Source organism: Pyxicephalus adspersus, chromosome 7 (assembly GCF_032062135.1).
Source record: "Pyxicephalus adspersus chromosome 7, UCB_Pads_2.0, whole genome shotgun sequence".
Classification (NCBI taxonomy): Eukaryota; Metazoa; Chordata; class Amphibia; order Anura; family Pyxicephalidae; genus Pyxicephalus; species Pyxicephalus adspersus.
In genome coordinates, this window is record NC_092864.1 from 59,578,954 (window position 1) to 59,643,690 (window position 64,737).

The following is a 64,737-nucleotide window of genomic DNA, read 5'->3' on the forward strand; positions in this document are numbered from 1 at the left end:
GAGGTTTCTTGAGCAATTAATAATTTGTAATTTTTTTGGATATCTGTAACATTCCCCCTTCTGGCCAGCAATATAAGGGCATCCTACTGTTATTTAAGTATATTTTATCTAATTATCTGCATAAATATGGAAATTATATCCCCTATCAATGCATATAGATATTCAATTAAAGAAGGTTCATGCACAAATAATAGCTAGTCATTCAAACAGTTTAATTAAGACAACAAGGTAAGACAAAATACACAGCAATATTATCAGATATTTAACCACATAGGAACTTGAATCAATGTCACACTGTTTGATTATGCATCCATCTTCTGCCCACTCTGGCTTGATGGATTAATTGCCCCTTGAGGGTCCTACTGGTAACCAGTTTGTTATGGGAACTAGATCTTGTGTACTGACATGTTTTATTATTTGTTTTGTTTATTGTTCCTTGGTTGACCAATGATAAGACATCCCCTAGGTGATCCACCTCTATATACATATACATATCTATTTACATATTCATAAACAATCTTGAGGTGCAACACTACCCACTAGCCACCCAACTTTTATGTGTTCATACAATTTTTTGCATAGAATATACTGGCCTGTTCTTTTTCATAGTTTTCCAACTCCTTCTGCTTATATTTATGTTGTTATGATACAATTATTTTATTTTTATATTAATAAAAAAACATGTTTAAAAAAGTTACTTGTTTCCTTTGCACTATATCTGATTTAGTTTGTGTTCCTGATAATGTTTGTTCTTGTGCATTCCCCACTGTACTGATTGGAACAACATTGTCTTGGCTTCAACTGGCGCCCCTCACATTTCAATAGGTTGTGTCTAGTCTGTATTTATTACACTCAGTGTCACTGATTTGACTGTGAGGCGGCCATCATTTCCTTTTGTCCAATATTCACAGTTCCACTATAACATTTTTTTTACAGGGAATATAAGGAATCAGTATGTGACCTCAATGAAGCAAAATTTTTGGCATTTTTAAATTAAAGCAGCAACTGAAGTTGCTTTATAGGACCTGTTAAGAATGTACACTTTAAATTGGAAGGTTGAAATCTAAGTTTTATATTCTATATTTGTGAACCTTGATTTATATGTTTACTTTTATTATGATTATAATCTTTTCTAAATAACATCACTCTTTAAATTTTCAAATTATGAGTGACCAAATGAGGGAGTTTACACTGGTTACTGGGCCACTTCTTAATCTTTGGATTTTCATTTCAAGTGGAGAGTTTATGATAAACATCTTTCTTTAGCCTTTGATGAGCTGCAGGTTAAGACAGGAAGGTAGGTTAATGCAATGGGTAAATTTGAATAATCAATTATTATCTAACGTGTTAACAGTATGGCCACTGTATGACATTTTGGTTTATAAAATGAACACAACTTAGGCAAAGTAAAGCTATAGTACTTTCTTGAAAGAATAAAATCTCATCTCACCACCTTTCAGTTGAAGTGCCCCCTGTCATTCTTGTATTTTCTTACATAAATAATTAAAATGGGTATACAAATTATAATGGATGAACCATGTTTTATGTTCATCACTGCCAAGCTTCTCTATCAATGATACATAGATTGATGATTTGAGTGAGAGACAATAGTAATTGTTTTGTTTTATTAGAACAGATATTAGATATTTTTTATTTTTATTTGCAGTCAGTGGTGTAATTGGCTGCAGTGCTGTGGTGGGCCAGGCTTTTGAGAATCCAGGCTGGTGGGTAACGTCACCCATTTAATGGGTGGACTATGGTTCACATGATTTAGGATGGTCACTTCTATGTGATTTATAGTACTTGAGTCTTGAACAACTAAGATTGTGGTTATGGTTAATGAGTTATTACAGTTCAAGTTAAATTTGATTAAAAGCCCAATAAAGGGCCGCAATCAAAACCTTTCTGCATTCATGTGCCTGGTGTTTTATTATTTTATTTGTTATTTATGTTATGCATTTTGGGTCGAGGTGATTAAGGGAAGTGTAAAATCCCATGTGATTACTTCACCTCCAAATTACAGTTGTCAATCCAAAATCCGGCCATTGCTAATCCAGTTCCTCATGTTTTCCGATCGCATTTTTAATACAGGGACTGCAGTACACTGTTTAGCCACTAATGTTTTCATGGAGCTGTTCTGCAGAAACAGCTGTTAGGTCTTGCTTGCTACGCTAAATTCACGTTGAGATGTCCCTGCTCCCTGCTCTCCGATACTGTGCCAGATGTCCGTGGGTGCTGCGAGAGGAAGGCTGGCCCGTGTGTGGAGGAAAGTATAGCCATCAAAAATCCAGCGCACCTCAGGTCTTGAAGTTGCCGTATTTTTAAATGTTAACTGTATTTGTTAGTTAGGAAAATACATACAATAAGGGTTACACCTATAAATATCTAAGAAATAATATTTCCATGGAGATAAAGCTGCAGCTCATGCAGAATCTAATACCTTCTTTTCTCTGCATAGGCATTGCCTAGGGTTGCTTTACATTTTAGAACAATAATTATGCAGATACAGCCCTTTTCCGGGGCAAAATTAAGTCTCCAACTGCAGCTATACTTTCTCACAAAACACAGAACACAACCAATTAACCAAGTTAGTAAGACAGCAAAAGTAGTATAAAAATTGCTAAATGTGGTAATCCAATGAAACCAGTCATTTTGTAAAATACTGATTTCTGCTTTTTGTCCTATTGGAGTTACCAAAGGAGAACATTTACTAAACAAAGTAAAATTGTTTTACTTTAAATAAGTGTTTTACAGAGAACAATAAAATGTTTATGGCAATAACAGGTTCATATTATCAGATGATTGAAGTGAATACAGCACATGAACAAATTACTATGGTGACCACATTTTCATTTTAATAACTAAGTGAACAATTTCTACCCCTATAGCAAATTAATCCCTCTAAAGCTTCAATAGGGTTAGTCTGAGCCCTGCCTTAAAAAAGTTCCAAACTTTCACAAAACCGGCAAGACAGGAAAATTATTTTTAAACAAGCAAGACAAATCGCATGACAAGTTTTGCAACTGTGAATTCAGCTGAATTTCACTGGTTTTAGTTCAGTGTATGAAACAGATATTATGTGCATTATATGGAACAATTAAATGTCAGTAAAGAGATAGGAAATTGTCATACTAAGCACACTGCGGTGATAATTTGGAGCAGTTTATAGGAGCATGGTCAGAGTATGACCAACTCACAATACACAGTGCACATTTGCCACAGTTTTGTACCAGCATATTATTTTATATTTACTGTATTTTAAATATAATTCATGTTGAGATAATGTATAACCTATAGAACCAAGTATTTTAGGTATTCTTCCCTTACATATTGGTGTTTGTATAAGCCACCTCATTATCACACCTAGGGCTACCAATCAACCAGCAACTATTATGACAATAAATACTTTGATCAAAAGAATTTAATGTAGAGCTCAGAATTGCAGAATAGGTAGAGGGACAGTAAGGTGAGAAGGGGTGAGAGAAAGAGAGTGAGACATTTGTGTGATATTTTTTTTACAGGGTTACAGAGACATAGCAAGTTAGTCCTAAAAATAACAATGTCATCTGAGATGTTAGCTAAGGCTGTGTACACTTGTCCAATGGCTCTCGTACAATAATTGGCTCGGCCAATAGCCGAGAATCTGGTGTGTGTACAGCGCCTGTCATCCATCGTCTGACTGACCGTCCTGGCGGATCTACAGACGATGGACGACGAACGATCCTAATGGAAGTGAAGGGGAGAGAGCGCAGCAAGTTGCCGCTCCGTTGCTCTCCCCCTCCCCTCTTTATAGAGCAGAACGGTGCTGTATGTACAGCACTCGTTCATGCATTGTGCAGTGCTTAGTTGTTGGAAGGGATTGTGAAAGATCCTTTACAATCACATATATTGCATGTATGTATGTAGCTTAGGTGTTCATCTGGAGAACAATGAGTTTGCTTCTATTGTTTGGACCATTGGCAATTGTCAGACAGGTGTCTCTTATTGGCATACTGTAGCATCTAATATTACCTAAATACACCTTGGCATTTGTTACAAATACAAGTTACATTCCCACATCTCCAGGGAGAAACAGACAGACAGATTACACACTTATAAAGAGAAGGATATATTTATATAAATGATTGTGGAAATTTCACATATACCTCTTATTGTCATAATATCAAGCAATATACAGATACATCCAAAAAGAATTGGTAAGGTACAAAATACAAAACAACTTTTGAGAAAAATAATTTATGAAATGACATCATTTCAGTTACATTAACATACCTTGGCTGATAATGCAGTGATACCCCTGTTTATGGTTTGTTGCTTTTAGATGGTTTCTCATTAATATAGGCATAGTATTCCTGGGTGCACACACCATGCCTTGGGGTTTATGTCTCAAATGCTTCACTTTTCTATCTTTATTTACCAAAACACCATACATAATCATCCCTATTATGAGATGTGCATAGCAACCAGGGAACAATTGATCACTTATCTTTTGAGGTTACTTTGATTTTTTTACGTGTTTTATTGTTCAGTAAAATTGCTATGAGTGAAGACTTGGCCATTTTTACCACTGAAATAATCTTGATTAAACCGACCCTGTAAGCACATGGTCACCTGTATGTGTAACATGCTTTCTAAATAAAGGTAGCATATGGTTGCTTTCCAACTTTGCTGGATCACCCAGGTTCACGCTTGAAAGTCTATCTTCTTCAGGCTTGGAGCCCTTTAATAAATCAGGCCCAAGGCTGGAGAGCATACACTTTCATCAGTGAAACTGGGTGACTAAGCAAACCTGGATTTGGTCTAGTACTGAAAACATTTGATAGCAAACGCAAAACACTTTTAAGAAATCAATTCCAGTTTTGCTGGATCACCAGCTTTAGTAATTAAACTGTATCCTCTCCAGTCTTTAGAGCTTTAATAAATTGGGTCCATTGCTTCTAAGTTACTAGGAGAATATAGGCTGTTCACTTACCAAGGTGAACTATCAGTTTGGCAGGCATAATTTGTTTAGTTTACTAAATGTGGTAAAATTCACTTTGCAAAGAATATGCAAACACACATAAGAAAAACTAAATAAAAACATTTTTTTTTAATGACACAGGAATAGATAATTGAAATCAGCGGAGCATTATATAATTTATTAAGCTAATTACAATATCCCTTACAAATGGATAATTCACTTTGTGAACAGCCTAAACAAATTTTTCCTACATGGATCAAATTAATAATGTTTCCTCACTTTTGTTATGTCAAATGCCCTTTTCCCATTGTTTTTGGCTGTAATATATTGCCCATAGTATAAATGATGTAATGTGCTTACTTAAAATCAATCCACCAGTGCCCTCACTTTTTTTTACCAAAGTCTTTGGTGGTCTGCGGCTCTGACCGGTCCGCCCCCCCCAGCAGGGTCAGGAAAGGGGGGGTGCACTGGCCAGAGCTGTGGACCATGTCCCTCGTACTGATCGCAGGCTTCAGGGGGTGAGCGGGTTGTCTCTCCCTCCCAGGGTCTGGTATCATGAAGTCACTCTGGGGAAAGTGTTTTCCACTTTAAGTGACACAGACGGGTGTAGTGGGGCTGGCACTTTTTTTGCAACTACACCCCTGCCTAAAATCAACACGTTCATCTTACACACTCACTTTTGGATCACTTCTCACACATGTTATTTTACTAAAAAAGTTGGGAGTTCTGCTTAATAAATAAGGTGGACTTGTGTTTATGTGCTTCCTCTGGCAATTTTATTGGCAATGGGATTGCATGTGTATACACAATTATTACATTAGTAATAATTTTTATTGTTTATTGGTATTCTGTCGCCTCCTGGTCATTGTTTTTCTTGCACCCATTTTTCATTGTACCCTGCGCTTCTTGGGATGCAGTTTTCTCCTTAACTTTTTGTAAGTAAAAAATATTATAACAAAAACACATTATTCTGTGTACTAGATAGAGTTTACCTAGTACTCAAAAATAATATGTTAGACGCAATCCACAGAACAGGACTTTTCCTTGGACATTGAGAAGATAAACTAATATTAGAAGCATGAAACAGAAATGTTTGATCGTCCAGGATCTTGAAACGTTTCACCGAATTGGCTGCCATAGTGGCAGTATAGACAAATTAGGGTTGTTGTTTGAAACAAAGTATTTGCTATATCAACATCAAGATAAAGTGAAAATTATGTTTTTATTATGACAGATCTTTTTTTTGCAGCATTACGTATAGATGTGTTTACTTAGATAATCTGAGCATGCAAATTTATGTCTGTGGAACAAGATGGGAAGTTTCAAACAAACATTAATTTATTTCAAGAAAAACAATAAGGAATATAGATCAAAACATTTTTCCAATGTGAGCAATCAAGCTTACTCTCAGAGATTAGGGCAGAACCTCTTCTGGTAAACACAAGATTTTTGATTTCAGCAATGATTTAATCTTTGTAACCAGTTAGACTTCACTCTTGATTACCTGATTAGTCTAAGAGAAGTCTAATCTCTAATTTTTAAAAAAGAAATTGTGTAGGTAGAGAGGAAAGAAAGAGGCCTGAGGCTTGTGATTTTTCATTCAAAAATAACTTATTGTGTATTATTTGAATACATACATATATATATATATATATATATATATATAGTATTTCTCTCTGTCCTGTGAGAGTGAGAACATGTGTTTGAAATACTATACATAGTGATTCTGGCAGATTGTAAGTATTAGAAAAAAGAGAATTAATTTTTGACCATATCGTGTCGCGTAAGAATCTGAGGCGTTTCGCCAGGATGGGCTTCTTCAGGGATAGGTTTATAAGTGTACTAAATGGTCTAAATGTACATACAAGAATGCACAGTATAAGAAATATAAAATAATAACATCAGCATTCATTGGAAAATACCATAATTAGTGCTATTGCTTTTTACTATTATAACTATTATATGAGATCCACATGTAGAACAGGTTTTCCTCCAACCAGCTGAAGATTTAATTTTACGCAAACATAAAGAAAACAAAAAGAATGACTTGAGTTTTTGAATTACTAGTAAGTCCCAAAAGAATAAATTCCACAATCACATTGTAATTTCCCGAAGCCATTCTTTAGAACATAATGGAAATATTAGAATTTAGTCGAAATTGTATAAAATGTATCTTAAAACAGGTCTCTGGCTAAAACTTTTTTTGAATGGTTTCTGTGTTTTAGAGGGGGATTTCTTGCTATTTCTATCCCAAAAGCAAAAGAATAATGTCTCTCAAAAATGAGGGGAAATTCCCTCCAAGATCTGTTGCCACTGATACAGGTGTCTCCATTGTTCCCTCCTGTTCTAATACCAGCCATAACAATTGTATTTGCCTTTACTTCTATTATGTAATCGAGGATACCTGGGCAAAAAAGGGAGGGTAATCTCCCTAGCAAGGAATAGTGGTTGTAACTGTTCCCTGCTTTATCTAATTCTGGGAGAATGTTTGAAAATAAATGCACTTGAAATGATTACATTTGGGATCATATGCACACAGTCTTGTGAGGTCTACAGGTGGTCATAAAGTTTGTGAAAATCATTGACAAAATTTTCTGAAAGGCAACATTTTGCAGCGCACACAAATATGTATACATATATTGAGATAATAAAATTTAGGAAAACGGGAAATTTTTAAATTGTAAAGTGTGGGACGTCTAATTTGTGCTCCATGATAGGGAAACATTAATAAAAATGCTAATGTTCCTAAAAAATTGTGAGGATTGGGTGTACCTAACATATTGTTATACCACTGAGCAGCCCAAATTGCAGCTTTAAGCCAAACTACTCTACCACATCCAAGACCACAATGGACTGATCTGGAAGCCCTGGCCTGCCCCTCAATACCAATCTAGGTCCTTATGTGGATCCCCTCCTCTACGAGACCCTCGATTCCCTGTCCTTCACTTTCATATGCTTTCTCAGTATGGCATTGACAAACAAAATTACTTTAACCTGCACTCCCCTCATGCTTCACTGTCTCCCCTATGGCAAATCCTGAATTCCTTCCAGGTTGTGAACCAGCTCAACTCTCTTGGTGGAGCAACAAAGGTTTTTTCAGAATCAGAAACTTTCTTGATGGCAAGGCTATTCTGAGCCTCTCCCATTTACAAGAGAGCCTCTGCCCTCCATATGCAGACATTTTCTGTTATCAACAAATCAGGTCCTTTAATTAAAATAAAGAAGTCCATCCTATCAGAGAAAGGGAATATAAAAAAACTTGTAGTTTTCTAACTGAATCAAAAGGGAGGATCTCGATTGTATATCACACTCTCTGCTCACAAGACAAGAAACTTTCCTATATGAAACAATGGGATTCAGATTTGAAAGTGGAGTGGAGCGCGCAGGAATGGCTAGATCTATCAGTGTCCATTTCCAAAATATCTCTGAACACTTTGATAATAGAGGCCAATTATATGGTTTTGATGAGATGGTACCTGGTCCCGGTTAGGATCCATAAAGCCAATCCCTCTGTCTCCCCCCTTCCTCCCTTGTGTAACCCTAACTATTATTACACCAGCACATAAAGGGGAATACAAGTGCATTTCAATGAATGTTGGGACAAAGCACCTGTGACACTTTGCCTGACTTAGTCCTCACAATCAAAGAAAAAGTACAGGTACAGAAGAACAGAGTGGAAAGTGAAAGGTCATCCTTGATAGGGAATCTGAGGAACCACACTGGGTGGGGGATTGGGAAGTACCTTTAGAGGAAAGCTCATGATGGTTGACACAACCTTACAAGTTATTCTCTCAAACAAAATTACTGACTATGGTCAGTATGGACCGTTATGGGATGTTCTGCCCCTTCCAGCCAATGCCTCCATTCCTCAAAAGCCCATTTTACTGCCAGAAGCTCCCGGTTGCCCACGTCATAATTGCTCTCCGCTGCGGAGAACTTACGGGAGAAGAAGGCACAGGGGTGCAATCTCTCCGGACCGCTCCCACGCCAATCTGTGAAGCATCCACTTATAATAAATGGGAGAGTGGGTACTAGATGCACCAATATGGGTGCACTGTAGAAAGCCCTTTTCAGCACTTTGAAGGCTCTGCAAGCTTCCGGAGTCCACCTTGAGGAATCCGCCCTTTCCTAGTGAGGTTCGTCAGGGGGTGGACAATGGACGAAAAGTTTCATTGAACAGGGGTGCGATCAATGGCGGCTTAGGACAATTCAGGCCCAAGAGGGGCGACAGGTATTCCCAGTTCAGCGGCAACATCTTGGTCCAGTAGGTTACCATCTGCCCCGGAGTCAAGAAAGGCCATGACTTGGCAGGACTTCCCGTCCCAGTATATGGTAGCCGGAATCAGGATACCTCAAGTAGACCAGGCCAACAGGTCTGAGAGGCTCCCTTCTGCACCCTCGATACACTGGAACCTTTCAGGTCCTTTGCGAGAGCAGGTCCTTGCCCTGTGACCGGGATCACCAAAGTAAAGACAGAGTCCACCTTTCAAGCGCAGATTGCGCTCGGCGGGGCCGAGATTGGATGAACCAATCTTCATGGGTTCCCCCAGGTCAGGCATAAAAGATGGAAACTTTACAGGTGGTGTGGCGCTGGAAGTACTCATCAGAGGTGTAGGTTTCAACTGAGAAGGCGAACGACTCCTGGTCGTATGGAAGCCTTTTTCTAGATGGCGTTCCTGGATCCTCCGGTAGACACAGATGGACTGCTGTATCGCAAGATCCAGGGTGGACAGAAAAGGGAGACCCACCAGCAGGTCTTTGACTTGATTGCTGAGGCCCTGATGGAAGCGATGGAGGAGAGCTGTGTCTCCCCAACGGGTACTGGTGGCCCAGCGCCGAAATTCTGCTGCATGTTCTTCCACGGGACGTCTCCCCTGAGTTAGGTATTCCAAGTTTATTTCCCCTGTTCAGGTCAGGTCCAGGTCATCATAAATCACCCCCATAACAGCAAAGAAGTCACAGACAGAACTGAATGCAGGATCATCTGGAGGCAAATTGAATGCCCATCTCTGCGGCTCACCTTTTAGGAGGGAGATGACCACTCCAATACGTTGGCGTGTTGTCCCTTAGACAATAGGGCGAAGTTGGAAAATTTCTCGAGTAATGGAATCTGAGGTTCCACTGGCACCGCTGGGCTGGATACATTTGGACCCGAGTCTTGCCCTGGGAGCGACTGTAGTTCAACTGCCATTTCCAGGAGGAGCTCACGAACCTTCGTGGGGTGACCAGTGGGAGCCTCTAATGCAAGCACCTGTAGGCCCCGCTGGATTTCCCCCATTAGGGCTGGGTGGTGTGTGAGGGCCCGCTATACTGTAATGCACCTGGGGACACAAACCACAGCCAGCTCCAAGAATCCTTTTGTCAAGTTTTATTGGTAGTCAGAAAACAAGGCACGGGTTAATCACAGATGATCAGTCCCATAAGCGTGGTACAGGAGGGTAAGGCAAAGGCAGGTCAGGAACAATCCGAGGTCAGGGCAGGCAGCAGGCAAGAGTAGTCATAAACAATCCAAGGTCAGGGCAGATGGAGTTCAGGCAGAATCAAGTATCAGACCAGGTTGCTATTGGTAATGACACAACAGGTTAATATAAAACCAAGACAGAGAACGCACATAAGCATACTATACTCACAGAGGCCTATAGCGGGCAATGGTGTTCAGGACAGGTTCTCCTTAAATGGCCAGAGTGCCCAATGACCTTACGCCACCTGGCGCCATTTGATTGGAGGAGAACTGAATCTCCTGCGGCCGAATGGCTGCAGGGAATTTAGACTAACTATGTCCTGCCCCGCGGTGAGGCAGCCGAGTGCAAGAGGCACGCGTGGTAGCGCACGCACCTTTTCCCACAGCACCCCTGGGACATCCACAGGAGTGCTGAGAAAAAGACTCTCCGTTCACGTCCATAGGGATGCTGGGGATCCTGCCTTGCCAAACAGTTTTTCAGCTAGAACGGATCCCTCCACCTGCAGGGAGAGACATGCAGGGAGCAGGGCAGCGGCCTTCGGCCATGCTGCCTGCTGCAGTTGCATCTCTCTCTGCCGCTGTGATGCCCAGGGATGCCGCAGGCCCGCTGGACAGGTAAGTTCCTTACAGATGTGAGTTAAAGGAACTTGGATCATCTGAAAATCCCCAGTGATAACAAAGAAGGTTGTCCCATCTCTTTCATGTATATGTCATTCTCATGAAACATCTTGCAGAGGCATCTAATGACCCAATCCTGTTTGTCAGACCATTGTGCAATCCTGATGTGCAAGATCCGAATATACATGGGAAGCAATTTATACTTTCCCTGTTTTTACTTCCTGCTGTATATTAACCCCCCTAGCGGTAATCCCGAGTGTGACTCGGGGTGGCTTTTACATGCAAAAAGCTGTAATGCCGAGTCACACTCGGGGTAACTTTAGAAGCCCCCCTTACCTTTGCCCCGTGCTCCAGCGGCGATTGGATGGTCCCGCTGTGATGACGGGGCGCCGCTCTGTCAGGGGGCGTGGCCGGGCGGGAAACTAAAAACAGATTACTGAGTAATCTGCTTTTAAATACCACCCGGGTCCCGGCCACGCTGCTGCTCGCATCAGCAGCGAGATGCGAAGCACAATGCAGGACTTCTGCATTGTGCTTCACATCTCACTGCAGATGCGAGCAGCAATAGCAAATTTCGGGGGTGGTCAGCCCCGGAATTTGCTATTGCTGCTCGCATCTTTTACATGCAAAAAGCGGTAATGCCGAGTCACACTCGGGGTAACTTTAGAAGCCCCCCTTACCTTTGCCCCGTGCTCCAGCGGCGATTGGATGGACCCGCTGTGATGACGGGGCGCCGCTCTGTCAGGGGGCATGGCCGGGCGGGAAACTAAAAGCAGATTACTGAGTAATCTGCTTTTAAATACCACCCGGGTCCCGGCCACGCTTCTGCTCGCATCGGCAGCGGGATGCGAAGCACAATGCAGGACTTCTGCATTGTGCTTCACATCTCACTGCAGATGCGAGCAGCAATAGCAAATTTCGGGAGTGGTCAGCCCCGGAATTTGCTATTGCTGCTCGCATCTGCAGTGAGATGTGAAGCACAATGCAGAAGTCCTGCATTGTGCTTTGCATCTCTCTGGGGATGCAGAGCAGCAGCGTTTGTGTGAGGCAGGCGGGACATCCCCACTGGCATCACCCTGGAGGATGAGTCATCTTCCGGGTGATGTGAGTGGGGATGTATTGGGGGGTGTGTCCGGGAGGGAAATTTAAAAACAGATTACAATTTAATCTGCTTTTAAATGGTTTTTACAGTACAAAAACACCACACAACATGAAATAAAAATAAAAGTACATTTTTAATTTTATATTTTATTTTAAGATTACATTGTTGTCTATTATTTTGTAAAATTATTATTTATAATTATGTATTATATTATATTTATGATTATAATATAATATAATATAATAAATAAATATAACTATCATACCCGGGAGTTAATCCTAAGAATTACAAGCCCACAATACAAACAAAAATTTATATGCAAAAAAAATAGGATCACTTTTTGCATCAAAAAACTGACAGAATTAGAACGCTAGGGGGGTAAATTTACATCTGTATTCCCTTTACTGTTCATTAATTTGAGAAGTTTGCTAGGTAAGTAACTTTAAAGTCAATCTCTCTAAGAAACCTCTCTAAGAGTTCCATTTTCAGTCAGAGCCAGTTTTAAGGGACCTGGTGGGATTAGCTTTCTTTAGACAGATAATTTTAACAAATAAATAAACAAAAAGTATTTGGGCCCTACAATGTTGGGGCACCAAGGCACAGAAAGAAGTGTTATTTCTAGGTAATAAGGATCAAATTAAAGTAAACCAGGATGTAACTGTCTCTAAATTTTCACCAAAACTGTTACTGTTAAACTGTGGGATAATGTCTGTTCAGATTGGTATTAACCATGACAGGACCTTATCTCTACTCTTTTTTTAGGGAGGAAGGCATTGGCACAACACCCCCCCTTCCTTAGCAGTGGCCATCTTGCATCTTTTGACAATAGTATGCCTATTAGCCTTAACAAATGGGCACAACTGACCTTCAAGTTCCACCCTCTGTGGACCTTATTGGGATTTGTCTCTAAGTTGTGAATTCCCAAAAAAAGTGCCAAAGCCCTGTAAATCAAACTCAGGAATGTTCAGTCATCCTGGATATTTATGGAAGTTCATTAAGGGTGTTCCTCTCTCTTCACTAATACCTTTCAATGTTGAGCCACCTCATTAAGCAATCATATGTAATGCATAAAAGGAGAAAAAGAATGAGGTTCACTGCTCAGGGATTGTATGAAATAATATATACATGTATTTGTTACATAGTATCAAAGAAAAACATTTACATAACGCAATCAGGTATTTTACCTTGGTCCTGTTCACACTTCACAGGACCTAGGTATTATTTACTGGACACAGTACTTCTATGTCATCAAACAAATAAATGTGTGAAGAACCGCAAAAGACCGGACCGTATGGAGTTTGTGCAAGAAAATAACGCTTTACTCCACCATTAGGCTTCCTCAGGGATGTCTTTTGTATGTACTATGTAACAAATACAGGTATATATTATTTCATACAACCCGAGCCGTGAACCTCATTATTTTTCTCCTTTTATACAATATATCCTGGATATTTACTCAAAAATATAATTTAAAAAATATTCAGATTGAATAGAAATCACATAAATACAATTTATGTAAATCTGCTTATGCAAAACCTGCAGAGGCTTTAATACTTTTCTATACTATAAATTAAATGAAACGTTTTGGGTGAAGTTCTTGTTTATATTTTTATAAGGCAACATGTAAGAAGGAAAAAGGTTATTATACCCTAACAATATTTAGTTTAATTTTTCATACACATTAGTACTTTAGTTTTCCAACCTTGCCTTTCTAGTGCAACTATTACAGTAGCTACTACTTTCTGTATTAGATGTTTATCTTTTTACAAATACAATACCAGGTAAGTCTTATTTGGATTGTGACACATACTGCAGCAAACCTGTAACATACTGAAGCGAGCCTGTAACAAAATGTTCTAAAAAATCGTTGTATATGTCCTGATATATCTAGTGGGAAAAACTGACAATTTCTCTACTATATATGTGTCCAGGGGAACTACACACTTGTTGCTAGCTTCCATATGGGTTATCTCTATTGCTCAAGTATTGATTTTTTTTAGTCTACAATTAAGCTCTAATTCTGTCTTGCACTTGGCAGATTAAAAAAGTATAAAGCACCTGACAGATTTGGATTTTCTCTTTTCCATATGTCTTAGTAATAGCCTTAAGATGGTCATACACACAGTAAATAGACAATTATCTTAAAAACATAGGTACCGTTTATATTATCAACAAAAAGCATACCTATGTCTAAATTTTAGGAATGCAGATTTAACATCATTATTTCTAAGAGTATAAATGACAGGATTTAGCATTGGCGTTACAATGCAGTAAAAGATAGTTATAATCTTGTCCGTTTCTGGCTTTGAACTTGACCTAGGTTTCATGTAAGCAGCTATTATTGAACCATAAAACATTGTTACAACTGTCATATGTGATCCACATGTAGAAAAGGTTTTCCTCCGTCCAGCTGATGATGCAATTTTAAGGATACTTAAGACAATTTGAACATAGGAAATGAAAATAAATGTGATGGGAGTCATTAGAAAAATTATGCCGGCTACAAAAATAAGAAGTTCAATTAAAATAACATTTTCACATGACAGTGACAAGATTTCTGGTACTTCACATAGAAAATGATTAATTTGATTATTTCCACAAAGATTTACATTGAGAGTAAAACTCACTTGTGGAATAGATAAAATAAATCCACATATCCATGTACCAGCAGCTATTCTAACACAAACCATTTTATTTATAATGATAGTGTAGTGTAATGGATAACATATAGCTATATAACGATCATATGCCATTATGGTTAACAGAATACATTCAGTTTGCCCTAGGGAAAGAGACACATACAGCTGTGCCGCACATTCTGCAAAAGAAATTGTCTTCTCTACTGACATCAAATCTCTTAGCATCCTTGGAATGGTTGAAGATGAAAAACAGAGATCCAGGAAAGACAGGTTGGAAAGAAAGAAATACATAGGAGTATGAAGATTTTTGTCTGTTAAAATGACAGTAATAATTAAAATGTTTCCAGTCAAAATTATCACATACCCAAGCATAAATATAAAAAATAGAATAACTTGAGATTTAGGATCACTAGAAAGTCCCAGAAGAATGAATTCCCCAACTACTGTGTAATTCTTCATTCCTCAAAAAATAATGGAGAAAAATTTTTTAATGACAGATCTTATAAAATCATTAATGATTTGCATGTCTGAGCAAAACATTTTTTTTTCAGTTTTTTAAAAGGTAGAGATTGGTTACTACCCCATTAAACAAAATTAGGCACTAAAAATGCATAAAGCAACAAAAATAAAAATCAACTACTGGTGACTAATTATGCATATCATTCCAAACATAAAAATTACTCTGTTCCACCTTTAAAGAAAATACTATTTGGTCTAAGGGAAATTAAGTGAATGAAAATTTCTAACTTGTTGCAATGAGTGACTTTGGAAAAAGAAAATTGCTGATTGCTGGTTAATAATAATGCAGTAAGAAAATATTGACGTGTTGTGTTTTATTGAGAACGGAGTCTTTTCAAACTCTTTTCTATATACAATGCTAGGTATAAAATGACCAAAGCCTAAATGTAATTGCAGTGCTATTCTTCTATACTTGGACAATGTACCACTTGCTCAGCTAATATAATTAGCAAAGGTGAAACAGGGCTTGCAATTGGATACCTCTGGCATGGTGCAAAGAGTATTCCTATTGGAAAGGTATTGAGACTTTCACTATCAACAGTTAGCTTTACATTTATTAGTGAATGTCTTTAAGAATAGATCATGAAGAATAACAATAAAGCAATAATAAAAAACTGTATTTGTTTGTGTGGTATCCCTTAGGATTGTGGAGCAGACCCCATATAATATTCTTTTGTCTGCAGCTTTAAACAGCTCCTGGGAGATGCCCCAGCTTTTTGTATTGTACTGGACAGATATCTTTGCGCACTAGGCCCATAACCCTGGAATCCCGAAAGGTCTCTAGATGTTCTATGTAGAGTCCATTATAATTATATTATGGAAGCTGTCATGAGGGCAGTCTGGCAAAAGGTCTTGGTGGATTCCTACTTGCCTTGCAAAATGCTCCAGGTAAGGCATGACATAAAACCATTACTGAATAAACAAAAAAGGCAGACCACGACTACCAGGGCACTAGAGATTTCTTTTTTATCTGCCTGTGCATAAATCAGGGACCAAATACTTTCTGTGCTCATATACAAACCTGGCAGGTTTCCTTAAACTTTTAGCCATTGACACTTTTGTCCAAGACCCCTTTCCGACAAAATGGCAGTGGTTAAGGTCACCTAGGAAGTGCAACAAGGTCCTTACACAATAAGCAACGTTATCGTGGGCATAGGTGCCCCACCTTGATTTACCCTCTCATTTTTCTGAGCTGGTCATATTGTCTTATATATATACACCCTTAAACTGGATAACCTGGCAAAATGACTTATCTTGATCCAATAAAGCAAGCCTGTTTGACTTTCATACAGAACTCTATATGTCACCATGTTCTCAAATAGTTCTAATTCTGTCATGAATGTTTTTTTAACTTCTGCATCAATGAGACCCCTTTCTTTGTCACAAAATTTGCCATTGCATTCGATGGGCTGGTCTGAGCATAATCAGAAATATCACATTAGGATATCTTTTCAGGGGTGTAGCAGAAGTGAGGATAATATATGTTTCATGTTATGTGCTCAATTATTATCCAAAGATTTAGTCCTTTTAGTGAAAGTGGGGTAAAAGTGATGAGAGAATGGGTTGGAACAGCCCCATAGCACCTTTTATTGGTCACTCTAGCTTCCTTATCTCTCCATGGCTTTAGCATTGGGATACTTTTTATACTAACCTGCACTTGGACACTTAGTAATTATTCCTCTTACTCAATATGTTTTCATCAGTTTTAGAGCGATGAGGAAGCCTTCCCTCAAAGTGTCCTATAGAACTGGAGGGTCTGAGGGACTGAAGTTGGTAAAGGAAATGTTCCATATATGCTTGCTTCTCTGGCCCCGCTGGACTGTTCACTTTAATCTGCTGATTTATTGTAATGTTTCATATTTGACACTTTCTAATCTGCTACTGTACATTTTACTCCAATCTATGTTGTGTTTCTTTCTTTCAAACGAAAAACCCCAAACTATTATCAAAGTGCAAAGAAAAAAAGGTGCAGGCATTTACTGATCCTGATCCTGATGTGACTCAGGATCTGACCACTGCTAGGTCTAACTACTATTACTATTGATTGCTGCCCGCCCTGATCTTGGCTTGACTACTCCGGATTGCCAGCTGCACCTATCTCGGCTTGCCCGACTACTCTTTTGCCTTTTGCTTATGTGCTATGCATTGGTTCTATCCAGTCAGCAGTTACCAGCCCTTGCTTGTATGGGGGCTGCAACCTGGGCACCACCTCCTAAAGTCTATCAATCTATGCAGGGTGCACTGGTGAAGGCGGAGGCTGGCGTCTTAGATTCTACACCCTGTACATGTCCCTGCCAAGTCAGCTGGTGACACGGAGGTCCACCACCCTGCCTGCGATTACCGTGACAGTTTGTTCAGGCCATGGACCCTGCTGGTGTGCCACTGCCTGACTCCATGCAGGATTTGTTGCTTTGAATATAGCAACAGGAGTCTCTGCAAAGCAAGATTGTTCATTTCCTTTGAAAGAGTGATGAACACCCCAATGAACTCCAGTCAGTCATCAATCTTACCCCCACAACTGCACCTGCTCCAGATTTGCCAGAAATGACCTTCCGTCTATGCATGATAACCTGGTGTCCTCCCTCTGTATTCAGGTTGACACTCACTTCTAATGATGAGCTCCGGAGACTCAGAGAGTCCGGCCTCTGCAAATTACCAGAATCCCACTCCCCTGGCAGTTGTGCCCATGCAAGTGGATTGAACACGACTTTCTCCAGAGGAGTAAGAGACCTAAACCTCTACATGTACTGCACTGGAGAGGACCACTATGGGTCAAAATGCCCTTTGAGGGCCCCAAATATCAGTGCCCAGGGAAATTGATGCCTAGTCATACTTATTTCTTCTCCACCTCACGGATCTCATGCAACAACCACCATTTATGGTCCCAAGCCTTTTTAGGCTTTTAGGTTTAGCAAGACCCTTTATAATTCAACAATTGGTGTCTGCTCAGGTCTTTACATTCAGAGACTCTTGTTCCATCTCGTTCCTGATCATCCTTAAAGCAAATCATTCTGTTTTGCTTGGGTTGACCTGACTTCAAAACATGTTCCTGTCATTGAATGGAGCTCTGAGGACATCCTCTCATGGAGTGTTACCTGCTTTCTGGAGTGTCTTGCCAGAGTTTTTGAATTCAGAAAATATGCTTAACGGCTTCCTTGGCGCCTGGCTTACCAAAATTATACTGGGAGTTTGCAGTAGGCTATGACTGAATGTATTTAGGAAGGGCTTTGTTCACAAATCAGCATTCCCAGCCTGGGCTGGGTTTTTCTATGTACAGAAAAAGAACAGTTCTTTTGACCCTGTGTAACACACCATGAATGATTTTTTCTGGGGGCTTTTATATACCTTTGTAGTTATTTACTTGAATAGCATTCTGGTCTATTCCGAGGATCTGCCAACACACTGCAACCATGTCAAGACAGTCCTTCAGTGACTTTGAAACAACAGACTTCATGCAAAGCCAAAAAAAATTTTGTTTAAACGTTCTGAATTATTTAAGTCCTTTGGTTTATTTTAAAACATTCTCTCCCACTAAGAGGGACTACTCCATAGAAGACTGCATATTACTAGCAGTTAATATGCAGTCTAAACTTGCAACTAAACTTGAGAAATAATGCCTCCTGTTAGCGGGAGCTCATTTTCCAGTGACAATTTACATCGATCACAAGAATCTGCAGTATTTACAGTCCGCACAACGCTTGAATCCCTGTCAAGCCAGATCGCCGCTCTTCTTCCCCTGGTTCAATTTATACTCACTTATTGCCCTGGCTCAAAGAATATTAAAGCTGATCCCCTGTCTCATTCATTTGAAGGATCATAAACTGGAACTAACATTTGTCATTGACCCTGCTCGACAATTCATAACTCCTTCCATGTTTCTTAAACCAGTAATTCTCAATAGATTTTCATAGAGAAGGAATCTAAAAAGAATGTGGCAGCCTGACCTAGGCTTGCAAAGTTACATCTGAACAAATCACAAGACTTCTGGAACAATGTTGTTTGGACAGAAAAACTTGTGGTGGAAATGTTTGGCCATAATGCAAAACACCATGTTTGGCAAAAACCAAATACAGCATATCATCACAAACACCTCATATCAACCAAGGTGGAGGGGTGATGCTTTGGCCCTGTTTTACCACTTATAGTGGGGTTCAAAAGTCAATTGCAAGGCCATTTGTTTGACAGCTAAAGCTTGACTTGAAATTGGGTCATGAACAGGATAACAAGGATACCAGCAAATCTAGAAAATAATGGCTGAAAAAGAAGATAATCACAGTGTTCCAATGGCCAGGCCAAAGTCCAGACCTTAAACTGATAGAAATGCTACAGCAGAACCCTACACGAGCTCTACATAAATGAGTGCCCTCAAAACTCAATGAACTGAAGCAATGTTGTAAAAAAGAGTGAGCCAAAATTTCCACAATCATATTGGAGACCGATAGTCATACAGAAAACAATTACTTCAAATTACTGCTAATAAAGGTGGTTCCACAAGCTATTGAAACATGGAGTGTACTTAGTTTTCTTAGCATTAACCCATCACCTCTCCATTTTGACTTCATTTTTGTTAAATAAATAATGATACAGTGGAATCTAGTGTGTATTATTTACACTTGAGATTAGATTTTAACATTTTTATAACCTGCTAAGGACTAAATGATTTTTTTATAATATTCTGATATGTAAAACCTTGGAATTCAAAGAAGGTATACATTATTTTTTTCATGATTGTATTTCAGGGATTAGAATTTAGTTTTAGGGTAATTTTTGGGGGGTTCTAGTTGTCAAATAGCTAACGATTTAAAGTCAAATAGTAAATTCCCAGTTGCCAATTGCAGTTCCATTCCAGTTATACCTGAATGTCACTTAAATTCTGAAGTCTTCTACACACTAATAATTGCATGTACACTTAGATGTTGTTGTTAAACAGTCAACAAAATCTGAGTGCACATTCTGCTAGAGTAGATCACACAGGTTGTAATACCATTGATCACCCAATAAATAAAGGCCAATTATTGGGGTACCTGCAGCTGATGCTTTTTACCACCAAAAAGTAAAAAATCAAATGCAGCTACATGTTAACTGCCACTTGTTATGTGTTACTGAATTGTAAGTGTTGTCCGTTGCTCCATTAGCTGTGTCACAGAGAATAATATATGTTTTTGATTATTTAAAATATAGTTGCAGAGTACACACAGTAAATCACTGCTTTGGCCTGAGGTAATGTATTTAAAAATAAAATACATACTGACCATTTTAAACTAAAACATACCTTGGCTGTGACTGTGAATTGTGAAATCCACTGCTGTGATTTGCAAATTTTAGAAGGGCCCTTTTTTATAAATTCACAGTATTCCTGAGTGAAAGTACTATGCCCTAGAGTTCATGTCTCAAATGTTTCATTTGTTCAAATCACCTTGGCTAATTTTCTTAGCTGAATTTGATGGTTTGTTTACTATGACTAGAATTGTCAATGATCATATGGGTATTATCTGGTATGATGTGGTCATATCAGAGGAAAACTTCAGGTAAGGCCATGTCGCAGTGTGATGAGATGTGGAACATTGTAATTTACTTGGGAGTAAAGCCAGCAAAAATTATTAACCTTAAACTAAACTAACCTAACTAAATAAATAAAGAGACTTAGTCTACATGTCATTTAATGGTCATGGCCTTAATTAATAGTTGTAATCGACGAATTACTCAACTATGAACTGTCATTTATAGAACTATTTTAGTGTAATATTCCAATCATCAAAAACACAAACAAAGGCTCAGCCACAAGGACTGGAGCCCTATCACCTAATTATCTCCCACACATGTCTCCTTCTGGGGAAGGGACTTGAATCCCTTATTTTTAGGCTGTGACAAGGGAGGGGTGGGGTGGAAGTTGCCTATGTGTATCTTCTTCGACTGCCAAGATTAACTGTTTTCCCTCAAAGAAACTTTGGCAAAAGACCTGTCAGTTGAGTCACAAGGAACCCGCTTATTGAATTAATTTCAAGGTAAGTGCCTTTTGCCATACATAATTTGGGGGAGTACATACAAGAAACAAAAAAGAATAGTAATTGCACAAATTTTTATTATTGCTGGCACATCCCAATGTAGGTGTTGCCATTCTCTCTCTCTCTATATATATATATATATATTTGAAGCATGTTGTCATCATAATTGTTGCTCGAATATGTCTTTTTTCAGTTCTAATCCTGTTTGATTTTAACATTTATTGATGTTCAGGTTTGGACCAGTCTAAAGCAGACAAATGATCCACAATGCCATAGAAAAAACAGGTTCTAGGAACATTGGGAAAGTAAAAAGGGGGAAATGTGTACAGCGTTAAAGGAGCATTATTAACCCTCCTGGGATGCTTAACTATTCATAGCTGAATTCCAGAGAAACTCAAAATGATTTACTTTATTATAGAAAATATTAAAATCAATGCATAAACAATACATATACAACAATTGACTATCTAACAAGGAATGTAGGAGGGTATGTTCTGACTGAGATGGGTACAGAAATTTAGTGAGGGATTGGTTGGCATTATTACATTTGGTCTGAGTATGGTTGATTTGATTCTCTATACATAAAGTAAAATTTGATACATATCTTAGAGATGGCTTCTAATATTATGTGTTGTGATAGTTCAACAAGAACAAGTTTATGACAACATAAACATTTAAAATGGGTGTTAAACAAAAAAAAAGTGAAACAAAAGAGTGCTGATATTTTGTTCAGAGGCTTCTAGTTTAAAAAGAGCCAAAATAGGTTAAGATAAAGCCATGTTGTATGTAGATAATAGTTAGTTAGTTTATACGGAGGTCATACAGTGTTGTGAAGTGAGCTAGCTCACAAGTTCCAATAGGTATCCAAGAGACTAAATGTTTATTTCCTTATTTTGCTTCAAGAAAGTATGTATAAAAGATCAAATCTATATGTCTTTGGAACTTTATTGAGAATAGAATAGAGAAGAGTTATTGATATATCTTATAATTTTTTTGTAGCAAAAATTCCTGTTGAAGCAGAGCTAAATCTGCAAAATGCACTGAAAGAAAATTGGTCATACAATTGAGAAATATAGTAAACCTTATTAGGTGGGGAAATATATGTTTATTTTGTTACTTTTGTGTTTGTTAATTATTTTGTATACATTTATGCATTTTTAAAGAAAATTGGCAATTAAAAAATGGATGATTTTAAACTTAGATAATTGTTGTCATTTTTTTTTTGGAGCTATATGCCTTAAAAATCCTCCATATTTTTTTTTTGTTGTTTGGCTGTTTGCTATTTGGGATGTAGCATTTAAAATGTCTGAGAAAATAAATTCCACATTAGGAGTAATAGGGCATTGTACATGTTGCTAGAAATATGAAGGAACTTCTTTACAACATCCTATATAACTTGTAGTAGATGGAAACATGTGATGCAAAATTCAGAGAGTATTTGGCATCATCTACCCTGTTGCCCCTATGATAAGGCACTGTCTTATATTTTTTGAAATGCCAAAATATGCCCTAGGTCTTATTTTCAGGGGGATGTCTTATTTTTCCATGAAGAAGACTACAGTACACATTTATTGTTGAAAATCACTCATGATCACTCATGTGCCATTGATTGTCCCCTTCTGATTACTCTGTGCCATTGATTGTCCCCTTCTGATCACTCTGTGCCATTCATTGTCCCCTTCTGATCACTCATGTGCCATTCAGTGTCCCCTTCTGATCACTATGTGCCATTCATTGTCCCCTTCTGTTCACTGACTCACTTTTTTTTGGCTTCTACGGCTGGGTAACAGACTCCGTTAGGGCAGGGATCAGCAGCTTGCTTGTCCTTTGAAGTTACTTTCAGTTTCCCTCTGCACTGCAGCCAGCATCGAGGAGTCACACAAAGGCACACAGTGGCAGGTATCGGTGGGTGTCTTATTTGCGGGGGGTGCTTTATTTTAATTTTTTGAGCAAAAATCGGAGGGTGGCTTATTTGATGGGGATGCCTTATCATCGGGGAAACACGGTAGCTCAATTTAACCTGGAAAGGGATTTAAGGGCCTTGATAGGGTCATGATTAAATGTGTTGCTGCAGATTTGAAAATCTTTATTCAGGATCTTATTGTAGGGAACTTACCTGTCCAGCAAGCCAGTGGCGTTCCTGGGGTTTCCAGCAGCAGAGGGAGACGCTGCTGTAGCAGGCAGCATGGCCGAGGCTGCTGCCCTGCTCGCAGCGTGTCTCTCTCTGCAGGCGGAGGGATCCGTTCTAGCCAAAATACTGTTCGGCCAAACGGCATCCCCAGCATCTCTATGGACGTGATTACAGAAAGTCCTGTTCTCAGCACTCCTATGACTGTGCAAAGTAGGGCACGTCCCAGGGGTGCTGTGGGAAGAGGTGCGCGCGCTACCACAAGTGTCTCTTGTACCCCCCGAGGGCGTGGCGGGACATAGTATGAATTCCCTGTGGCTAATCGGCCGCTGGGGATTAATTTACCCTTCAATCAAATGGTGCCAGGTGGCGCAAGGTCATTGGACACTCTGGCTATTTAAGGAGAACCTGTCCTGAACACCATTGCCCGCTATAAGCCTCTGTGAGTACAGTGTGCATGGGTGCATTCTCTGTGTTGGTTTATATTAACCTGGTTTGTCATTACCATAGTGACCTGGTCTGATACCTGATTCTGCCTGAGCTCTGCCTGCCCTGACCTTGGATTGTTTGTGTCCACTCTTGCCTGCTGCCTGCCCTGACCTCGGAATGTTCTTGACCTGCCTTTGCCCTACCCTCCTGTACCATGCCTATTAGACTTCTGTGAATAACCCTTGTCTTGTTTTATGATGACAATAAAGCTTGATAAAAGGATTCTTGCAGTTGGCTGTGGTTTGTGTGCCCAGGTGCATTACACTTATGTCATAACCAACAGTACAAAACAGGATTTACTCAATACTATTACAAATTATGAACCAATAAATTTAAGCACCCCTTGTCAGACATATACAACTATGTAATGTATAGAAAGTAGGTTTACCATGCATATTAAAGAACAATTCTTTCTGAAAAAAAACTATTTTTTTTTGTAAACAGTGTCTTGGTGTCATGTTCTACACGTTTCACAGCTCTGTTTTGACTGTTTCATCAGGATAAATGGTACATTTATACATAAACAATTAAAAATTAACCGGTTAATAAAATTATATAAAAGATAGGCAATACACAGGTGAAAAAAATGCCCGGTAGAGACAGAAAAACAACAGCCTCGCTTATAAGTATTTATAGAGATGTATGTATCTATGTGCTCATATCCATAAACATACCCATGCATATAAAAAAATGATAATTATTAATAGAAAGAAAAATAATAATATACTTACAATATAAGTAAAATATTTTTGACACAATATTTAGTAGCGTGAAGGAGGATATGGCAGGTTGTTGCATTAGGATCTAGTACTTCCTTCCTAAGTGCTATAGACACCCCAGTTATCCCCCTGGTTATCTCTTGCATACTGTTCCACATCCATCCTTCATACTTCATAATGGCAAAGGGGATAATAAAGACCAAAAACTTTATTGTGACTGAGTATACCGTACTTCATTTTTATCATTACAGAAAAAAAAATGAGCACAATTTTATGGTTCTGGACAGCCCTTGTTTCTATCTTTTCCTCTTCTTTTTGTTCTAAATGTAATTATGTTTTCTGTATTGTATGCTTCTCTGTTTTTTTAATGTGAGCCCTACTGGGATGAGACGATATACTTTCTCCTGATCTTTCTTGTTTATTGATAATCTTGTTTATTCCTGATCTTACTGTTCTGTTTATTTTGTGGAAAATTGATCAAATTCATCTCTAAATTTTCACCATAAATTTCCAAATTCAGGAAAAATTTGGGAGGTGACATAAATAACCAAGACCAAAATGGCACCCTTATGTCAAATTCCTCTTTCACAAATGTACACACTTTTACTAGACATAGCTATATACATCAAAATATCCTTGAATTTTTTTTTTAAATGTTATTAATTTATTTAATTTATGAATTTTACTTAATTTAATAAGGTTATTAATTGTTATTACCACTTATATTACATATATATTTAGAAATCATGCATTAATGTGAGGAACCCAAATAGTAAACCTATATGATTTTGTTTATGCAAGTCTGGAAAGGCACATAAGCACAAGAGAAAACAGAAGCTTTTTTTATGGCAGACATGTATTAAGCTTTGGATAAAGATGAATATTTGCAGAGATATTAAATTAAATATACATTATGGATGCTTTTACTCTAATATTTCCTAATTAGGGCTTGAATATGAGAAAAAACATACATTGTTTATAACTGTATTAGTATATATAACATTATTTTATTCAAAAGATTGATAAAGGTGTTACATTTTACTGTGTATAAGGGTGGGACAGCCCTTATCTGTTGGTCATCTAGACAGAACAGGATAAATAATATTTACTCAAGAAGGCAGTATTAATCTCAGCTTGTAAATAAACACAGTGTGAAACTCAAAAAAGTGAATACAAACACTGTGAATACAAAAAAAGATAATACACAACAAAAAAAACAGAGAAAAAAATATAAACTTCCTTAAAAAGTCTAAATGGTCCAAGGCATTTAAGGGCATTTTTTTCTGTATTAAAAACTACCTTCATCTGCTCTAAACATTCATGTCAATACCTTCAACCACTACTAGACTGCATCAGGGACAATTTACTACCAATGTACTCTGGACAAAACTTTATAACCCATATATTGTTACCAATGTAACATCAAAAGATGTCCTTCTTGATGAATTCATTGGAGCTTAGGACCATAGATAGTAGAGCCACAGAGGTGATGTTGAACATAATATAGATTTTAATCACAGAACTTGTAAAAAGTTGGACACTCTAACCTAAATCTAACCAGATTTGTTTCATGGTGTCTTGGGTTAGGCTGTGCCAGAAGATTTCAGAAACAGTGGAGATCAACACAACCACAAGTTAGGTTAGTGGGTAAGAATTTTAAGAGCTCTACTTACCCAGGAAAGCTTATCATGTCAAGAGTCAGTATTAAAGTTTTCCCCCACTCTTGCATGGGAGGTTCAAGCCCTGCTGCCTTTCCCAGTGATATGGGATTCCATAAGAAGGATATCATATAGTTGGAACATAACATGTTTATGCAAAAGGACCATTACTCCATTATAATTTTGTCTCAACACATTAAACATTGGTTGCTGGCTCTCATGGGGTTTATCTTTATTTTTCAGAGATTGAAGATACTCATATACAAAGTAATTTAGTAACAATTACTTTAAGTTTATTGATACTTCTTATATCAGCAGAGAGCATACCTATGTCTGAATTTTAGAAATGCAGATTTAACATCTTTATTTCTAAGAGAATAAATGATAGGATTTAACATTGGCGTCACAATGCAGTAAAAGATAGTAATCATTTTGTCTGTTTCTGACTTTGAACTTGACCTAGGTTTCATGTATGCACCTATCGCTGAACCATAAAACATTGTTACAACTATCACATGGGATCCACATGTAGAAAAGGCTTTCCTCCTTCCAGTTGATGATCCAATGTTAAGGATACTTAAGATAATGTGAACATATGAAACCAAAATGAATATGATAGGAGTCATTAAAAAAATTATGCCAGCTACAAAAATAACAAACTCAGTTAAAATAATATTTTCACATGACAGTGGTAAGATTTCTGGTATTTCACATAGGAAATGATTAATAATATTATTACCACAAAGATTTAAATTAAGAGTAAAAGTCACTTGAGGTATAGAAAAGAGGAATCCACAAATCCATGTACCAGCAGCTATTCTAACACAGACCATCCTATTTATTATGGTAGTGTAGTGTAACGGATAACATATAGCTATATAACGATCATATGCCATTATGAGTAACAGAATACACTCGACTTGCCCTAAGGAGAGAGACACGTACATTTGTGTTGCACATTCTGCATAAGAGATTGCCTTCTTAACTGACATCAAATCTCTCAGCATCCTAGGAATGGTTGATGTTGAAAAACAGAGATCCAGGAAAGAGAGGTTTGAAAGAAAGAAATACATAGGAGTATGGAGAGTGGTGTCTGTTAAAATTAGAATAATGATTAGAATGTTTCCAGTCAAAATGATCAAATACCCAAGCATAAATATAACGAAAATAACATTTTGAGTTTTTGGATCACTAGAAAGTCCAAGAAGAAGAAATTCCACAACCACCGTGTCATTTTTCATTCCACCAAAAATAATTAAGAAATATATTTTTAATGAAAGGTCCCATGCATTCTATCCTAACATATCTGAGTAAAGTGTTGTTAAGACAGAGAAAAAAAAATCGCCAAAAATAATAGTAATCAACTTGCAGTGAACAAATATTCATATAATTCTAAACAAAAAAAGTGCTCTGTGCCATTTGTAAAGAAAGGAAACTTGGAAAAACCGTATGCTTATAATATGGGATGAGCACAGGTCAAATAATGATAGACTTTGATAGAGAACAGTTTCTCAATCACTTTTCTATATACAAGGCTTGATCTGAAATGACACAGATGTTTAGAGAAATCCTAGATATAATGGCAGTGGTATTTTCTAAAAAAAATTAAACTTTAAATTAAACTGACACACCCAGTAATGTGTAGTCATATCCAGTCTGTCATCTGTTTAATACTTTACAAAATTCAGTGTTACATGGAAATAATTGATCTAAAAAACAAAGTAAAAAAGAAGGATTTGTCAGCCTATAAACAGCCTAAACTAATATTTCTGTGTTTTTTCCAGTATGAGACACACAGAAGTGAACAGAGAACCTCTGTTGAATGTCTGAGCAAGTTTCCACCCCCTTGGCCACCTTCATTTATTGGTCTTGAGTTCTTACACTTATAGAATTAATTCGATCAAGGGACACATCAATATTTGTTCTGAAATATGTGGATTCATAGAATATTGCTTAGTGAAGTATAGGTAGGCCAAAGGTAGCCCAGTGCAGTTACTAGTTAAACTTTGTGTGTATTGTTTATTTGCTGTACCGGTAACTGCTATCTGCCTTGTACATTTAAGCTAAACTGTTATTTATTATTATTCTTTATCTTTGCAACCGGAAGAATTTTATGTAGGAGGTTAGTAAATGTAGGCCCAACACTATGAACTAAACAGGCTGTATTGCATTGCAGAACTTTGCCAGTCTTTACAAGTGATATATACATAAATATGAATGCTGAATAAACTATTACATCTATATAAATATTACCAAGTAACAAGATTGGAACCTCTATTACAAGCAGCTGTTTATATAAGACAGAGGGAAACCATGGCCACTGTTGTTGGGTACACACAAGTGAAGCCTGGTGGTAAAATTGGTATTTGGAGATAAAGGAAGTCTTGCTCTCTCCTGTTCACATAAACAAACCTTGCTTTTCTAAATCCAAAGACCTGTGCATTTATTTAACATCTGCATACATGAATATTGGGGCTGATTTACTAAAGGAGTTTAGGCTTAGCAAAGTGAACTTCAACCTTGCAAGGAAATTTTTTCTCAGCCCAGTTACAGTGGTAAATATTCACTTTGCAAAATGAAATATATATCAAGAAATGTAAATAAAAAATGAACATGATATTTGCTAACGTAATTTAATTTCATTTTAGGACGATAATTTATTTTGCTTAGCCTATATCCTTTTATTAAATTAACTCCATCTGTCATAAAAATTTAAATCCAAATCAATAAAACCAAATCAAGGTATGCAAAAAAAAATTCAAATTAGGTTCCTGACACATATACTGACAATTACCAGCTTATTGGATCTGTTAGGCTTAATCTCGTTCACTAAACAAAGTGAAAATTTCATTTTAGGATAATTTACATTGCGCAGCCTATATATTGAATCAACTCCATCTGTCTTAAAAGGTAAAATAAGCTCCCAGACATATATGCTGACAATTAACAGTCCATTAGATTGGATCACACAAAATGTAATTGGCTGGGATAACTGCAGGCTGTCTTTTACCTACAAACAGTGAAAAACCAAATGCAGATAAATATTTTTATATTTTTGTTATGTGATACCTTACAGTGTTATCAGTTGTTACATTGCAAGCTGTATTGCAAAGAATAATATCAGTGTTCTCCCCAGCCCCTTTTAGCTGGGTGCACCACTCGGCACTTTTCAGTAGCCACCCTGTTGTTTTTGGATGGTACTGAAAAGTTGGGTCACAATACAGGGGCTGCCTTTCGCCTACAATTTCTTTTCACCTGGCTCAAAAAAGTTCTGGGTTGAGCACTGAATATGCTTTCTGATAATTTAAATGATGATATAGTTGCAGACTTTGCAGTCAAATACTACTTTGGACTGAGGCTTTAGCATTTTGGAATAGTCTATGTCTGCATTTGCCTTTCACACTAGTGTTGCAGTTAAAAGTGTTAAATATATTTACAGTCTGCAAGGTTTACCAAATAAAAAATAACCAAATAGCTATTTGGAGGAAGAAACTGTGTATCTGGTAATATAAAATGTGAGTGAGTTACAGATCTGAGTTTTTATGTTGATTAGAAATTGATCAGGAAGATACAAAATAAGCAAAATATTGAGTAGGAGTATTAGAAAAGCCAACAAAAAACGGACCGTATGTAAAATGAGTTGTAAAATTTCTACAATTACATTTTAAACTGAAACATATATTGGCTGTGACTGTAGTCCCCTGATCTCCTGCTGCAATTTGTGGATTGTAGAAGGGTGCTTATTATACAATCATAGAATTCCTAAGTGCAGGTATTGTTCCTTAGGGTATATGTCTCAAATGTTTATTTGCTTTATATCCTTAGCGGATTTTGACAGTCTGTTTACAATGACTAAAAACAGCCATGATCATTTAGGTATTACCTGGTATGATATAGTCACATTAGATGAATCAAACATTTTAAAAATATTTGGAGAATATTTTTATCTCAAGTGTTGCTTGAATATGTCTGTTCAGTTTTATACCCATTTAGCTCAACACACACAACAGCAGCCAATTGCACCACATTGCCATGAGAAAACTTCCAGATGTCCCAGGCATATTGGCTTAATTTAAAACAAAAAGAGGATAAATGTGTACAGCTGTGTGGGGAGGCCATTTTGTCTTGCTCCTTTACTTTCTTCATTGTAAAATCACCAGTCCTCCATTGGGGAATCCTTGGCTAGGAAACAGAAGTATTCCCCCAGCCATTTTCTGCCATGATAACACTCCCTAGACCAACATACTGGTGGTACAGTCCCTGCTGTACAAGTTGGTGGAAGCCAACTTTTTGAGTATTCTCAAGACACTTACAGTAGCTGCCATTATTTTTCAACCCATGTTGTCTCTGTACTTTATGAATATGTAGCCTGTAATGTTTCCACTTCCCTGACATTTTCAGTGTTTAGCCAGGTACGTGAAGGCAGATACCTGGGGCAGTGGCTACGGGCCAGAGCATTTCACTGCAAATTCACTCATACTCCCTGCTTTTGGCATATGATGAGTTTGATGGTGAAGAAATTTGTGAAGAACTTCCCAAGCTTGCAGGAAATCTAGGCAGAAAGGTCTATGCCCACTTCAAGGATCCTACACTACAAAAAATACACTTGTGGCCTTGCAGAGACAAGGTGGACCCCATTGGATAAAATGATCTGTGATCTGTTACCCAACGGTTGTAATTCAACATCACATATGCTGGACCACCTGTCCAAGCAAAGAAAAGCAGTAACTGGCTATCTGATGCCCACAGTGCAAGTGGTGCACAGTGCAAGTGGTGCTTGGGTTTCTTTATACTCAGGGCAGTGGCAGCGTATTCGGCACATCAGTCATGTGTTGAAGCATATGGAAGAATGAACATGATGTCAGCAGGAACAAACAGCGATATCATTTATCATCCTTCTTGTTTTTATGGTGATAGGAATTCTTGATTTGACAGGGCTGGGGGAAAAGGAGGAAGACTCTCGTCTTTTACCTTGCAACTGTGGAAGTGTTAGTAAAGAGTGGAACTTTTATGAAAAGGGTTCACCAGATTAGGAAGTAGAGGGAGGTGGCCTAAATGAAAAGAATGAAGAGGAGAAAGAAAAAGAGAAGGAGATCTAGAAGGAGAAATTGTAAGGCATGATGTTAGGAAATTGAGCAGATTCCTAGTCTACCTGGGCAAACATGGCAGTGTATTGTTGATATCAAACAGAGAGGTGACTACTTGATAGGCACACTCTTAGATACTCACTTTTGCAGATTTGGGGAATTTTTTAAGCTTTCTTAAAAGGAGAAAAACTGTGCTACTATGAAGAAACATTGCAGCCACCTCAGGACAGCTTTTACCTGAAGGGTGCACAATTGTGCCTCACATTGCCAGGCATCTCTCTCCGTTTGCCACTTCATCAGTCCTCAGCACTTCCAGATTCAGCAGTAGCATCATGTCAAGTAAGGCTGACTACAGCCTGCTAGACATGATGGCCAACTACTTCCAGCTGTGCCAACAGCATGAGGGTGGGAGGTTAGAAGATCATATAGGCCTGATGGTATCATTTGGCATACCTCGAAGTGCCCCAAAGACTACTGAGCCCAACAAACTGGATGTTTGACCTGAATGTTGGAGTATGCCAAATAGATGCTGTCATGTCCACCCCCTAGTGTCATGTTTTAAGTGTGGCAGTGGAGATTTCTCCTGAATGTACTACTCTGTCATCTGTGTCTGTCATTTTGATTAAAATGGATGCAGACTTTCCCGTGTTCCTAGAATTTGCTAAATAAATACAATACAATATTTCACTCAACAACTTATACCCATCACTTTATAAACTTTATATACTTATATTCGTCTTTTTATTATTATTGAAGTTTCCTTCTAACAATTATCAGCCTCTGGGCAATGATCAGTCCATTCAGTTCTCAAAATCATAACTCAAATAGGGCTTTTTCAAAATCTCCACCCAGATAATGTAAGATTTGTATCCTTGGATCACCTGGAACCTAACCCTAGCAGTGGTTATTTCGAAAAAGATCTATTACAAAAGGAGACTAAGTAGATGTTCAATTTGAATGCCACACACGTTCCCAGTCTAAATAAAATTATTAGATATAAATCCTTTTCGTATTAATGTTTACAGAGAAATAAATCCACTCAAAAAGTCACAGTGCATTGGTTCACCCACCACAGGGCAATTTGCAGCAATATGTCCTTCTTCCCAGCAGTGGTAGCAAATATTATTTTTGGCTGCCTCCTGGGTGGCTAACCTTCCCAGTTTCTCCCGCTTTACAATGACTGGCGTCTGCCTACTTCCCTTAGCTCCCCTTTTCTCGCTTTCTCCACCCCCATCCCTTGGTTCAATCTTACCCTCAGCTGGGGATGATCTGGTCTTGGGGTGGAAAGTCAGTGAAGAGAGGCATTTAGATTCTCAGCAGGTAAATACCTTTTCACTAGGTCCACCAGTTTGTCTGCTGACGATGGGTCGCCATGGCTCACCCCCTTTATAGAAACAGGGAGGGATCTTAGGAACCGGTCCATGACTACCCGTTCCACAATTTGTGGTCCCGAAAAACCTCTCCGGTTGTAGTCGCTTTCTGGTTAGATTGATCAAATCATACGGGGTGGGGGAATTTGTGACTTCACTGAACAGGCATATTAAACAGGAACCAAAAACGCGTTAGGTTTTGAGATTTATTATTGTATTACATATACTGAATGTAACCACTTTTAATTTTGTAATACCACTAAGCTAATTTGGAATTTGTTTATGCAATAGTGTTCAATTGGACTCTGTTAGGAGCTAATTTCAAACACAAAACATTATAATTATATTTCTGTACCTTGCCATCAAAAAGCCTGCTCTCCCTTTTCCCTTTTCTCTATACTCTTGAATATAATCAGGCTTGCAACCTAAAACCACTGAAACATAGTGAAAGGCCTCCTGGGAGTCTTCAATTCTTTGTTTATGTACATATATTGTTAACATATTGAATACAATAAATATTAAATATTTTTGTATATAGGATACTAAGATTGATCAATTGATTTGATTGACATACAGTTAGGTCCATAAATATTTGGACAGAAACAACTTTTTTCTAATTTTGATTCAGTACATTACCATGATAAATTTTAAATGAAACCACTCAGATGCAGTTGAACTGCAGACTTTCAGCCTGAATTCAGTGGTTTGAACAAAGAGATTGCATAAAAATGTGAGGAACTAAAGCCTTTTTTTAACACAAATACTTCATTTTAGGGGCTCAAAAGTATTGGACAAATTCAAAAACTGAAAATAAAATGTTAATTTCTAGTACTTGGTTGAAAACCCTTTGCTGGCAAAGACAGCCTGTAGTCTTGTACTCATGGACATCACCAGATGCTGGGTTTCCTCTTTGGTAATGCTCTGCCAGGCCTAACAGCTTTTCAATTTGTCCAATTACTTTTAAACTCCTGAAATGAAGTAATTGTATTAAAAAAGGCTTTACTTCCTCAAATTTTTATGCAATCTTTTTCTTCAACCCACTAAATTAAAGCTGAAAGTCTGCAGTTCAACTGCATCTAAGTTGTTACATTTAAAATAAATTGTGGTAATGTACAGAACAAAAATTAGAAAAAAAGTTGTCTCTGTCCAAATATTTATAGACCTAACTGTATATCTCTTACTTTTCCTAAAGAAGTGGACTCTTTTGTCTGTGAAACACATTAAATACTTATCTAGAACATTGCAATGTAATTTTAAAATTTGATATATAGTTTTGTTTCTGGAATATGATTTAGTTTCATTAATATTTGGAATTTTAACTTCATTATGTGTTGACTTTGATGCCTAAAAAGTCCCATTTTTGAAAAGAAGTTTGGTTTGTATTTAGGTTGGGATCACATATGAAATTAGAAGATGAAACATTTTCTTCTAATTTGGAATTAAACATACCAAATATTTAACTTTTTTTCAGGGAGAATCAATTGGTCAGTTACATAAATACTAGTATAATTCCAAAACACAGATATACCCTGATTTATTTTTACAGATGATGTGGTAAGGGGATCATGTGGCAAGGGGATCATAATAGGCAGGAAGAAGAGGAGGAGAAGGAAGAGGAGGAGAGCGGCCTCAAAGGGGGAGAGGGAGGAAGAGGGTAAAAGCTGCCCACACTCTGCATTCTTCATGTACCAGTGAGACAAGTCATAGTCGTCCATCGTCGGAAGCCTGTCACCACAGCTATTCAACAACCGCGGACCACCACCACGAGCACCAGCTCGAGAGCATCTTTCGGCCCAGTTAGATGTTCACCCATGTGGGCATTTTTTAATGTCCATAGTGATGACAACACTATGGTCATCTGCAAACTGTGTGCTCATCACTTGAAACGAGGCAAAAACCCAAACAAACTTGGAACAAGTTGCATGAGCACACATTTAAAAAGCCACCACCCGGTAACCCGAGCATTACCTTTTTCAGGCTCCACCAGCGGTGAGCAGGAGCTCCAACGCAGATCAGCTGCTGTTTGTCACATTGCTAGCGGTCAAGACTAGGCATCATTGCTATCCCCCACAACTTCTACCCCATGGTCCAACCTTTCTGTGGTTAGCATTAGCAGCATCCAACCTTCCATCCCCCAGATGCTGGAGCAGAAGACGAAATATGGCCCAAATGACCCCAAAACAAAGCTAATCAATGCGTCAATTGCACAGCTGATTGCGTTAGAGCTCCTCCCTTACCGGCTGGTGGACTCCAATGTGATCCGTTACGCATTTCTCTGCACGAACCCACAGTACGTTATGCCTAAGGGACAGTTTTTTGCAGAAAAATGTGTTCCTGCTTTGCATTGGTTGGTCGAGCAAGCATGGAGTGGGAAGATATATTTCCTATACAGCTCACTGGGTAACTTTGGTGGCAGCATGGGAAGATGCAGCTGCAGCAAGGCCTGCATACCTACCTCCGCCCAGAGCACATTGCCATGCAATTTCCTCCTCAACCTCCACTTTCACCTCCTCCTTTGACTCTTGTGCCTCAACCTCTTCCTCCAGGGACACTTTGCCATGGAGAGGATTATGTGGCAGAGTCTGTTCGTTTCAGACGTATACCTATACTACCTTTCTTCAGCCCTGCAGAGTGGCTGCAAATTGAGGACTTGTGCACTGTATTGTCACCTTTTGAAGAGACCACCAGGATGATCAACAGAGATCAGGCCTGTGTCAGTGACACCATCCCCATCATATGCCTGCTGGAACAGATGATGGTGGATCTCGGACACGACACAGAGCAGACGCTGCATCAAGAAACGTTTCAAACATCATCTCGGACATACGTGCCTACTAGACATAGTGCACCACAAATCCAGGTAGGAGAGGTGGAGGAGGATGAGGTGAACATTGCAAGCATGGGAGAAGGGGAGGAAGGGGCAGAGGAGGATATTGAGGGTACATGGCATCCATCCAGCCAAACACAAGGGGCCATGTTCCGTGGATGGCAAGACCAGGTGGAGGAGGAGGACGACCTTTGCTGCTGTTCGACCCACAGGAGAGTGGGTCCAGAATTACCTCAGCTGTGGGTAGTTTGAGCCACATGACAGCCTTCATGCAAGAGTGCAAAGCCAAAGATCCACGCATTCAACACATAAAAACAAAGAGTGACGACTATTGGATTGCTTCGTTACTGGATCCACGTTACAAGCCTGAGATACAACAATTGATCTTGCCCCAATACGGGGGACCTAAAATGCAGCACTACCAAGAAGTGCTTGTAAGGGACTTGTGCTCAGCCTTTCCGGCTGCCAGCAGCAGGAGCACCAGGGATCCCTTTGGTAGTTCCACCAGCCATGGGAGCCAAACAACTGCTTTAAGCATTGGTAGAGGTCGGCATGGGCGGCAGAGGTCGTCTAAGCCAAACTATGCAGGCTTTTTTTCAGCGGAAGCAAGCTGGCAGTCGTGCAGCAATTGCCAATGACACTCAGCAGCGGTACTCAGTCATGGTGCAGGAATACCTGAACTCTGCATGGGACATCTGCAACCTGCAAAGCCAGGACCCACTGGGCTACTGGGTATCCAAGCTTGAGCAGTGGCCGGAGGTGGCAGAACATGCCATTCAGATCCTTGCCTACTCGGCCACAAGTGTGTTATCTGAAAGAACGTTCAGTGCAGCTAAGGGCGTAGTGAGTGACAAGGAGATTCGGCTCTCCGCAGAAAATGTTGACCGAGTCACTTTTATTAAAATTAATAAGGCTTGGATCGGCAATGACTTCAACACCCCCTCAGCAGAGTGTACTGATTAGTCGTCAACTGCTGCACGGCCTGCTTACACCTTGATGGGAAGAGCACGTCCACAGCTTTCGGCATCTCCTTCTACTTCTCCCCCTAGTGGCCCTCTACCTCTACTCTGTCTCTGGGTTCTATAACTTGCAATGGATCTGTGTAACTGGCTAATTTTTCTTTCTGAGCATCTCCCTCAGGGCCCTCTGCCTCTATCTACTTTGAGGCCTATATCACTTGTAATGGAGCTGTGATTCATAATTAAATATTTGTATGCAAGTGGTATCAGAATTAAATATCTGTATTTTTTTACCCTGCCTCTGGCTGCGTATATGTAACACACTGACTGACTATTTATCTATCTATCAATCTATCTATCTATCTAGCTAACAGTGAAACAATCACACTTTGACAAAGCAAGCCAAGCAGCACAGAAAGGTTGTGATGCTAGCAAATCTCTGTCAGGAGTGGTAAATGCAGGCATGGCCTGGCCTTATATAGGCCAATGACTGCCTGTGTGGCATGCAGTGACAGACAGCCAATCGGCTGCCTGCCACAACAAACATGGAGGGGAGCATCACTGCTGTTATTGGAGGGCCCTAGGCATCATGGGGGAGGTCCCAAGGCATTGTGGGAGGGTCGAATTCGGGGTATGGAATCCAACAAAATTAGGGTCGGGTCCACCTGAATTCGAAGAGCCATATTTGGGTCGAACATTAGGATGACCCGAGTTCGAACAACAACACTATGAGTTAACAAGGAGAGATACCTACTATCCAAAGGTTTATCATTATTTTACATTTTAACATGAGATATATGAGCTTAATGAGTACCTTTGCCTTTTACTCCTTACATTTTTCTCTAAATCCCACAATGTTTTTTGTTGCTGATACCTCAGTTCTGCACGTGTACTTTTTAGCATTTGTAGTCTACCCTTAAGTAGCAGTATTTTTGAGTCTGATAATTATGTTTAATTGATCATAAATTTTGATACAATTTTTTTTTCATTTATTTGGGTTATTTAAAAAATAAAAAAAGCAAATTTAGTACAATTTTTTTTCAATGCAGAATATAATACATAATTTACAATAAAACATAATCAACACAATCTGATGATTACATTGGTATCACTTTAGGGATTACTATGCTTTGCTGTAGGAAAGCTCTATTCCCTTTTTAACACTACAAACACACAAGGGAAAATTAAGCAGTTATCATAAATTGTTAGCGTAACATTAAAATGAAATTATGTTGAAATTACGAGGCTGCAATATAGCACAACATTGTTTTTTTTTTTCTCACAGGTTGGCAATCAGCAAATATTTTGAATAATATTTTGAATTATATACATTTTTTTTGCATTTATTTAAAACTTCTTGTTTCCACTCTTCTTCATGCCCTCATGGGAACCTGGACCTGGTCTGTACCCCCGTCCCTCATACAGCTCTGCATTTGGTGGTTTCCATGCTAGCTGCAGAGGAGGTCTAGGGCAAACAGCAGCTATCTCTGTGCCATTTTAAAATGATCATTTGAGTTTAATAGTGAACGACTGAATTAAGGTCATAACTTTTCTTTACAAGATGAACAAAGTAAAATGGAAGTCTGTAACCTATCTTGGAACAAAGATTTGAAAACTCGTGCTGTGCTGTGTAAAAGGATTACATATAGTGAATGGAGTTGATGTCTAAAAGAGGAAAAATGTTTAAAAAGTAATTACTTAGGAAAGATTGGCCACTGTTGTTTGTGTAGATCAAGGCTAGTGTTAAAGTTATTATTTGGAGGTAAGGAATAACTCCTTCCTATTGAGCCTATAAACCAGTGGTCCCAAACCTTTTAGGGCTCGCGGACCACTAATCTTACAAACTCCAGATAGTGTATGCGCGGGGAGCCGTATGTCACTCAAAGGGGAAGAAACTTCCAGTCCTAGCCTGGGATGGGAGAGTGGCCCACCGCCCTGAGCTTGCGATGCGTACAACAGACATGGTTCGCGGCTCTGGCCAGTGCGCCCCCTCAAGCGCAGTCCTTCTCCTGACCCCACGGGGGGGCCAGAGCCCCAGCCCACCTGTCAGATGGCCACGGCCCACTAGTGGGCCACAGACAAGGGGTTGGTGACCCCTGTTATAAACCATCCTGGCTGAAAGGCTTGGATAGCTATGTCTGCAATTCATTGCTGTAATGGAATACAACCTGTGCATTTGTTTAGCATCTTAGACACACACCTGCATAATTGGGGATGGTATTCACTTGAAAATAAACTTTCACCTTGCAAAGGAATTTCACTTACACGTGAATGTATAGTTATATTCAGAAATGCATCATCTCATGCACTAAGCTAAGCAAAAAATGTCCTTTTAAAATGATAATTTACTTTTATAAATAAACAGCCTATATTCCTTTACTAATCCCATTAATTCTGACTTGATTAAACAATAAATAACCTAGTCCTATTGTCTGATGGGAATTATGAGTCACAAACCCAGCGGTACAGAATTGTGATTTTGTTGATTGTATATATACTGATGATATATGCAAAAACACACATTACCTCCCCTTTCCTAATTACCACAAAAAATGTCTTCTATTTAATTTGAGTAAAGCTGCTTTAACATTATTATTTCTAAGAGTATAAATAATTGGGTTTAACATTGGAGGAACAATTGTATAAAATATGGCAATCACTTTGTCTTTTCCAGGTTCTGAGCTTGACCTTGGTTTCATGTAAGCAGCCATACATGAACCATAAAATATCGTCACAACGATCATATGGGATCCACAAGTAGAAAAGGCTTTTCTTCGTCCAGTCGATGATGCAATTTTAAGGATACTTAAAAGTATTTTCAAATATGACAATGCAATAAATGTGACTGGAGTCATCAAAATAATCACACCTACCACAAAAATAATGAATTCAACTAAGATAATATTATCACATGATAGAGACAGGATTTCTGGTACTTCACATAAAAAATGATTTATTTCATTATTTCCACAAAGATCAACATTAAGTGTAAGCGCAACATGAGAAATTGAAAGAATAAATCCACATATCCAGGTTCCAGCAGCTATTCTGACGCAGACCATCTTACTCATGATAGCGGTATAGTGTAATGGATAACAAATAGCTACATAGCGATCATATGCCATTATGGCAAGCAAAATACACTCAGTTTCACCAAAAGAGAGAGAAATGTACATCTGTGTTGCACACTCCCCATAAGATATTGTATTTTTAACTGCCAACAGATCCCTTAACATCCTTGGAATGATTGAGGTTGAAAAACAGAGATCCAGAAAAGAGAGGTTTAAAAGAAAAAAATACATTGGAGTATGAAGACTGGCATCTTTTAAAATCACGATAACAAAGGTAATGTTTCCAATTAAAATGATCATATAGCCAATCATGAAGATAAGAAAAAGAATTACTTGAATTTTGGGATGACTAGAAAGTCCAAGAAGAATAAATTCCACCACAACTGTATGATTTTTGATAGGCATTCTTAAAAATTTGAAAGCGAAATGCATTTTTAACAACATGCATCCTTAAGAATATATTAACACACAAAAAAACTCATTTTACATCTGGAATGTGAGAGCAACATTTCTTTTTCCCTGACCATTTTCCTCTCTTTTTGCACTGGCTTATCCTGGCTATGCGCACTATAACTGGGAAATTAATAAGGAAGCCATACTTGTCACCTAGGCTGCACTACAAATATGTTTGACTTTCTTTAATTCCCTTACATGAGGGGGATGAGGAGTTTACAGAAGATACCATTGTTTTTTTCCAGCACAGTTCAGAAGAAGTGACAGTGGCTCTGCATTTTTTGCAAAAAAGGTATTCTCTGTAGGTATTCTATTCTTAAAGGTCATTTGTTTTTATGTAGAAACATTTTTTAATTGCAGAATTATTTAAATACAGTGATATATACCAATAGTATTCTTATACATTTCCCAATACTGACTACAATCCTTTAGACCACTTGATCCTTGATAGATATATTATAATATAGGCCACCCTATCTCCTTGAGGCCAATTAAAAGGTTATGTTGAACAGAAGAGATATAAAAAAAAACATCCCGGCAGTGCCTGGTCGGCCACACAGATGTAACTAAACTACCTTGCACAGTGCATCGAGGGAGTTACAAACTAGATTAGACATAGCTGCTCACATTCCTAACCTAGCCGTGCCCCATGGCATCAGATTTTCTCTGTCTCTTGGCTTCTAATTTATCAATAGGGTATACAGTATAATAATTTAGGACAGGAGAGCCATGAAGATTTCCTTGAGGTAATGAAAGTGTAAATCAACACTAGAAGTATTTGATAAAGGAAATAATAGAGAACAATTATTATGCTCAGCCAAGGCATTTTAAATATTTCTAATGGTTCACTTAGCTTGAATGAATGGTATGAAATTCTGCTACATTCAACCTTCCAAAAACGCACAAGCATAAATCCCAATGTTTTATAATTCCCTACCAATGATTGGGTATTATTTGCAAAATTTTCATCACATTCACCAAACAAAATGTAATGTACATTACATGGGTAAAAATTCACTTTGTTAAGTGAATGGCTCAAACTCAATAATGAATTAACCACAATGTTACCTAAAATACAAGTTAGTGGATTACCATACAGAGATATATGTAATTGATAACTTGCATTATATATATACTTATATATAAAAACAGTACATCTTTTACCTGTAAGTGACAACTTGTTATTTATAGGTGACAGATGTAATTTTTTGTTCATAAAATACAAATAACTAACTGTAAACAGGTAAAGAAAAATCTCAAAAAGCAAAATGTCAGTGTTAGTATTAGCATGAAAGCTTTTTAAATGTAATTGCACTCATTTCAAACCATACCTCGTCTGACTATGTATAAACATACCTCGTCTGACTATGCAAACTGTGAAATCACCAGCTGTGCTTTATTGTTACTCTCAGAAAGGCCCTTATAAATGAAATCATAGTATTCCCAAGTGCAGTTACCATACAGTGGGGACTACCACACAAATGTTTAATTAATGTATATAAAGGGGACTACCACACAAATGTTTAATTAATGTATATAAATCAAAACACAAAATCATATTGTCTTTATTAAATTATTTGGCAGCATTGGCTTACTATTGCAATTTAAACATTGCTGAAAATTTAAAGAAGAAATATCAATAAAAGAAAAATATTGGAACCCTATTGATTATTCACTGGACCAAACTGTATGTTCTTGCTGCATTCTTGATGAAGAGGCCCCTTGAAAAAAAAAAAATTCATTAAAACCTGTAACGCTTTTGGAACAGAAATCTAGACCTCAGTGTAACGCCCAGGTGGTTAATAAAACCGTTTTTTTTATAAAAATGAATTGCAGATATAGTTTGTTTATTTGGAACTCAAACTCAGACATTTCTTGGCTGTAAATGTAAACAAAATAAAATCAGCTGTGATTTATTGTTTAAAATAGCTGGTATTATAGCATGAATGGTATTCCTAAGGGTACACCCTATACCTTTGGGGAGATGTTTTACATTTTTCCTTTTTACACAACAATTCTGTTTCTGATTTTAATTATTCGGCTAAAGCTAAACATTTATGTGTTTCTTTTTCAAGCACTGAATCTGATTATCAGCAAACATTGTAGATGACTGCAATAATTGATCACCAGAGAATGTTTGGTAAAAGTCACATTCACCATTTCATAAATTGACCCCTTATATTTGGAAAGGGTATCACTGTAAAAAAGAAAAAAAAAAACAGTTTCAGATGAATTCCAGTTTTACCTTTCTTATGCACAGTTGTAGATAGTTCACACCTGTCCACTCCCATTCCCATTTCTGTGCACAATTTGACTTCTATACAGGTGAGATTAGAGGCTGCATCCCGTGTGTTAAGGCCCACTTCATTTCCTGTCCGATGGACTACAAGGAACATCCTACCCAGTCTTCCTATCTTTCCTGTCCTGGCCCTCTTCAGTCAGCTAATTACTTTCTGTTCTGTCGGTCATTTAGTTTCAACTTCATCTATTGGCATTTTCTAGGGTGGTCTGCATATGCAAGAAATTTACCTTGCAGATCAATATTTGACCTTGCTCTATGAACAGCCTAAACTTCTTTAGTAAGTCAGATCAGCTACAGCTTCAGTTTTGTTATTGCCTCTAACTTTCCCTTGGAACGTTTTGTACAGTTGAGTGCATTGGGGTTGATTTTCTAAAGGTTTATACCTCCTTAGTGGTAATCCCGATTGTGGCTCCTTTTTGTTAGATCCCTTCCCAGTTTGCTGGATCACCCCTGTTCACTGATGAAAGTGTATCTTTTCCAGCCTTGGAGAGCTTTAATATATTAGGCCCATTGTGTTTAGTGATCTACTGTATTTTAGTAGAGTTTGGAAAACAACATAGCACTGGAAATGCTAAGAACAGACTGGAAAGTGCAGTGTTTACTGATTTTATATATTTTCGTAAAGGGTAGGTTGTACTTCTACACTTCAGCAATTGCAGTCTCCCATTGTTTTGGTATTTAAATATTCATCTGACATCTATGAATACCTTTCCTCTGTTGTCACTAAAATAGTGCATATTTCTAAGTTTTTTAAATAACACTTTAACATCATTATTTCTGAGAGTATAAATAATTGGGTTTAACATTGGGGGTACAATTTCATAAAAAATAGCAACCACTTTATCTGTTTCTGGTATTGAGCTTGATCTAGGTTTCATGTAAGCAGCCATAGCCGAACCATAAAATATTGTCACAACCATCATATGAGACCCACATGTAGAAAAAGCTTTCCTACGGCCACCTGATGATTTAATTTTAATAATGCATAATATTATTTTAATATATGACATTGTGATAATTGTGACAGGAGTCATAAGAATAATCACACCAACCACTAAAATGGCAAATTCCACTAAAACAACACTTTCACATGACAGAGCTAGGATTGCTGGTACTTCACATAGAAAATGATTTATTACATTGTTCCTACAAAGATCTATATTTAGTGTAAGGGCCACATGAGAAATAGAAAGAAAAAATCCACATATCCAGGTACCAGCAGCTATTTTAATACAGACCATCTTATTCATGATGGTAGTGTATTGTAATGGATAACATACTGCAACATAGCGATCATATGCCATTACTGCTAGAAGAATACATTCTGTTTCTCCCAAGGAAAGAGAAAAGTACATCTGTGTTGCACATTCCTCATAAGAAATTATCTTTTTCGCTGACATTAAATCCCTGAGCATCCTTGGTACAATTGAAGTTGAATAACAGAGATCCAAAAAGGAGAGATTTGAAAGAAAAAAATACATAGGAGTATGTAGGGTGGTGTATGTTATAATTAAAATAATAAACAGTATATTTCCAGTCAAGATAATAGCATATGCAAGTAAAAAGATAAAAAAGAGAATAATTTGAGTTTCTGGATTACTGGAAAGTCCAAGAAGAATGAAATCAACAATCACTGTGACATTTCTTGACATTTTGCAGATTGTAAAAAAATAATAGCAAAACAAATATTTGGTAAAGGATAAAGTAAATGATGAATTACAAAAATTTTCAATTTGACTTAATATACATGCACAGATTTGTCCGGTAAAAAGACAATGGGGCACTTCATGAACCGTGGATGCCACATATCTTCTTATACTTCTGCTTTGCCTGTTTCTTAAGAGACTGCTATTTGAAGAGTGCTTTATAATACAGGAATGTTTCTAAATGGCATGTTATACTTTAGGGAGTTTGTCTCAAATGTATCAGTGTTGTATATCATTTTATTAAAAAGAAATTATTAAACAATTATTTATTTATCTGCAGTTAGAAATGTAATGCATATGCATGTTTGATAATGTTTGATAAAATTGGCAATGCAATCAAAATCATTAAGTTTAATAATAAATTAATTGGTCTTTTGACTACATAAATATTTAACAACTGTTATCCTGAACTTTTTTAACAGACCCAATTGAACTCGTTATGTCTTAAAAGTAAAAATTACAATAATAGTGAAACAAATCCAGTAGACTTGTCCATAGGAAGCCTTTATGAAAGGTTCTTGTTCTTCCTATATGTCTACTTGTCATGTGGAAACACCCTCCACCCTGGCATGCTGGGCTTTTTGGGATGGTTACATAAACACTTAAATATTCAAAACTATCATAAATGTACTCATGATGAGTAATGATTTTGTTTGCCATTTGGTAATGTCTGGCATTGAGAGCTGTACAAGTTATTATTCATTTATTGCTTTCATTGTTTCATTCACTAATCGAAAGACAACAAGAATGACAGTCAAATTTGTGCAACAAAAGAGAATAGTTAATATGCTTTCAACATGTTTTTTTTTTGCATTAGCACTTTTGGTACCAAAAACTTTATTAGAATCATATTCAAAAAAGTCTCCCTAACCTCAACTGTTTAAGTGAAAGCCAAAAAGTGGTGTTCGGTAGTGATCTGTGTAGAAAGGGCCTCTTTAAGGTTCAATCACAGGTAGGAGGCATATTTTAAATCTTCATTTTGCATTACTGTGTACATGTAAAAATATAAAAAATAAAGTTCAGACAGTAAGGCCTAGAGCATTGTAAAAGGCAATGAACAGAGTGGCTGTATGACAGGGTGAAAAGGGGAGTTGCAGAGAGTTAAGGGTTAAAGGAAATTAGAAGCAAATTGATCTGGCTTACCTGATTGGTTGAGGTTGGTAAGGTGAGATAGATAAGTGGAATTTCAAGATAGAGGGGGGAGAGAAACTTTTGGTTAGGAGCTGGGAAGCTTAAAGAAAAGTCATCTGCCCACCCTCCCTATTGCAAAGGTTTTGTTGGTAAGGCTGGGGAGCATGAGTGGTTGTTGAGGTGGTGTATAAGGTCTATGAAGGGATTGTGGTTGGTAAGATGCATGGAGGGGGCTACACCTTGATCAGCAACCCTGTGTGATCCAGCAAACCTAAAATGGATCTAAGCCAGGATTGAAAACATTTGCTAATAAATAGCAAATGTCTTGAGAAATCCATTTAAGGTTTGCTGGATCACCCAGGTTCACTAATGAAAGTGTATTCTCACCAGCCTTGGAGATCTTCAATAAATCAGGCCCATTATATTCTCCTTTAAATAAATGTGTTAAAATTGCACACCCCCATAACTTTGTTAATTTTTTGCCCTAGGTTTACACTTTAGACAATACTTTTTTTCTGTTTTTGCCGGTAAAATGAAGTACCAAACTTTATATTCAGATTGGTTTATATTTGAATATATACAATTGATGAAAATTCTTTTCCATTACTTTTTAAAATCATTCTGCAGAAATTACATTTTGATAAAGTATGTCAATATAAAATATTGCCTGGAATATGGCAAAATTATTGTAGTATATGCAAAAAAATATATGCTACACTGCTGCAAAAAGGAAGAAAATTTGTATTTAAATTATAATAAAGTCATCCTGCAACTCCCCTTTCAGTTATGATTATTAAAATTAGTCACTGAATGGATTCTGATATGCCTGTCAGATCGAAGTCTATGAATTCGATATGAATAAACTTTCTGGTTCACTCAGCATAATTTCCTGGTGGAAGCCCTGGCTGTCTTTCTCAAATATCTCAAATAATGTCTGTCAAATATCTGTTGATAAGTGTAAACATATAATTTTATAGACATACAGTAACTCCTATTGCCTAATGGTGAGAAAATGTCCTACTTATACCAGAAAAAAATCTACTTTTACATTTTAGAAAAGCTGATTTAACTTCATTATTTCTAAGGGTATAAATTGGAGGATTTAGCACTGGTGTTAAAATGCAATAAAATGCAGTAATAAATTTGTCTGTTCCGGATTTTGAACTTGACTTTGGTTTCATGTAGTCAGCCATAGCAGAACCATAAAATATTGTCACAACTATAATATGAGATCCACATGTAGAAAATGTTTTTCTCCGTCCTTCTGATGATGCAATTTTAAGAATACTTAGGATTATTCGAACATATGAAACTGCAATAAATGTGACAGGAATCATTAGAACAACCACACCAGTTACGAAGATAACTAATTCAATGACAATAGTGTTTTCACATGACAGTGATAAGATTTCTGGTATATCACAAAGAAAATTATTTATTTCATTGTTCCCACAAAGATCTACGTTAAGTGTAAGAATCACATGTGTAATAGGACAAAGAAATCCAGATAACCACATACCAGTAACTGTTCTGATACAAATTGCATTACTCATGATGGTAGTATAGTATAATGGATAACATATAGCTACATAACGATCATAAGCCATTATGGCAAGCAGAATGCACTCAGTTACCCCTAAGCACACATTCACGTATAGTTGTGTTGCACATTCTGCATAGGAGATTATTTTCTTTGCTGACACCAAATCCCTTAGTATCCTTGGTACAGTTGTAGTGGAATAACAGATATCTAGACAAGAGAGGTTTGCAAGAAAGAAATACATTGGAGTATGAAGTTTGGTGTCTGTTAAAATAAGAACAATGATAAGGAGATTTCCAATAAAAATGATAATATACACAAGCAAAAAGACAAGGAAAAGAACAAATTGAATTTTTGGATTACTAGCAAGCCCACGAAGAATAAATTTTATAACTAGTGTGCCATTTTCTGAAGTCAAAACTCCTTGCATAACGGCTGCTCAAAAATTAACACTTTTCTATGGCTTAAAAATCAACCACTTGCGTGTCTGTCACGCCTGGCAAACTCTCTTCACTTGCAGCTAGGTTTGCTTTATAAAGAGACTGCAAAGGGAACACAGACAGGTTAAATTCCATCACTGGCCTAATTTCAAATTACTATCCTTAACTTGCAGTAAAGCTGCTATGGTCTTTTCCTTCATTACCGAGCTTTGGAGTAGCATTTCTTTATATATTGGTAGTGGTGAAAACAAAAAAGTTGCAAGTCAAGACAAAATAATTTTTTATATCAGACCCGTTTCACTTCAATAATTTTACATTGAGCCCAGTTCAACTTTTTTGTCTAAAAGGAATTTTCTGCAACAAGTACTGAGAAATAGTACTGAGAGTACTAGTATATTTCCCAAAAATTCATTAGGGAAAGGTTTACAGATAACAACAGTTACAGAAGAAAGACCTTCAGAGTAGAGAATTTTATTTTGTAAAATCAATGTCCAAACAACTGGAGGATTATGGTGAAGGTACTGCATATCAATAATTTTCATTTTTTCATTTTTTTACTTGCATTAAAATAATTAAGGGGAAAATATATGAAAAGTCTTATAATTATAAATTTGTCACGATTTCAAAACTTTATAATATGGAAGGTAATGTTATACAGTGAATGATAGGTGAGTATTGACAAGAGAGTCTGAGGAGTGAAGATTATAGGCCTGATGTATTAAAGCTCTCCAAGACTGGAGAAGATAGACTATTATAAATGAGCATCGGTGATCCAGCAAACCCAGAATGGATCTGGTCAGAACTGATAACATTTTACAACTAATAGCAAATTGTTATTTAAAGTAATCCATTAAAGGTTTGCTGTATCATATATATTCACCCATAACAGTTTGTCTTTTCCAGTCTTGGAGAGCTTGAAAAAATCAGGTGCAATGAGTAAAGATGATGGCGGAAGAAGAAAAAACAAATTATGAAGGTTAAAAGTAGAAGAGGCAATCACTGTAGTTTAAGAATGAGGCTGACAACTAAATTTTAGTGACCTTTTCCTAAGGTAAAACATAATTGATGTGGGAATTACCGTATTTTTCGCCCTATAAGACGCTCCGGAATATAAGACGCACCCAATTTTAAAGGAGGAAAATCTAGAAAAAAAAGATTTGAAAGATTATTCCCCTTCTGATCACTCATGTGCCATTCAAATTCCCTTTCTGATCACTCTATGCCTTTCAAATTCCCTTTCTGATCACTCTGTGTCATTCAAAATTCCTTTCTGATCATTCTGTCATTCAAATTCCCCTTCTGATCACTCTGTGCTTTTTTTCCACTGTACGGCAGTTAGGACAGGGAACAGCAGGTGGCGCTGTGCCGGCTTCTTTCGCTCTGCTTTACAGACAGTAGAAGACACGTGCTGCTGCCAGAGAGAAGAGGAGACAGACGCTGCTGCAGCCAGAGACACACGCAGGATCGGGTATCGGGTGAGTATATTATTTTAGTTATTTTATCACACCTTTGTCGTATAGGACGCACTAACTTTTCCCCCCCAGTTTTGGGGAAGAAAAAGTGCGTCTTATACTGCAAAAAATACGGTATTACCAAGAGTGAGAAATACATATGAGGTGTGAAAATGATTAGTGACAAAAAATGTCAAAAAATGCCCCTTCGATATACTCTCCTGTTCCTGTGGTCAGTATAAACTGTCTTGGGGTGTTCCACCCCTTCCAGCCAATGCCTCTATTCCACAAATGCCTACTTCACTCCGAGAAGTTCTCTATTGCCCACGTCATAATTACGCTCAGCTCCAGAGAACTTCCAGCATAAGAAGGCCCGGGGTGCAACCTCTCCGGTTGCCCAGAGTACTGGGAGAGGACTGCTCCTACGCCAGTCTCCGAAGCATCCACCTCCAGGATAAACGGGAGAGTGTGCACTGGATGCACCAATATGGGTGCACCGCAGGAAGCCCTCTTCAGGGCTTTTCAGGCTTTGCACGCCTCCAGTGTCCACGTTGAGGGTTCCACCCCTTTGCTGGTGAGGTTTGTCAGAGGGTGGACAATGGAGGAAAAGTTCCATATGAACTTTCTGTAAAGCCCCGAAAGCACTGAAGACCCTTGAGGTCAGTGGGTTGAGGCCACTCCAGGAGAGACACTTTGGTTGGATCCATAACCAGCCCATGGTCTGACATAATATACCCCAAAAAAGCAACCTCACGTACCTCAAAGATGCACTTCTCCAACTTTGCATAGAGACAGTTCTCCCAGAGTTTCTGGAGGACCTGGATCCATAGCCAACCCATGGTCTGACATAATATACCCCAAAAAAGCAACCTCACGTACCTCAAAGATGCACTTCTCCAACTTTGCATAGAGACAGTTCTCCCAGAGTTTCTGGAGGACCTGGCGCACCTGGGTTGGAGGAAAAGATCAGGTGAATAGACCAAACTGCCATCAAGGTAAACTATCACAAACTTCCCCCAAAATTCCTGAAATACATCATTTCCTGGAAGACCGCAGGGGCATCACACAAACCAAAGGGCATTACCAGGTATTCAAAGTGCCCATCCTTGGTGTTAAAGATGGTCTTCCCACTCATCACCCTTCCGAATTCGGACAAGATTGTAGGCCCCCTTCAAATCAAGCTTGGAGAAGAATCGAGCCCCATTGACCTGAGAAAAAAGGTCTTCAATTAGGGGCAGGGGGTAACCGTTGTTCAATGTAATCTTGTTCAGGCCCAATAATCAATACAGGACCTCAGCCTGCCATCTTTTTTCTCCACAAAAAAAAGAAGCCAGCTCCTTCAGGGGAAGAGGATGGCCAGATGAATCCTTTCTCTAGGTTCTCCTGGATGTACTCTTTCTGGGCCTTTATTTCTGGACAGGTCAAATTAAACAAATGACCCCCTAGGGGGCAAAAATTCCATGAGTAATTCAATAGGCCACCTCGAGGGATCGTACTAACATTACTTGTGTGAGACAGTTAGCCTGACACTTGATCCCCCCCCATTTCCCAGGTAAACAAAGGGTTATGGGCTTTTAACCAAGGGAGGTCTAATACCAAGGGGGTTTTAACCATGCTGATAACAATCAGACAGGTCTCTTCCCTATGAGAGGGCCCCACTGTAAAGAACACTCCTGGGGTATTAGAAGGCTAAGTCCCTGTTGAAGGGGGGTGCCATCAGGGCTCACCATTGAGGAGGAAGATGACTACTTGATGCGTTGTCGAGTTGTCCCTGAGGCAATCAGGCAGAGCTGGAAATATAAGAGGCAGGAATCCCAGGAGTTGGGGAAGTCCAGTCTGTTCCCTGTAAATTTGTCACATAAAGTGATTGGAGGTTCCACTGGCACCACAGAACTGGACCTTGCCCTGAGAGCGCCTGTAATTTCCCTGCCATCTTCAGGAGGCACTCACGCATTTTCATGGTGTGACCGGTGGGCTGGGTAGTGTGGTTGCCCATTATACTGTAATGCACCTGGGTGCACAAAGTACAACCAACTCCAGGAATTAATTTAACAACCTTTATTGCGTGACCCAGATACAGACTGAGGCAAAACACAAAGAAGGTCAGTCCGATAAAATAAGGTACAGAAGGATGGGGCAGAAGGCAGAAGTCAGGGCAGGCAGAGTTCATGCAAAGGTCAGTAATCAGGCCAGGTCGCTGTTGGTACCAAGTCCTAGCTGGTGACAAGACAACAGAGGTTTAACATTAACATGGTAACCCAATACAAGAATGCACCCAAGCACACTGTAACACAGAGGCTATACCGGACAAGGGTGCTAACGACAGGCCTCATTAAATGGGCAGACTGCCCAATCACATTGTGCCACCTGGCGCTACTGGATAAGATTAATTTATTGACTAACGAATCGTCTGCTGTTTAATTTTTTTTGCAATGAAAAAAGAGGGTTGATTTAATCTGAACTCTAAATGTTTTAATACATACTTATGTCACAAATGTACACACATATTTATAGGTACTGTGATTGTTATTAGGAGTATTGCTAACTGTTACAGCAATATAACAGAGATCAACACATTATCAAAAAACTGCCTTTTTTTAACTAACATTTACTAGTTTAAACTTAGACATTTTTTAAAGCTGAACTATAGTTTATTCAAATATTCTGCATAATTTACAAATGCGTTCATGAAAAACATTAAAACAAAGTTAGTGTATGTATTTGAATCTCCTCTAATCTTTGCATCCTTAAGTCTCGTACAAATAGGCTTCACAATGGAAGGACCAGCATTATGAACCAAACTGACTAGTTTTCTTTACACAGTGCTGTTAGTCTTGTTTTGGAGATGATATATGTATAAATAAAATTTCCTTTTACACCTACCTGTATATTATTAGTAATAGGGTGGGAAAATTTAAAATATGTGGCAGTCCAAAATTATAATTTTTTATTGTAAGACAATTCGGTTTTAAAACAAACTCAATTATGCTTACAGTGCAACAAATTCTGTTCAATTTGAGCAAAAAAGCTTGAACTCGAAACAAAAAAAATAGTTTCTGAAACAAACTCTAGAATTTTGATGGGCATATAATTACCACTGATTAAAAATGTACAAATTCTTTATTTACAATCATTAAAAAATAATAAACATATGATAACAATAATCCAATATTTACACTTAACAATTGCCCTGTTTATAACAATCAAGTTAAAACACACATAAAATCAATAGTAACACTTCCATGATTCCGGATTACAGCTACCTTTGTCACCTGTCTGTATGAAATCTAGAAACTTATTTGAGGTGTTTCCCAGCTATCCCTATCAGTCCAAAATTGGGATTCAATCTATATAAAAATGTCCCACATGGAGGAGCCAGCTTTACAAACTTAAAGATTGAAATCTAAAGAGTATAATCAGCTCCCTGACATCTGTAGTGATAAACAATCAACAACGTTGGAGTGTACATTCTGCTAACTACAGGCTGGTTGATCAAAATTAACCGCAGCTGATGTGTTTTACTACCAAACAGTGAAAAAACAAATGCAGATACATCTAAATATTTTTTTGTTTTGTATTACCACGCTGTTTTGTATTACCATGCTGTACCCAAATTGTTCTTTGAGCTGTATTGCAAAGTTAAGCATATTTTATCTCAACATTTTAGTTTCAGATTGTACAGTGAACTGCTTTGCACTATTTGAAGTTGAACTAATTTAGATTCTACTTTAGAGTAGTCTGTGCCAGTATTTGCACTTCACACTGGTATTAAGATTTGCAGTTGAAGGTGGTAAATATGTTTATAATTTGCAATGTCTAACAAAACTTTATTAATAAAAAGACGGTGTGTAAATATATAAAGGTGAATGAGTTATACATGTGTATTTTTGTGTTTATTGTAATTTTCCAATCAAATAAAAACATATTATTCTCGCACTTTCCAGTCATTCCTAAATTAGATTATAAAGTGAAGCAAAAAACTGCACAGTGATCATTTTGAATTGTTACATACCTTGGCCGAGCTGTGATCTGTGAGATCATCTGCTGTGATCTATAGATATTAGAAGGGTTCTTATACGTTCCTGGTATTCCTTAGTGCAGGTACTTTGCCTCAGGGTTTATGTCCCAAAGGTTTGTTGCTTAATTTCATCATTTTCTTAGCTGAATTTGGTCTATTTTCTATGACTAGAATTGACCATGATCATATGAGTATTGTTTAGCATGATGCAGTCATATTCTATGCAAATGTTGTGTAACCCGGTGGCAGTGTAATGTGACATGATACTTTGTTACGTCACATTCTAGTGATAAACATTTTTAGAATATTTGGAGCATATTGTTATCTGTTGGTGCTCAAACATATCACTGTTCAGTTCTAGACCTACACAGCTGAACACCTCTTCATTGTAAGATTCAAGCTGGAACTACAGCAGCCAAATGCACCACAATGCCATGTAAAGACCACCAAACATCTCAGTAAAATTAGGTTTATTACCAAAAGACCATAAGACTCACCTGACCATAAGACACGCCCAGTTTTAGAGAAGGAAAACAAGAAAAAAATTCTGAGCCGAATTGTATGAAGAATTATTTATTAAAATATAGCAGAATAATATTTTACGAGAGAGAGGTTGCACATTGCAAAGACACATTGTACATAACACATTGCACATTGCACATAACACATAGGACATTGCACATACACATTGCAAATTGCACATAGCACATAACACATTGTACATTGCACATAGCACAGATAAATAGGATAATGTAGGGGTGGACGGCTTTATGTTTTTTGTAATCTGGGCAATCTGCCAAGCTAAATGGAACTGCAGCTGCCTACTGGGGCCCTCCCTTGGAAGTGCAGGAGGGTATTCAGTCCATAAGATGCATCCCCCATTTTCCACCTACTTTTGGGGGAACTACTTGGGGGAAAAAAGTGCACCTTATGGTTCAAAAAATACAGTACATTTTTACATTTCTGCCCTAAAATTGTAAGAATTATATCAAACTAGAAGCATGAAAAAATAACAGATTTGGTATACCTATGGTAGGAGCATCCTAATAAAAAATAAGGAAGGCCTCAGAGCAGAAACAAAAAGACTAGGGTAAACCTTTTCTAAAACATAAGTTAGGACTAATAGCAGAAGTAAAATGCCCTTGGAGGGGTCCTCCTAGAACATGATTTTGGTTTAGCAGAAATAGAACCCTTAGACGGTCTCTCTAAAACCTAATTGGTTTTCATAACAGAAGTAAGGTCTCACATTAGTAGCAAAATGCCTCAAAATGTGTCTTTCTAATAGTATAGTAAATAAATAATTGGGTTAAAGTATATTAATAAATAGTTGGGTTCATAGCAGTAGTAGCAGTGGTTTTATGGAAAAAAAAAAGTTTTTAGGTCTCATAGTAGAATCAGAAGGTTAATTAGGTGGTCTTCCTAAAACATTAGTAAGTTTTCACAGTAGGGGCAGAACATCAGAAGGACATTAGAGTCTAAGCTCTTCCGTGCAGATATGGTGTCGTTGGACGAGCACAGAGCCAACGATGATAACCTCAGCACCAGATGAAGGACGAGAGTATGTGCCTAATAATGGAAAAGACTCAGCAGTGTGCTGCACTAATCAGTAAATTATTGAAGGGTGAAATGAACAAAGGTGACCAAAATAGCTTTGTGTCACCCAGATATGGAATCAAGGTCACTATCGAATTAAGGTAATTGAGGTAACTATGCACACCCAGATATCATTGATTTTATGGGGGTAAAGTAAACAATTATGACCAAAATGGTTTTATGCATTCCAAACAGTAACACTATTCATCTCTTCATGTTTGGTACTTTTGTAAGTAGATTCTTGTATTGCAGCTTCCTTAAGCTGTCCATCATAGTGGCCTAAGATAATAATTATACTGTTTTTGTATTTTTAAATCATACAAATTCATGTGAAGCAACCAAGTGGAGGTTTAGGATGACAAACGTACACAGTCAAGAGTCCTGGAGTGCATCCTTCTACAAGGGTTAGCCCTGATTTTTATAGATAACTAACTGTTGGGGATTGTATGAAATGACAAACGCAGTATTTCAAAGGTATTTTGCTTTAAATATGTTTGAGCAGCTTCTGGGATAATGTTTTGTTCCTTTACATGTGCTTTTGATCTTCTTTGAAGATTCATTTGACCTTCTTTTATGGTGCATCAAACATATGACATTCCTATTGACTATTCCTTTTGAAAAAAGTCAATGTACTGGAAATCACAAACATAATATTCATAACAGCAAGAATCCTTAAACAACCCTTAATTTTAGTGTTATAAAGTGTGTTTCTATTGATCATTGGCCTTGCAGAACCCTGTTTAAACTTGGCTTGAAGGGAGGGGAGAGTTTGAGTTGGGACTTGGGAGTTTTGAGTTTGGACAATATGGAGAACTCTAAAGAAGTAAAATAAATGTGGTAGATATGCCATTTTATTCTATGGCATGCAATCTACCAAACCAAAAAGTGTGAAGATGTTTCCATCTATCTATCTATCTATCTATCTATCTATCTATCTATCTATCTATCTATCTATTTATCTATCCAAAAGAGCCATCAACTAATGGAAAAGTAAGGGGAAATCAAATTGATGTCTCTGGGTTGTTTTAGGTATGGATGCAATATATACTTTATTACATAATAAATGTACAATTTTCCCTTCAAGACTAATATATGGATTTGTTAACAAATGAGAATCTACAAATAAAAAATAGAAACTTTAGCACTAGACATAGAAAACACTTGTTACCTGACCTATGAAAGTAATTTACATTCATGGAAATAGCAAGAGAGACTTCATGTTACATGGGTGTCTAAACCAGTTGATCTATGGATAAGGCATGAGCACATGTTTAAGCATGATAGAACTCCATCTATGCTAATGGAACATATTTACATATACAAGATGTGCATATTTAGAGCATGCAGGGATACACAGATGAGTGTACATCAAACATCGAAGTGGGGTTTCAATTATTAATTTGACACATTTCGCAGACAGTTTTTCTGCTTCCTCAGAAATTTTTAAGATCTGAAAATGCACATAATTATTAACAATTAATAAACAGTTTGTAATAATCATAGCATATTAACCCCCCTAGCGTTCTAATTCTGTCCGTATTTCCATGTAAAAAGCGTTAAATTTTTTTGCATGGAAATTTATTTTACATTGTAGGTCTATAATTCCTAGCCATAACTCACCGAAATATGTTCAATGTTTAATAAATTAAATAATAAACTTTAAATAAAGAAACACAGAAAAAAAAAAGTGAAACATTATATAACTGTACAGTAGGATGTAGAATATATATATTATAATTATATAGATTATATCAAGATTTCTTTGTATTGGACATAATACAGCTATTTTGAATTCAATACAAAATTATTTGAATTTCCCGCTGCTCCTCCCACTCGTACGGCCGCATTCACCGACGTCACCGGGAAACCCCGGAGATCGTCTCTGCATTCGCCGGCTGGAGATCAGAAGGAGAAGACGTGTCCAGCAGGACACCAACGGAACAAGGTAAGTGTTTTTTTAAATCTTTTTAGCGACCCTGAATGTGACTCAGGTTTACAGATTTTTGCATGGAAAATCCACCCTGAGTCACACTCAGGCGCTGGGGGGGGGGGTTGATATTAAACCAATAAAACAGTTTCTGCTACTCACATATCACCTCTCCATGACAAAGATGAATCAGAATTGTCCCCTCAATTTTGGCACACGGGAAACCATGTGTAGACAGCCACAGTAGAGGCAAGTGGCCCAGGAGGCTACATATCAGTCCAAAAAAGGCTTTAATGGGAGTCTTCACAAGTGCAACAGTGAAACTCCTCCACAAACTTCAAAAACTTTCTATAAAACCAAATGTTACAATCTACCACATGCCCAGCCTATATTTGATTTCCAGCATGCTACACCAAATGGGTTCATATATTTCCCTACTAAATCTAAATATTCCTAAATAGTTCTAAAATTCTCTTTCAATTCCATACCCTATATCAATTAATACTAATCATGTAGAGATATTCATAATGTATAAAAGAAGAAAAAGAATGAGGTTCACGGTCCAGGGATTGTATGAAATAATATATACGTGTCAAAGAAAAACATTTACATAACGCAATCAGGTATTTTACCTTGGTCCTGTTAACACTTCACAGAACATTGGTATTATATACTAGACAGTACTTCTATGTCATCAAACAAATAAATGTGTGAAGAACCACAAAAGTCCCGACCGTATACCATTCAGCCATTCAGACTGAAGAGAAACTGTACAAACTACCTCGATTTCAAAACAAGAAGCTAAACTCCTACAAGAACGACTCCTAAAGAGAGGATACACTAAAAATATTCTCAAAAAAGCATACCAGAGATTCCGTAAACATAAACGAGAAGGTCTCTTTTTCAAGACAAACAACCCCAATCTGGTGGGCCAAGTTATTAGTGAAGAGAGAGGAACACCCTTAATGAACTTCCATGTAGAGATATTCCCCATAAACAACACAACAATGAACATTGTAATTGTCCTTTACACTGTAATTGTGATGCAATCATATGACGAGGCTTTAGGGTGTAATGATTGTACTACTTACAAGTGTATATACCTGTTTATAGGTTAGTTTGCGGAAAGATCTCTTGGTCTTCCCCAAATAGAAGCATCCACAGCTGCAAAATACAAGGTAAATAATACCTGTTGAATTGTAATCAACATATTGTTTGTTTTTTATTCGAATTCGGTTGCCGATTCAAAATCAAAATCATTGGAACAGTTTCCCTTAATTCTCAAGTACTGTGAATATGGGGGGCTGTTTTTGAATGCACCTGGATGTGCATTGGTTGCTAATAACATAGAATAGCCTGTCTTAGGTTTTCTATACAAATTGGAAGATAATGTTTGATCATCAATGTTTTTTCATCAATTTAGGGCTTTGGATATCAACAAGCGAAATTCTTCATAAAACTTCCTAATCTCAGAGGGAAAAATAGTACAATACCAGTCCTGATTTGACAGAATTTTTCTACACATTACCACCCTTGTCAGATTGTCGGAGGGTTTGATTACTATAGTTTAGTTTTCCCGCAGGCTGTGTAGGACTTTCTGTTTATTAGGTGAAAGGTAACTCATAATAAGCATCCATTAATTGAAATCCTTTACTGCTTGTAAAACTTTTTGAACAAAAATATTGGGATTTTGTCACAGATTCGGGAACCACATAGCTTTGGGAGTGACTTTTAGAGAAGTATTGACCTTGTTAACTTTATATATCTTACTAGAATTTGCCTCCAGAGAGGACTCTAAAATCTTCCATCTTGTATCCTTCACATTCAAGAGAAATCTATTTGAAGGAAAGTCCAGATCAAACATTGCTTGATAGAAAAAATTGAAAAAGTCAAATTTGTCAAAATTGTTCGAAGGACAAGAATTTAAACCCAACTTTAAAACCTTGTTCTCCATTCCCCTTAAAGGATAATGGGATAAATTGTTAATGTTCAATTGTTGTATTTTGATTGTATTGTGGTATTTTGAAGACAAAGGAACTAGGGGTCCTATGTTCTGAGGGCCTGTCACATAAACACTAAAAAAGAGGATGATGAAACTGAAGAAGTGGAAGAAGCAGCCGCTGTTTTGGCATCAATTGGCAATTTTCTTTGTGGTAAAAAAAGTGTTTGGGATGGGGCCTCAGTCCCACCATTAACAGTAGATCGACCAGTATCATGTGTAGCTGGATTGGTATTTGTGGTAGGTGCGGGTGTAACTGGTAACACATTAGGTCGTCTTTTAAATTTGTGATTGTTACTTGACTTCATTTGTATATCATTTGATTCCTTGTTTTACCACTCGAGCAGGTACTAAATGAAATTTTTTGAAGATCATTTGGGAACAACCTGGATAAGGTCTCATGCTGTCTGTCAGCCATCTCATCATGGATGTCTGACCGATTCCTGAAACTCAACCTGGATAAGACAGAACTCCTCATCATTCCCCCCTCAAATTCCAAATCCCCCCCTGACATATATCTAACTGTTAACAACACTGTTATTCGGCCCTCTCCTCAGGCACGCTGTCTTGGTGTCACCTTTGACTCGGCCCTCTCATTTACCCCCCATATTCAGAACATTTCCAGGTCCTGTCACTTTCACCTACGCAACATCTCAAAAATCCGCCCCTACCTGTCCCCTGAGACCACCAAACTCCTTGTACACGCTCTTATCATCTCTTGTCTGGACTACTGTAACATCCTTCTCTCTGGTATTCCACTACCCCGACTCTCTCCTCTACAATCTATCATGAATGCTGCAGCCAGACTCATCCATCCTTCCCACCGCTCCTCTTCTGCTGCATCTCTTTGTAGTTCTCTCCACTGGCTTCCATTTCACCTTAGAATCAAATTTAAGCTCCTGTGCTTTGCCTTCAAATCCCTACACAGTTATTGTCCCACTTACATCTCTGACATGGTTAAAAAATACTCCCCCTGCCGCTCCCTCCGCTCCTCCAATGATCTACTAATGACTTCCTCACTCATAACCTCATCACACGCACGGTTACAAGACTTCTCTAGAGCTGCTCCAACTCTCTGGAATGGTCTTCCTCGTCCTATTCGGCTTGCTCCTACTTTCTGCTCATTTAAAAGAGCGCTCAAAACTCATTTTTTCAAACTTGCCTACCCATCTTCTTCTGTCTGCTAAACCCTCATTACTTCCCACCACTACATATCGCCCATCCTATTGTGTGTGAAATTCCCCCACCTACTAGATTGTAAGCTCTTCGGGGCAGGGTCCTCTCCTCCTGTATCACTGTCTGTATTAGTCTGTCATTTTCAATCCCTATTTAATGTACAGCGCTGCGTAATATGTTGGCGCTATATAAATCCTGTTTAATAATAATAATAATAATAATAATAACAACAATCTGATTCACTTTCATCTGTCATTTCGAAAAACTTTAAAAAACTTTTTGAAACATTTAAAGAAATCAAGCCAGAATACTACAGATAAGAATTCATCCAATTCCTTTTCTATTGCCTCCAGTTCAATTGAATGATATCTGAATAATAAGGATACCAGTTAAAACTTCCCAAAAGGAGGTGGAGGGAAAGCACACATGTAGGATGTTGTCAGTTAGCGCAGGTACAAGTTAGGGGCAGCAGCAGTGGAGGCTGTCTCCCCAGGATAATATATGTCTTGAATTTAATGGGGTGATAGAACATTTATAAGGTAAGTCTTTTATTATTAGGTGTAAGTTTTAATAATTTAGTAACATTTCTGAAATGAAAATTGTCTGTTTAGAAATATGAATGTTTTTGGAACTTAATACGGTTTTATTATTAGGATGGTAATTGATTGACTTTCCCAAGGGCTTGGTATTCAGTTAACAGTAATGGGTGAGGGTTTATGGTTATTACTTTGGTGAATTTGGCAAAAAATATGTGTATAAAAAATACAAGTGTATTAACCTGCTTCCTTTTTGATTAGTTTCACTTAATAACCCCCTAGCGGCAATCCCAAGTCACACTCGGGGTCGCTTAATAAAAATAGTTGTATTGAGTCCAATACAAAGAAATCTTTTATATAATATATATATATAAATAATTGAATTATATATACAATATACATGCTACTGTACAGTTATGTTACATGTTTCACTATTTTTTGTATTTTTTTTAACAGACTTTTTGTTTTTTATTTAAAGTTTATTATTACATTTAATAAATATTGGACATATTTTGGTGAGTTATGCCTAAGAATTATAGGCCTAGAATGTAAAATGATGTAACGTTTTTTGCATGGAAATACGGAGAGCATTAGAACTATCCTTTACTATGGATTCGGTCCAGGATTAAAAACATTTGCTAACAAAAAGCTAATGACTTTCAGGAAATCCAATCCAGGTTTGCTGCATTACCCAGCTTCACTGATGAAAGTGTATTCTCTCCAGCCTTGTTTAACTTAAATATAAATATAAATAAAAATAAATCAGGGCCTTAAAGTCAAACAAATGCATCACAGAACTGTAAAAAAACTGTTAGTAAGGACGGGTGTTTAGTATGATGGTACCAAAGCGGTTACATAATAATGAAACTGCAATGGCAGTTATATCTTAAAAAAAGAGACTAGTGGAGTTGCCTTAAAAAATCAAGAATGGTCTAGCAGAAGTATGATTTGTCCCAAGGATCAATGGACTCTCTCGGATTGATTGTTGTGTCTTTATATTGCTGCAATAAAACAAGAATAACGGTTCCCTGGGGTTTTTAAGTCTCAAATGAAAAAAATCATACCTGCACTAATTAATTGTCTGGAGTTTAAGAAGCCATTTTAACAGGCCCAGTGCAAGTGAATATAAATATCCAATAGTAATCTTCTATTTTGAGAATCTACTGTAATGGCACTCTTATTTTACAATACATGTAAAAGTTTTTTTAAACTTACTTTATGTAACCAACATGCAAACAAGCTGAAAAAGCAGATATAATTGTGCTTCTATTAACTAATTTGTAGCCGTGGGATCATATACCCATCTAATCCAACTACTGTAGACAATAGTATATATTTAAAACTGTGCATGATGACAATTATGTAAAAAAAATGGTTCTGATATATCAATCAACAATTTCAACCCAACCATGCAATGCAGTAAAAAGTATGTTTCTGCTTTTATGAATTTCAATAGAAATTTTTTATAAACACATCCAGCACACTTTAAGTTTCAGTTTCAGCTAATTCTCTTAGGAAGTTGAGTATTCCAAAGCTTTCCTCAGCCAATCAGGGAGCACTAGAGGTTTTGATTGGGGAGACTTGTCCCCATTTAACCTCTAGTGCTGGGGATCGCAAACAGAATTCCCAGGGCTGAAAGATTTATTGCAGCCCTAAGAATCCACTGCAGTCCCACTGGGACTGTACTTATCAGCCTGGAGACCATGGGATCTAAACTGCAGACGAACTCCCAATGGAGAAACTCCAATGAGAGTTCATCTGTAGTTCTACTGTGATACCTAGCACTAGAGGTTAATTTACCTCTAGTGCTCCGGGGATCGCAAACAGGAGGATTCCCAGGGAATCCTGTGAATCCCTGTGAATCCTCTTATAATTTCCTTGATCTAAATTTTGAACTTTTGCAGAACCATTGGAAGTTCGAAGAAATTTTTGTGAGAATGACAAAGGCATTCTCGCTCATCCCTAGTCCAGTAGATGTAATTTTAAGGATACTCAAGATATTATGAACATACAAAACTAAATTAAATGTGATGAGTCATTAGAAAACAAAATCATTCCAGTTACAATAACAACTAATTCAACAAAAATATGTTCATTTTAGTGATAAAATTTGGGTACTTTACAAAAATATTTATTTATTTCCCTATTTTCCCAAAGATTTACATTGAATATAAGAGTCACATGTAAAATAGAAAAAATGGAATCCACACATCCATGTACCAGCAGCTATTCTAAAACAAAATACCTTAGCCATTATGGTTATGTAATAAGATAATATTTTATTTTCTGGCTTTGCAAATAGCTTGCATAATGCATGTAATTAAATATTCTTTAATTGGGATTTTCATGTTTTTTTCCCATTTTTTTTTGTTAGGACATATTGCCCCACTTCTGGACTTCCAGCAATTTTGATGTATGCTTTGATAATGGACAATGAAGTACCCTTAAAAAGTTGGTAGGTGACACAAAAAAATACATTCGAAGAACAATTTACAGAAAAATAAATATGTTAAATATTATTAATATCATGTGGGACATGGTAGCACAGATTTCCCTGACCCACCAGCAATTTTGATGACAATACCATGTTAATGGGGCTTTTTTGAATAACCTTATACATTGTCAAAACTAGCCTAATTTTGAGAAAACTCCTCCACTTGCAATAATAGGTTTATTATGGTGAAAACAAATCCGGAACATTGCCTGGCCATCCCTACTTCTAAAATACAGAGAGTTGTAAAAATTAGTTTTTAGCGGTAGGACAGGGTTGGCCCCCATTTGTGCTCCATTTAGTTTTATGCCTGGATCCCCTAGCGATACAGATTAAGTCTAACACTGAAGTACATGCTATGCAGTGATACATTACAAAAATTAGTCCTAATTTACAGAGAGACTGGAAGTATTTGGAAATATGTGCAGTAGGACATTTAGAAAATCCTAGCTGAATTATGTTGGCATAAAAGCAAAAATGACTGTTGATACGAGTAATATGCACATACATATAAGCAAACGAACCCAGTATTTATTCCAGGCACCAAGGCTTATCTTATTTACATACAAAAACCTAAATAAGCAACTCCAAAAAATGACCACACAATCACTTCTTCCTTAGAGTAGAAAGTACATAGCAGCCATTTAATCTAAAAAAAATAAATAACAATATATCATACAATGGGAAAACATAACTCAGTTTGCTCACTGTTTGGCTTGTGAAACAAGTTGACTTTTAATAAAGTGTTAGAAAAGTTAGAAAAAACAGTTAGAAAAAACAGGAGACTGATACTGTGCATATTGTGCATTTGAGATTTGTGTCTGTTTGACCGTTGGGTTGTGTTTGCTTGACTGTCAGTTTTGTTTTCAAGGCTTCGCAGGTGATTTAAATTCCTGGGGCACTCATTTTTAATCAAGTGGAGTTGGAAAAAACAGGAGTTTGAAAACAAAAGGAGTTAAATCCTTCAGTTTACTGTAAGTAAATGTTAATAACTCCTTGTGAACAAACAAACATTGTTACTGGGAAAATGAGTGGTAGCAAGGTAGAAAGTTTGGTTCAGTGCACAGTCTGCCACATGTATGCACAAATGGAACAACATGGAACAACAGCTCCTGGAAATGGAACAACAGCTCCTGGGTGAATACCGTTGTGACAGATGTGTGCAAGTCGCCTTTCTGGTATCTCGCATTGGAGAGCTGGAGAAGCGCATTGTAACACTGAAATCACTGGATCACCTTGAGAGGGGTCTCCTGCTCACTGAACAGGCAGGTAATGGCTTGAATGTGGAAGGTGTAGAGGTTAATCAGGATGTGCATGTAGGGAGTTGGGTTAATGTAACTAGAGGGAGTGGTAGGGGCACCTTTTTCAGCCCTGGGTTTGAGCACCCCAACATGTTTGCAAAGTTATGTGAAGATGTGCAGGTGGCAGACCAAGTGGTGGCAACTCTAGATGTTACTGCTACCCCTAACAGCCGGGAGAGCAGCCCATCTAGTGGTGGTGGGGAGGGAAATGCAGGAAGGAAAAGACAATTGGTAGTCATAGGGGATTCTATTATCAGGAGGACTGATAGAATATTTTGACACCCGGATACCTTCAACCAAATGGTTTGCTGTCTCCCTGGTGCCAGGGTTCGGCATGTGGTGGACCGAGTGGACAAACTACTGGGAGGGGCTAGACAGGACCCAGCTGTCTTGGTCCATGTTGGAACCAATGACAATATAAATGGAAGATGGTGGATCCTTAAAAATCAGTTTAGGGAACTAGGTTTCAAGCTGAAGAAAAGGACCTCCAAGGCTATATTCTCTGGAATATTGCCTGTGCCATGCGCAACACAGGTAAGGCAGAGGGAGCTTAGGCAGCTAAATGCATGGCTTAAGTCCAGGTGTAGAAGGGAAGGGTTTGGGTTCATAGAGCACTTTGCTGACTTTTCATTGGGGTACAACCTGTATGCCAGAGATCATTTGCACCTAAATGAAAGGGGGGTCTGCTATGCTAGGGGAAAGATTTAGGGGAATGGTGGAGGGATATTTAAACTAGGACAGAGGGAGTGGGACTGTCAAATAAAGTGGCAGAAAGGTTATTCAGGGGTCAGACACTAGTGGAGGGTGGATTGAGAATAGTTTGGGGGAGGATTATGGATGATTGTAAGGAGTTTACAATTATCCATAATCTTTTCATGTTTCAAGTCTGTTCTACAAAGGCAAACTGAAAAATACATTCCAATGAGTAATAAGTAATAAGTTTAGGAGGCTAAAATTATGTAAAATGTGGCGTACAGCTGATGTTAAAAAAGCCATAAGGAACAAGAAAAGGGCATTCCAAAAATATAAAAATGAAGGATCACCTTCATCATTTGAAACCT

The 64,737-nt window shown here is 37.7% G+C and overlaps 5 protein-coding genes across 5 annotated transcripts; all 5 read right to left on the bottom strand.

Annotated features, from left to right (window-relative positions):
* Nucleotides 1-14,309: 14,309 nt before the first annotated feature.
* LOC140336062 (olfactory receptor 2B2-like) lies at nt 14,310-15,239 on the bottom strand. Its single transcript, XM_072419115.1, has one exon. The coding sequence runs from the start codon at nt 15,237-15,239 to the stop codon at nt 14,310-14,312; it is 930 nt and encodes a 309-aa protein (XP_072275216.1).
* An 11,370-nt stretch (nt 15,240-26,609) lies between these two features.
* On the bottom strand, nt 26,610-27,548 carry LOC140336063 (olfactory receptor 2D3-like). Its single transcript, XM_072419116.1, has one exon. The coding sequence runs from the start codon at nt 27,537-27,539 to the stop codon at nt 26,610-26,612; it is 930 nt and encodes a 309-aa protein (XP_072275217.1). The 5' UTR covers nt 27,540-27,548.
* An 11,533-nt stretch (nt 27,549-39,081) lies between these two features.
* Nucleotides 39,082-40,017, bottom strand: LOC140336064 (olfactory receptor 5AR1-like). The gene has a single exon (XM_072419117.1). It carries the CDS (start codon nt 40,015-40,017, stop codon nt 39,082-39,084), a length of 936 nt encoding a protein of 311 aa, XP_072275218.1.
* A 3,036-nt stretch (nt 40,018-43,053) lies between these two features.
* LOC140336065 (olfactory receptor 5AR1-like) lies at nt 43,054-44,019 on the bottom strand. The gene has a single exon (XM_072419118.1). The coding sequence runs from the start codon at nt 44,017-44,019 to the stop codon at nt 43,054-43,056; it is 966 nt and encodes a 321-aa protein (XP_072275219.1).
* A 2,183-nt stretch (nt 44,020-46,202) lies between these two features.
* On the bottom strand, nt 46,203-47,174 carry LOC140336066 (olfactory receptor 2D2-like). The gene has a single exon (XM_072419119.1). It carries the CDS (start codon nt 47,172-47,174, stop codon nt 46,203-46,205), a length of 972 nt encoding a protein of 323 aa, XP_072275220.1.
* Between the last annotated feature and the right edge of the window lie 17,563 nt (nt 47,175-64,737).

Bases quoted from the DNA above. Each gene is read 5' to 3' on its own strand.
- LOC140336063 (XM_072419116.1), bottom strand. From the start codon at position 27,539: ATGAAAAATGACACGGTGGTTGTGGAATTTCTTCTTCTTGGACTTTCT.
- LOC140336065 (XM_072419118.1), bottom strand. From the start codon at position 44,019: ATGTCAAGAAATGTCACAGTGATTGTTGATTTCATTCTTCTTGGACTT.
- LOC140336062 (XM_072419115.1), bottom strand. From the start codon at position 15,239: ATGAAGAATTACACAGTAGTTGGGGAATTCATTCTTCTGGGACTTTCT.
- LOC140336066 (XM_072419119.1), bottom strand. From the start codon at position 47,174: ATGCAAGGAGTTTTGACTTCAGAAAATGGCACACTAGTTATAAAATTT.
- LOC140336064 (XM_072419117.1), bottom strand. From the start codon at position 40,017: ATGCCTATCAAAAATCATACAGTTGTGGTGGAATTTATTCTTCTTGGA.